Raw genomic sequence first — 72,089 nt, 5'->3', positions numbered from 1 at the left:
CTCCTCATCCTCTCTTATTATCCACATTTTCTAGATTCTAGGATCCTAAGTAAAAAATGTGTCCGGTATTCCACTCTATCATTCATTTGGATATTGCAACAGCCTTGTCTTTGCCTCTTCCTCTCCTATCCTTCACCTACTACCAGCTTTTCTATGTTCGCTTTACAGTCATGCTACATCTCTTCATTATAGACTTCTTTTAGACACTCTTTGATTACACACTAGATAATTCTAATAACTTCTAAACTTTTTTGCATGTTCCAGTTATACAGTGTCGTATATCCCCATAGTTATCCTTAGAGATAAGTGCTATTATTATGACCGTGTTTGTAGTGAGGAAACTATGGCTTAGAGAGTGATTTAATTTGCTGAAGGTGATACAGTTGGTTAGTGTACATGCACAGTATATCTACAACAAGGCAGTGAGAATCTGGAGACCCGCTTGCCTCACTGGTCGATTATAAGACCTCCCTCAGTGCAAGTGCCCCAGCATGGCATCCAAGGGTCTTACCTGTCCAGCCTCATCTCCTGTTATCAACCTCCCCTATATGGGGAACATTCTACTGTTTACAAAAAGTAGTATATTCTTCATGGTGCTTCTGCTTTGTGCATGTTATTTTCTCTGTTTAATATCCTTGCTGTTCTTCTCTGCACACTAAAAGACTAACATTCTTGAAAAGATCATTCAAATGTCACTTTGACTCAGAAGCCTACCTAAACCTCCCTGGCTGTGTTAGTCATTTCTTCTAGATTCGTACCCCATTTTATTGAGATGAGGTTTTCTTTTTTCTTTTTTTTTTCTTTTAAAGCTTGACTCCTATACTAGATAGGCAGAGACCAGTTTTAAACTTTTGTATCCCCCATCTTGCAGCTGAAGTCTAGTGAATGTACGTTTTTGAGTAAGATTCTTTCAATGAATATAGGAAAAATTGCAATTCTTTCTTCTCCAAAAAGCCTCTCATGATTATTATTTTGGTGCACTTATTAATTCCTCAATAATCTTTTTTTTTTTTTTTAGCTCTGTTTAGCATTTATTTTATTTGGACATGTACTAAAGATAGTTGGCTGCTCTCTAAACAGGTTTTAAGAATCTTGTCACTAGCAGTGTGAATTTATGTATAGAAGTGTTCTACATGAACACTAATTGAATTTATGAATGGTGAACAAACAAACAAACTTCTGAAAATGCCAGCAGTGATTGCTTAGAGTCTAAGAGAAAGAGACTATCATTTTCTCCTTTTAGCCATCATCCCTATTTACTGTACAATCAAATCACACTTGACCTACGTAAGTGATCATCTGCTAAGGGGCATACCAGACAGTCCAGGGGAACTCTATCAAAACAGTACGTCTCCACCCATATTTACCACAAGTTCTTGGCAAGCCTCTCCAAGCAGCAATCTCCAGGATATCAGAATATATGTGATTTGTACAATCTTTCTCGTTAATTTGGTTGATATCTTTTGACTTTTATGATACTTTTCTTTTCATATCTGTTGATGGTAAACTCTGTTTTTTTTGTATTCTTATAGTGCAGTAGTGATAGAAGATTATGGTATATGACATTATTTCTTTTCTGCCCAATGATCCTGGCAGGCACTGGAGAACAAGATGCCCATGACATTTTTTAAGCCCTCTGTTTTTCCCATGCCTTACCCTCTTTATTCACCTGGCTTTTGCCTTGACTTTGTCATTCTAGTCTCTGCAGTTCTTCAAAGTCCCATGCAGTGTTCTGGATTTCATCTCCACCAAGATTAGGACATTGACAACATTCTTAATTTCCAGCTTATCTGTGTCCATAGTTTCTTTAATATTTTCCAACAGGCTATTAACATCTAGAGGTACTTGATTATTAGAAGATATATAATAACATTTATTGAAAGAAAAAAAAAACACTAAAATTCCCACCTTCTTCAGAAGGAATATCACCTTCCAGTTGCTTAAAATCATAAGGTAATTAAGCTGGAGGAAGAACTTAGAGTCTCACAACTCAGGCATGACTTTCTGCAGTTCTTCCTGTGATTTCATGTATCTCATAACTCAGGGATAAGTTTTAAGGCAGGTTTTCCCTTTGGATGCCTGTGATGAGTCCCCTCTGACATTAGAGTCTCCTATAACACAGAAAGTTGTGTCTTCTCCATTCCTTAAGGATGGAGCTCAGTACCAGGGAGATTTTAATGAGAGTCCTTGCACCACTGGAGACCATTATCTTGAGACTACTGCTTTAGAAACCAGGAGTCTTGTGCTCTGTGGAACTATCACCCAATGTGATGTCCACAAAAAATATTTTTTAAAATCCTGATATACCACAGAGATTTTTTAGTGATGTTTGCACTTATTCTCTGAATAACAAATTTTTTATTTCTGTTAAAATAATAGAAATTGAACTTGTTAAAAATATATCTTGGGATGTAGATATACTCTCAGGGATATTTTACTTCTTGCACAATATCATTTATTTTATAATTCTGAAAATTTACGAAGTCCCTCAGGACTCTTCTTCCCTACACACAGGGCAAAGGAATGGTGTGTCATGAGATGCTATTCCCTGGAAACATTCAGAAGGTGAGTAGGAAGAGGGTTAACACACAGATGAGCACTGTGATTTCTTTCTCAGAGGCAACTCTGCTGTAGAAGACCTAGCTTCAGAGGAAAATCCCCTTTCATCCAAATCCCCAGTTATTGCACTGCCATTCATGATATGCACACATGGCTCCTAATTGTCTCTCTCATCAGCTTGGCCTTCAAAGTCTTCCACCATCTGCACTGTTTTCCACCAAATGTGCTACCACGTCTTATCTCCAACATCGGCTCTCATAACCTCAACACTTGAGGCAAAACAGTCAACACACTGTCTCCTGATTAAATTCTGTACTTTCCTTGTTCTATACTGTGTTCTGTCTGTCTGAAAATCCCTTCTCCTAGCTTTACTTACCCAAACTCTTATCCATTCTTCAAGGTTCATCACAAATGCTACCTCGTCTAAGAAGCCCCTTTCTTGAATAATGTATAAAACCAAGAGAGAAATTACAGTCATTAAGAATGAATTCTAACGCGAGACACCTACTTTGAATGGCCTCCACTGGACACCAGAACTGAATGCTAACAGTTGTGGTGTAGCAATCTAGGTAGCTGTAGATAATTATAAATTGGGACTTTTTGAAGCTAGGTAGACAATTTTTTGCCTTTCCTAGATCTCCCTTATCAGGTCAGTGAATATTTCACCAAACTTCTTTGAGAACCAGATGTATTCTATCAAGCGTTGCTCCTGGACAAAAGGAATGTAATTGACTGGAATATCTGGGACTACATGCCCTCACTCCTAGGGTGGCCCATGGCCAACAACTGAATGAAACAGTGATTTACAAACAGCAATGACATAGACACCCTATTGTTACAGGTAAGATAACTCTTGGTGTCATTTATGCTCCAGTGTTCCCTGTGGGATCAGACTAAAGCTACACTTCAGCAGAGCCCACACCATTATCAGGGTTCTCCACATGGCTTATCCTGCTTCTCTCTCATTGTTACAGTTTTCCCCTGAGATCATTCCTCACTAAATCACTTGCATAAGAATTGCTGCCTAAAGCTCTGCTTTTGGAGAACTTGTGATAAGACTGAGTTTCAGTGCATACACAGGAATGAGGACTGTATATACTTTATTAGAAATTCTGAAAATAAAAAAAAATAAGGTAGAAATATTAGGTTCTGTTACTTCCTGAGATTCCTTCTCTCTGAGAGACTAGTTATAACCCCTAACCATCATTGCCAGTCACATGCTCATACAGACTGAATTTGTATGGGTCTCATTGCACTTGGTCTTTGTGGTGCTGGGAGTTCTGCTTCCTGCTCAATGGCTCTGATTACTAGAGACCGGTATTTTTTTCTTATGCATCTATTTAGAGCACAGTTAGTGAACACTGAGTTCATATCACTGATTTTCTATGGATCCCTGTGCTACGATCTGCAAAGACAGATGGAGTGCACAATGCTGCTGCTCTGTGTCTCTCTACCATAAATCATCAGTCTATCTTTGCTATTATCTAAATCCACTGCTCTTCCAAATGCAATGTAAGTCAGCTACAGGGAGAGTAATGGAAATAACAGTGTCATTTCCTGGTAGAAAATGAAGCTATGGACAACTCCATCCCTCTCCTCAATTATGAAGAAATTTGTGCATGTTACATTTTCTTCATAATACTATTAACCATCTTCCTGGAAATATTAACATAGAGCATTAATCATTTCATTCATTCTTTCCAAATGAAAAATGTGTGCTCTTATACTGCAGGCACTGTCCTAGGCTATGGTAAATATAAGTAACAAACAGCCAAAGATGTCTGCCTGGATGGAATTTATCGTCTAGCATCTGCAAAGCAGAAAGGGAAGAAACTATGGTCTAGCATTAACTAAATACGCCAAAAAATTGAAGTAGGGAAGAATAATTTGATAACCCTGTCAAGCAGAGTGGTCATCAATTAACCTCCAATCATTTAAACCTCCTCTACTAGCTTCTAGCAAAGAATAGAGAGAGGAACATCAATAGTGGAGAGGTAGAAAAGGGGAAATAGAGAGATAAATCAAAAGTAAATAACGTAGGAGTAGGAATTACTTGTTTGACTTTAAGGTCCATTTTCTTGAATGCAAAAATAATTCTATATAAATAAAGAAGTTGTTCTGAAAGAGAAAAAATTATCTTTTTTATAGTATTGATCCTTGCTATTCATTTCAATAACTTAATTGAAAATAAAAAACAACATTTCATCACCTTCTAAACATTCCTCATGTCCACTTGCAGTTCATGCTTCCCCTCTGCCCCTGGCCCCAGGTAACTGTTGATGTACTCTTTGACAATATAGATTAATTTTCTTTTTCTAGAGCTTTATAAATAAGAATAACATAGCATGTGCTCCATTACATCTGACATCGTTTTATTAACATAATTATCTTGAGATTCATTCAGGTTTTGTGTATCAGTAATTTATCTCTTCTTATTATTGAGTAGTATTCTATTATATGGATATATCACTTTTTTTCTGTTCACTTTTTAGCAGGCTTTGAGTTTGTTTCTACTTTGGGGCTTTTGTGAATTAAGGTGTTATCTATGAACATTCAAGTAATCTGGGCATAAATATTTGTTTTCACTTGTCTTAGGTAAATAAAAGAAGTGGGTATGCTAAGTCACATGGTAGGTGTAAAAATATTTACACCTAAATATTAAAATATTTTTAAGAAACTAGTTTCTAAAATAGTTATATGGTTTTATACTCCCATGTGTGATGTTGAGAATTCCAGTTACTCCAAAACCTTGCTAACATTTGATATTGTTCTTTAATTTTAGCCATTCTAATAATTGTATAATAGCATCTCTTTTTCATTTTAATTTGTATTTCTCTGCTGACTCATGGTGTTAAGCATCTTCTCATGAGCTTACTGTACATTTGTATATCTCCTTTTTGAAGTACCTGTTCAAAGCTTTTCCCCATTTTAAAAATTATGTTCTTGGTCTTCTTATTCAGTTCTAAGAGTTCTTTTTACTTTCTATATACAAGACCTTTTTCATATATATGTATTGCAGAATTTTCTCCCTTTCAGTGTTCTGGATTTTTCTGTTTGAAAAGCAAATATTTTAAATTTTGATGAATTCCAATATGTCATTTTTATTTCTTTTATGGTTTGTGCTTCTGTGTCCCACCTAAAAAATCTTTGCCTATTCTAATGTCACAAAGATTTTTTCTTCATATATTTAACTCTAAAAATGTTTCTTTTGTATTTACACCTATGATACTTTCTGAGTTAATTTTTGTGTAGGGTATGAGATAAGGGGCCGGCCCCGTGGCTTAGCGGTTAAGTGCGCGCACTCCGCTGCTGGCGGCCCGGGTTGGGAACCCCGGGCGCGCACCGACGCACCGCTTCTCCGGCCATGCTGAGGCCATGTCCCACATACAGCAACTAGAAGGATGTGCAGCTATGACATACAACTATCTACTGGGGCTTCGGGGGAAAAAAATAAAAAAATAAGTAAAAGTATGAGATAAGGCTTGTTGGTCACTTTCTTTTTTTTGGCCAGGAAAGATTCACCCTGAGCTAACATGTGTTGCTAATTTTTCTTTTTTTTTTTCTCCCTAAAGCCCCAGTGCACGGTTGTATATCCTAGTTGTAAGTCCTTCTAGTTCTCCTATGTGAGCCGCCACCACAGCATGGCTACTGACAGATGGGTGGTGTGGTTCCCTGACAGGGAAATGAACCTGGGCTGACAAAGTGGTGAGAGCACCAAACTTTAACCACTAGGCCGTCAGGGCTGGCTCTGTTGGTCACTGTCTCCATATGAATAAGAAGTTGTTCCAGTAACATATGCTGAAAATTCTTTCCCCATAGAATTGCCCTTAACATTAGTCCAAACTCAATTGGTCAGTATGTTGTGGATATATCCAGTACTCATGTGGATCTATTTATGGACATTTTGTTCCTTTTATCTGTTTATCTGTCATTTCCCAACACTGTACTGTCTTGATTACTTTAGCTCTATGGTAAGTTTTGATGTCATGTAGGGTAAATCTTCCAACTTTATTCTTCATTTTTTTAAATTACTTTAAGTATTCTGGTTAGTTTGCACATCCACATAGAATCAGCTTGTCTATTTATACAAAAAGGCCTTCTAGAATTTTGATCCATATTGCACTGAATCAATAGATTAGCTTTTGAAGAATTAGCATCTTAATAATATTGAATCTTCCAATCCATGAGCATGGTATATTACTCTCCATTTATTTATGTCTTCTTTATTTTCTCTAAGTTTTATAATTTTTTGAAGAAGTATTGTATAACTTTTATTCCTAAATATTTATGGTTTTTAGTATACTGTAAATGTATTTTTTTCTGTTTTAATCTTTCCATTTCTTTGTTGCTAGTATATAAAAATAGAATTGCTTTTGTATATTTTGCTCATATCCTATGCTCTTACTAATCGAGTTATAGTACAAGTTTTCTAGATTTCTTAACATTTTCTTGGCATTTTGCACAAACACATCTATGGATGGAGACAGTTATACTTCTTCTTGTTTCATCTTTACACTTTTTTCACTTTTGATTACCCTGTTTCAATACCTGGGACCTCTAGTATAATGTTGAATAAAAGTGCTGAAGGTAAATTCCATGTGTTTTTCCCAAATGTAGATGGAATTCATTCCATATTTTAGTACTAAGAATGATGTTAGCTGAAAGATTTTCGTAGAGGCTCTTTATCAGATATTGTTGTTGGTGTTGTTCCTCTCTTCCCATTTCATGCCTTCTTTTAGATTATTTGAATTTTTAAAAATTCCATTTAAATTTTTCCATCGACATTTTAGGCGTACGTCTTTGCATTACTTTTTCAGTGGTTGCTTTGCAGATAAGAATATATGTTCCTAACTATTCATAGTTTACCTAAAGTTAATAATTTATGTAATTTATAGAGACCCTGAGACCTTATATGTTGTTCTTTTTCCTTCCACCTTTATGCTATATTTATTATATATATGTCTTACATCTCTATACATAAAGACCTCGTAAGATAATATTACAATTTTTATTTGGTGAATTTTATGTATTTTAAAAGAATTAAGAAGAATACAATATATTTTTATACTAAATCAGTATTGACCATTTTAGATTCTCTTCATTCATTCCTGTAAATCAGAGATTTCTACTTTCCCCATCGATATCCTCCTTCCTGGCTGTATGACCAAGGTCATTGCTGTAGCAACAGTGGCTTGATTTCACGAAGACATGTGAGAAACCCAGAGATTGCCTCCCAGAATTGTCCAGCTGAAGAGCTGGAGAAGAATGTTTATGCACTGAATTCCAGCCTCTGCTGGTTGGTGTTGCCCCTGGGGCCTTAACTGCTTCCACATTGGGATGCACTTGCCTGTGGACTGAGCAGGCTGCTCATGGCTTCCCAGAAGGTCTTAGGTTTCAGGGAAGGACTGGAGCACTGAAGTGGAGATGTTATGGCAGCACTGGAGGTAGGAAACTGACAATGTGGGTCAGAATCACCCAGCACAAGTGGCTTAATTCCTCAGTCTCTGTTCTCCCATCTGATCAATGAAGATAATATAAGTACTTACATCATGAAATTGTTGTGAGGATTAACTCAGTGTAAACTGTTAAGCATAGTTCTTGGCCAAAAATGAACCCTGAGTGAATGTTGGTTCTTATCATTTCGTTGATGGCAAACCCCAGTTTCTCAAACGAGGGGCTTCCGGGGTTGGGATAGGAGATAATAAAATTAAGTTTAGCAAGAGAATTAGGGTAAGATTGAATCTTAGAGTTGAAGATATCTGTATTCCACCACCATCCACCTACACCAGAAGGCACTACTCAAGAGGTAACACTTTGAGGTTATTGACATAGGAGACTATTTCTTATCTGGAAGTCATATAAACCCCTTTTTTCTTTATAGTTCTCTATACAGCTTTCAAGGTTTTTATTTTCTTACTTTTCATATGATAATTAATGCACGTCTTTAAAAATTAATTAAAATTCAACTTTACATCAACTTCTATCTCATAGTCCCCCGAAGTAATTAATGACATATAAATATAAAATACTTATCAAGAAACACATTGAATGGATAAAGCTAAGGTTACCTTTTTATTTATTTATTTTTTAAAGATTTTATTTATTTATTTATTTTCCTCCCAAAGCCCCAGTAGATAGTTGTATGTCATAGCTGCACATCCTTCTAGTTGCTGTATGTGGGACACGACCTCAGCATGGCCAGAGCCGCGGTGCGTTGGTGCACGCCCGGGATCCGAACCCGGGCTGCCAGCAGCGCAGCGCGCGCACTTAACCGCTAAGCCATGGGGCCAGCCCCTAAGGTTACCTTTTTATACTTGAAGTTTGATAGCAAGTATTTCTTAATCAGAAATAGCAAAGTAAACTTGGGACCAATATTTACTTATAAGACAATTTATTATATTATATTCTCTAATAATTATTAAATGAAGGTTATATAACTATGCATGAACACCTAGATAGAAGCAAAAGAATATTGACCACTTGAGCATTGACAGAATTCAGAAAGATTAGTTGTTTTTCTGTGTGAATTTGAACTGCTCAATATCCACTAGAGAACATAATGACACTCCATTATACTTTTGAACTCACATTTGAATCTTCAGAGATTTATCCCCAGAGGCATATAAAAATAAAAGATATGTATATAACCACAATGACTTCAATCTGCTACTGGAAAATGAATGAGTTCTTATTCCAGGAGGTAAGATTTTGGCTTTTGTTAATGAATCTGATGTATTGATTTTCATTTACCATTTGAGAACACTTTACTCCCTAAAATTATATCTGTACTCAGAAGTCATGGTTGAGAAACAGGGCAGATGTAATTAAACAATCGGCTAGTAAGCAACTTTGGCTGAATTGCTGTATCCATCATCAGTAAATAAACAGGCATAGTCTTAAGTTACCAGGATTCGTTGTTCGTCTACCCATAAGAGGGAAACTCATATGGTGCTTCAACACTATCCAAACTCAGCACTCCCCAATAATGCTAATAAATTCACTATCTTTGAGATACTCTTGACATTTATTGATATGTAAAGATTCACAGATTTAAATTGAATATTTAACAATTGAAAGATATTGTATATATCTTTGCAGAAAGACTTATTTTGTTTAGAGTCAGAATGCTTTAGCTCCAAAGCAATAACACATTAGAAAAGCTTGAGATATAAAGTCACAAAATTTTGAGATGAGGGTCAGCCTGGCCACAAGCTGGGTGATCTTTTTTTAGATTTTAGGCTATGCTTTATTCAGCTACATATTATGTTGAAAATAATCTCATTTCATTTTACAAAACTCCAATTGGAAAACATTGTTACAGTAGGAAGTTATCTGATTTTTTGAATGAGTGTATTTCAATTTTTTTGAATATCAATCATGCTTTTTGCATAGTGATTACAGTGATTTGAAAATTACTTGAAAAATTAATGATATTTTGAATTACAAATATTTTTTAAATGTTCAATAAATTTACAATAGATGACGTCATTGATAACTCTAATTTGAAATTCCTTTGTGGATTAGTATCAAGAGTAATTTTATTTCTTCCTTCAGTTATTTAACTGGTTGATATTGTGAAATATGTAAATAACCAGGTGCCTCTTTTATACATAACTGCTAGAAGCCTTAAAGGATAATCTGTTGTCCACTTATTGCCTGATGTACCGACTTGGTGGTAAGTTTATTTAATTTCATTTATTACATAGTTACTAAAGCAATGGGCAGTCGGGCTTCCCAGACTCCACACTTTGACTCCACCACTTTCTGTGTAACCTTGTGCAAGTTACATGACCTCTTTCACACTCAGTTTACTCATGTATAAAATAATAATGAGAGTAACTAACATTATTCTGTAGGCAATGAAATAGACTATATACATATACATAAGTATATATAAATTCTTAGCCCTATGTTTATCATTTAGTAAACAAGTAGTAAATGTTAGGTATTACTACAATCTGTATTATAAAACCTTAAATATATGTATAAAGTTATGTATATGCATATTTGATATATATACCAGTCTTTTTTGTATTTTTCATCTGTCTTATATTATTTGTTCTTTGACCTCAAACCCACTTTAAGTGCACATGTGGAAGCAATATAATATAAAAAGAAAATGTGACATTATTTGAAGGCAGTTTTCTGGGGATTCTGCTAAAAATGATGCTAAAAATACAGAGACTCATCATTGCATGTAAATATGCACTGATGATTCAATATCTTTACTTATAATGACTTCACATACGTGTATGAATGAAAATAAAACCATCAAATTTACAACTTCTTTAATGAATGCTTCATCACAGGTTCATTTTGGTAGCAGTTACGTTGTGTCATGGAGGCCCTGGGGGATGGGAACCACACTTCAATGACAGGGTTCATTCTATTGGGCTTAACTGATGACCCAATCCTGCGAGTCATCCTCTTCATGATCATCCTGTGCATCTACGTGGTGACCATATCTGGTAATCTCAGCACAATCATTCTTATCAGAATCTCTTCCCAGCTCCATCATCCTGTGTACTTTTTTTTGAGCCACTTGGCTTTTGCTGACATGGGCTATTCATCTTCTGTCACACCCAATATGCTTGTAAACTTCTTGGTGGAGACAAATACCATCTCCTATCTTGGATGTGCCATCCAGCTTGGTTCAGCCGTTTTCTTTGGGACAGTTGAGTGCTTCCTTCTGGCTGCCATGGCATATGATCGCTTTATGGCAATCTGCAGCCCATTGCTTTATTCCACCAAAATGTCCACACAAGTCTGTGTCCAGTTACTCACAGTGGCTTTTGTAGGTGGTTTTCTCAATGCTTGCTCTTTTACTATTTGCTTCTATTTTTTACTCTTCTGTGAACCAAATCGAGTCAATCACTTTTTCTGTGATTTTGCTCCTTTAGTTGAACTCTCCTGTTCTGATATCAGTACCCCCGCAGCAGTCCCCTCATTTACTGCTGGCTCCATCATTGCGGTCACATTGTTTGTCATAGCCGTCTCCTACATCTACATCCTCATCACCATCCTGAAGATGCGCTCCACTGAGGGGCGCCACAAGGCCTTCTCCACCTGTGCCTCGCACCTCACAGCGGTCACTCTGTACTATGGGACCATCACATTCATTTATGTGATGCCCAAATCCTACTACTCATCTGACCAGAACAAGGTGGTGTCCGTATTCTACATGGTGGTGATCCCCATGTTGAACCCCCTCATCTACAGCCTCAGGAACAATGAGATTAAGGGGGCTCTGAAGAGAGAGCTTTCTAGAAAAATATTTTCTTAATTAATCTATTTTATAGTATTTAATATAATAATATGCCAAAATATAATAATAAAAGGACAAAGAGTATCTGTGGTCAAATATATTGGTCCATATGTCATTAGCCAGTGTGGAGACTTTTAGTAATGGTAGGGGGTACATTTTCTGATGCCAAATTATAAGTAAGGCCTATACTGAGTTACTTTTAGTAAAATTAAATTAAATTTATAATTAGAAACATGCATTGGTTCTCAAAAATAAATCTAATCTGTTGAAATCTTTTAAAAATTTCATTTTTATTTTTTGTTCAATAGCTGTTCTCTGTTCATATGTTAAGGTTATTTTACCTCCAAACCTTGAAGTCAGTGTCCATTTTTTCAATGGCAGTTTATCCTGTAGTAAGTGTGATAAGTATAATTACGACTGAGTACATTCAGAGAGGAAATCACAAAGCTGAACCAACTAGAAAATTGGTGCAGACGTTTTTCTTGCAAGAAGGTTATCTGCTGAGGATGGGCTTTTTGGATCCATAAAGTTCTGGCCTGTGTACCTGATCTCTAGCTCCAGTCACCATATAGAGGGTCCTCAGAGAAGAAGAGGATGGATGTCCCTGGCTGACTTGTGAATTGTGTCAAGTTAAAACAGATGACTTTCCTGTGGGAATGAACAGGGTTCCTGGACTCCTCAGGGACCGAGTAGGACAAACTCTTGGAGTGACTTGTTCATGGTCAGGCACACATCCTGCTCAGGGAGCTGGAAGGAACTGGATTGTCTCTCCCTGAATTTGTGACTCTCCCTGGAGAGGCTTAATCAACCTCTATATGCTGACGACCACCAGTTATTTACCTTTCCTGTCCCCTCTTTAGTACTTCAGACACAAATTTCTATCTTTTTGTTGACAGATTCATAGGGCATTAATCATTTCATTCATCCATTTGTTCTTTAATACATTCAAAAATTATGTTGAATGATTCTTATATTCCAAGGATTGTCCTAGGCTATTGGGAATACAAATAACAAGCATCTAGTAAATCTGCCCTCATGGAATCTATCTTATAGCAACAGAGAGACAACAAAACTAACAAGTTAGTGATTGAAACTATTCGAAAGGGATATCTGCTGTGGAGAAAGAAAAAGAAGAGTATAGTAATGGAGATTGACATGCCAGGGCAGGGCGTGTTAGTGTAGACCTCACCAGGAAGATAACATCTGAGCAAGGATGCAGGAGGGGAGGACACTCTCTGCCGGATATGGTGTTACCTGTGTACATTTGTGCAAGTCTAATCTTCCACTCACATGTCTTTATGGTGAAAGGTTAACAAAATCCTTTGACTTCTTTAAGGACAAAAGTGACCTTTGTGAACTTTCTATTTCCCCTAAATCCTGAGAAAATGGAATGTTAGCTGTGTTACATGGAACGTTGCTTGTAATAAAAACAATTCTTTAATTATAAAATGCATCTAGAGTGGGAGGACAATGTATGAAATATATTCTGTTTTGTGCTTTATGTTTCCTTGAGTGCAGTGATTCTTAGAACTGGAAACAATGCTTGTAGGGACCATGGAACTACACCTGACAGTATTTTAAGATAAATTAGTTTCAATTATGGTCATCAGGCTCCTAAGCTAGGATGTGCTTCTGCTGTCTCCTGGGATGCAATGTGAAAAGCTGTGAGGATTATGCTCACCACAGAGAAATGCCTAGAATAACTGCTGGCATGGTGAATTCTTCAGTTTTGAAGTTCTATATGATTGTTTTGCATACGTTAGTCATTATTTTTGGTTTTCTATGATTGGATGTATTTTCAGAAATTGTCCTTTATTTTTTTAAACAAAGTAATATTATAGTCTGTGTCCATTAATTCTCATATCTTGAATCTTAGTAGTTCTATTTCTGTTGTCTGTTGTTTCTACTGGCTCCCATGTTTGATATCTTATTTCCTTTTGTGCTAGTCATTATTTCTCACTGGGTGCTAGTGTTGAATAATTATTCATAGAAATAATTGATGCTTGAGGTGTTTGCTTATAAAGTTCACCCTGAGGCACCACCCATGTTTGACCATCTTATACCCAAGTTCAAGGTTTGAGACTCTAGATCTCCAGGGCTGCACACCTGGGCAAGACTTGGTCACTTCAAGTTTCCCCTTAACCTGAGGATATATGTGAGGGGTATCAGTCAGAGACATGTCCTAGGTTTTGACATAGGCTCCTCTCATCCCAAAAGAACACTAAATCTACAGCCCTGGTTGGGAACACTTCCTTCTGGCTTGTCAAATTCTCTCATGACAAAAAGATTTTTGAACATTGGGTCTACTTTGCTGGGTTCTCTGGTGAGGCAATTTCTTGTTCTGCTGTCAGCTCTAATGTGATATTTAAGATATAGTTAACATTTTATCATTTGTTTTAGCTGTGTTCACCATGGGATTAATTAAAATTACCAAGCCTACCTAGTTGGAACAAAAGCCTCAAAGGTAAATTATATGAAGAGGATGATATGTGTCATCCGGGATCTTAACTTCCATGTCGTCTCCATATAGATTCTGAAGAAATGCACTGTTTAAGATGCTGTACTGGATCCCAGGCAGAACAGAAGGACCCTGTGTGGGGATATTTGAGAAATTGGCCACCTATCCTGTGTGCCAAATACAAGGTTTTCAGAGAAATCATGAAACACCTTTGAATTTTATAAAAGAGGAATTACTACAGTAATTCTGGGTGTTTTTTTGGCTAAGTTGTCAAGTCCTTTGCCAAAACTACGTACCTAAATACTAGTGAGCCTGTACTGAAAATATTAGTTTAACAAAATAATATTTTCTTGGTGGGACTTTATGGTTTTTATAGGACTTATTTGGCATTTATACATAAATGTTATTGGCACATATTAACTCTCTTAGTCAATAAAAACATTTAATATCTTGGGAAAAGTCTAAAACTCATCTCTGATAAACCAAATGAAAACATTAATATTTGACTTCTTCATAATTGATTATAACGTCACTTTCTTAGGTAGTATTATGTGAAACATCTGAACCACAAAATTGACAACATTGATGAACGTATACAGAACGTATTTAGAACACTTCAACCAAATGCAGAAAATACATTATTTTTCATGAAACAGTATATTTTTTTAAAATTAAGCAGGAATTGGGAAATAAGGGAAGTCTCAATTTGTTTTAATAGTTTTCATTTTAATAAGTATCTTTTCTAAATATAGTGCAATAAAGCTAGAAAGTGATAACAAAAAGATAACTAGAAAACATCCATTTATTTGGAAATGAATTATCACACAGTTAAATAACCGTGGTTCAAAAATCAAATATAAATTAGAAAACAATGGAATGATATAAAAAATACTACATATAAAAACCTCTGCTACAGGTACATAAGTTCTAAGAAGGAAACTTATAATAGAAATATTAGAAAAGACAAAAAGGCTAAAAATGAATAACATTTGCATTCATTTCAATATGTAGGAAAGAATACTAATACAAAATCATTGTTGTAGAAGGAAAAGAATTATAAAATTAGTAGCAGAAATTAATCAAATACAAAACAACATACAATTCAGAGGAGCAACAATGCCAAATATTTGTTTTCAATTGTGATTTTAATTGGACTTACGAAAAATTTTAAAAAGTACAAATAACCAATATAAGGAAGGTAAATAGGGAAATAACTACAGATTTTGCAGATATTGATAAGAAACTATAAGGTAATTATGAATAACTCTGTGCAAAATTTTGATAACTTAGATAAAACAGAATTCCTAGAACAATAAAAGTAATCAAAACTAACTCAACCATAAAATGTAACTGAAGAATCATTTAACTATGAAATAAATTTATTAATATATAAAAATCTTCCCACAAAGAAAAAGGATGTATGAATGACTCCCTGATAAGTTTTGCCAAATATTAAAGACATTCAAGTATGAAGTAATTCCAATATTACAGGAACTCACTGAAACAATGGAAAAGCAGGTATACCAACTCAAAGTGACACCTGGAATACTGATATTGTCACTCAAGAAGGACAACAAAAAAAAGAAATTATAGGCCACCGTTAAGGAGTATAGATGAAAAATTCTTACAAAAAAATTAGCAAACTTAATCAGCAATATATGAAAAGGATAATACATTAAGATAAAGTTAGTTTCATTCTATGAATGAAATGTGTATTTAACATTAGAAAAGCAATAAATTAAATTTTAAATATAGTAGATTAAAAAATAAAAACATGATAGTATATAGATTCAGAAAAGACTTTGATAATTTCCAACATACATTTATGATTCAAAAATCTTAGCAAAAATGGAAATAGAGGAAAAAATACTTGATCTTAGGAAAACCTACTTATGTTTGAAACTTCAAAAGCTTTCCCTTTGTATCTGAGAACAAGAACAAGATGCCTGCTATTAGTGTTTCTATTCTTCCTGGCATGAATGGCACTAGCCAGTGTGTTATGGCAAGAAAAAGAAATAAAAGGCATAAGGATTGGACATAAAGAAGTAAAGTCTCATATGAGATGATTGTTTGTGTAGAAAATAAGAAAGTACAGATAAATTATCAGAATTAAAGAGATCTTAACAAGATTGATGGAAACAAAGTCAATGTAAAAGTCAATTATTTTTCTATACACCAGGAACAAGCAACAAGAAAATGAATTTAAAAAAATTTACATTAACATAAAATGATCAAGTACCTAGGCGGAAAAAAGTCCCAGAGAAGAGGAGAGAATGAAAGGCCATAGAAATATTTGATGAGTTAATGGTTGAAATGTCGAAAATCTGCTAAAAAAATCTCAACAACATTAACTTAGAAATCCAAAAACTTAGTGAATGCCAAGCAAGATAAACACACTCACACATACACTCACACACATAGTTGTGAACATAATAGCAAAGTTCGGAAAACCAAAGTAGAAAATAAATCTTGAAAGCAACACGAGAAAAACAGCACATTATACACAGGGAGCAGTGATGTGACTGATGGCTGATTTCTCATCAGAAAACGTGGAGACCAGAATCCATTAGAATAAAATATTCAAAGCTGTAAAAAGCAAAATAAACATTCAACAAAGAATTTTATAACTATAAAACTATCTTTTTAAAATGAAGAAAAACTGAAGATTTTCAGATAAACAAACCAGGGAAAATTTGTTGTCTGTAGACCTGAACTTCAATAAAAAGCTGAAGGAAAAATGATAAGCTGTAGGAAATAATTCCAGACTGTAATTCGGATGTATATGAAGGAATGAAGTGCACTGGAAACGAAAAACATGTGTGTACAAGATATATGTGTGTGTGTCTGTGTGTGTTTAAGCTGCTAAATGGTAATTTTCTATGCAGCAATAGAAAACTCATACAAGAACCAACAAGAAGGCACAAAAAAATTAGATATATCATGCTCTGGATTGAGAAACTCAACATCATCAAGACATCAATTCTACTTATAGTATTACTCTAACACTCAGGTAATTCTAAATAAAGTTCCAACTGAATTTTTTAGAAAATATACAAATCAATTCTAAAACTCATGTGGAATCAGGAATTTCTGGATAAAGATGATTCACTAAACACAAGCATCCAATTTTACTTCCTCCCCAAACCCCACTAAAATGCCAGAAAGGGGATTTTTAAAATTTTATGTTACTTTATTTATTGAAGTATATTTACATATAGTAAAATGTATAAATCTTAGGTATAGAGTTTGAGGAGTTTTGACCAATGTATCCACCCATGTAACCCACACATTAATCAGGATGAAGAACAATGCCATCATGCAAGATGATCCTGTGTATTCAAACTGTAGGTTTTGGAGTTTTAAGAAAACTTTTCTGAAGTGTAACAATCCATTTAAATTATATGATTTGATCGTATGTGTCTATTTTATACAACCATGAAACTACAATCACAATCAAGTAAAAAAGCATTTCAATTACCTCCAATCTTTCCTTCCGCCCCTCTGCCATCCATTTTTATTTCGCCTCCAGCCACAGGAGGCAGACACTATAGGTTTTTTTTGACACTATAGATTAGTTTCCTTTTTCTCTAAATTTATAAAATGAGAATCACACAGTATGTACATTATTGCATCTGACTTCTTTCTCTCTGCATAATTATTCTGAGGTTCATTAATAACGTATGTATCAGCAGTTTATTTCTTTTTATTGGCAAGTAGTATACAGATGTACCACTTGTTTTAATCCACTCACCAGTTGGTGGGAGTCGTTTCCAGTTTGGTGCTATCGTGAATGAAGCTGCTATTGAACATATGAGTCATTTCCGTGTGGACATGTTTTTCCACTTGTCTTAGATAAATATTTAGGAGTGGAATTGCTGGGAGATATGGTGTTTATTTTTAAATTTTCAAACCATTTTCTAAAGTGACTATATTGTTTTACATTCCCACTTGCTAGGTTGAGAGTTCCATTACCTTCAAAATCTTGCCAACATTTAGTATTATTAGTTTTCTTTAAATTTAGCCAATTAACGGGTGTGTAGTGGTATCTATTTATGCTTTTAATTTGCATTTTGATACAGTATGATTTATTAATCTTTTAATTTATGCATTGAGCTTTTGGTGTTGTCTAAGAACTCTTCCCTAATCCTAGTCACGAATAATTCTTCTATGTTTTCTTCTGAAAGTGTTATACTTTATATTTTGGTCTATGATGCATTTTGAGTTAATTTTTGTATAAAGTTTAAGGTTTAGGTTGAGGTTTGTTTGTTTATTTGTTTGTTTGTGTCTATGAAAGTCCAATTATTCCAATGCCGTTTGTTGAAAATATTTTTTCTCCATTGAAATGCTTTTGTACCTTTGTTTAAAATCGGTTGGCTGTACTTGTGTGGGCCTAATTCTGAGTTCTCTATTCTGTTCTATTGACCTACGTGTTTATCCCCAAAGTAATACCACACTGTCTTGATTACTGTTGAAATGTAGTGATTCAGGCTGTGTGATTCTTTTATAAAATTATTTTTAGCTATTCCTCTGCTTTCCACATACGTTTTAGAATCAGATTGTTTATAACTATAAAGAATCATGCTGGGATTGTGAAAGGAATTGCATTAAACCTATGGATCAATTTGGGGAGAATCGATATATTTACTACGTTCAGTCATCAAATCCATGGACACGATATTCCTCTCAACTTACTTAGATCTTCTTTGATTTCTTTCATTAGTATCTTATAATTTTCAGTGTATAATCTTTCACTATTAAGTACAACATTAGTTGAATGCTTTGTTCCAAAGATCAGAAACAAGATTAGAATGTGCACCTCACTCCCTTTTTCAACAGTGTGTTATAGGTATTGTCTAGTACAACTAAAAATAAAACAAAAGACCTAAAATTTTAAAGGAAGAAAAGACGGTGTTCATTTGCAAATGACTGTAGAAAATTTTTAAAAATCAATTTTTAAAAGTGACTAGAATAATTTAGTTTAGCAAAGTCACAACATACAAGGTCAACATACAAAAATAACTCAACTGTCTAGTAGCAATAAATAGCTGAAAATTAAAAATAAAATTTAAAATCATTACCATTTACAATAGCACCAAAAATTAAGATGCCAATTCTCCCCTAAAATGATCTATAGGCGCAATAAAAATTCTGTTTTTTTAAAATAGAAATTGACAAGCACTCTAAAATTTATATGGAAAAGAAATGAACCCAGAGTAGTTAAAATAATTTTGGAAATGGAAAACAAATTTGGAGGACTCACATCACCTGATTTCAAGGCTTACAATAAAGCTGCAATAGTCAAGAGAGTGCACTATTATCATAAAGATAAACACATAGATCAATGGAACAGAACAGAGAGTGCTCCAAAATAGATCTACACATATATGGTCAATTGACTTTTTTAAAGAGAAGACAATGAAATTTAATGGAGAAAAGATCATCTTTTCAACAAAGTGTGCTGGAACAAGCGAATATCCACTAAAGAAATTCCACCTCAATAGTTACTTCACACTAAAACAAAAAATAAATCAAAATAGATCATATAATGAAATGTAAACCAATAGTATAAAATTTCAAGAAAAAAAGCATTGAGAAAATTGTATTGCCCTGGGATGAAGCAAAGTGTTCTTAAATATGACACCAAACACATGAACTACAAAAATAATAGATAAACTGGACTTCATAAAAATTAAAGCCTGAATAACTTCAAAAGACATTGTTTAAAAATGTAATGACAAGCCACAGATTGGAATGTAATATTTACAAAACAAATCTTTTAAAGGATTTGTATCCAAAATATATAAAGAGTTCTCATAACTCAATGATAAGAGAACAAGTAGCCCAATTTTTAAAAATAGGTAAAAGATTTGAACAGACATCTCATCAAAGAAGAGATATGGATGACAAATAAGCACTTGAAATGATGCTGAATACAGTCAGCAGGGAAATGCAAATTAAAATAAAAGAGTTAATGCTACAAGCATATTAGAATGACTTTTTTTTTTTTAAACTGACAGTACCAAGTGCTAGAAAGGACACAGAGCAAACAGAACTTAAATACAATGCTGGTGGGAAGGCAAAATGGTATAGCCATTTTGAAAAAAGTTTTGCAGTTTGTTATAAAGATAAATGTACACTAACTATAACACCTAGCAATTCCAATACTAGGTTTTTATCCAAGAGAAATGAAAACACATGTGCACTCAAAGACCTGTATGGAGATATTTATAGAAGCTTTATTCATAATTGCCCAAAACTAGAAAATCCTCAATTGTCCATCATTGAATGAATAGGTAAAGAAATTGTGGTACATTCATGCAATGGATATGTTTGAGAGGACTATAACGTAATCCAGATTCTTCATAACCTATCCTTCACAATATCTATGACATCATTCAAAATTATTGGCACATAAAAAAAGGGAAATGAGTCCCATATTCAAGATGAATGGTTGGCAATCGGCCTCAAGGAAAAACTGAAAACAAAACAATTGGCTTCCATCTCAAGAATCTTGAAAAGGAGCAACAAGTAAATTAGAAAAAAAGTATAAGACATGAATGAACATAAATCAAAGAAGTAGAATATATGCCCCACAGATAAAATAAATCTGTTATTTCATTCCTGGAAAAGATTAATAAAATTGAAAAACCCATCGGAATATTAATCAAGAAAAAGATAAAAATATTAATAATCTAAGTCAGACATGCAAAGGGGGGCATAACTGCACATTCTGCAGATATTAATATGGTTAAAAATGGATATCATGAAGAATTTTATTTCAATAAATTTAGTAAATAATGAGAAATAAATATTTTCCAGAAAAACATAACTTGGAAATGAAAAACAAAAACATTCCTATCCTTCTTGAGGTTAGGAGGACAACCACAGAATAATCTAGCTACAAAGTTAGTACAAAACATTGTTTCTTCCAAGTTTATGCAGCAGCTGTAAAAATATCAAAATGATCTGATTTTTTAGTGACTACTGTTGTCTTACCAATAATGCACCCAGGCCTGATGTGTGATTCCCACCTGTTGCTGGAGATACCCAGCTGCTAAATTGTCATCATCTCATGACAGTCTCCAATCCCAGATTACTAATCTCTCCTAATCTCGCCTCAGAAACAGCAACCAGTCCAGAACTGATCCACTCATCCCCTAGCCCCTCCTCAGAATCCTTCAGTTAGAATCCAAACCTTTCAGAAGGCATGTGCCTTCTCTCCACTGATGAGAGGCATGTGACGGTCCTTTGGAGAGCCCTCCCTCAATGCATTGAGCCATAAACTTGATTTTGTTGACTATATGTTTGTTGGCCTTTGGCTGATAAGGCTTTAATATCATATTTTTAGTTTTACATATTTATATTTAAGTGGTGGAACAGAACTGAAAATTATTGAGATTTCGGGTATGAATATGATAGAGGGTTTCACAAGTAGAGTGTAGATGAATGAAAGTCATTGGAGTCAAGAAAGTAGAGAAAATTTGAGGTTAGGTTATCAGTTGAGATATTCCAGTGGTTAGAAGTTGCACTTGCTGACAACAAAGACAGAGATGGAGAGGAAAATTGTGATGCAGGTGCTAACATCCTCAGGGGATGAGGAGAGGCAGGGAGATCAATGGGGCAGACAGGAAGTGCCATAGTTGGAATGTCATGAATCTCAAAGGAGAAAATGTTTGGGATTTAGGATGAAATGGAATAACTTGCAAAAGGTAATAGGACTCCTCCCAACTTGATGAATGTGAACTATCAGAGTCAACACACTGAGGCACTTTGTTCTATTTGTCACAATTTTAAGACACATCAATAACTTCAGTTAACTTTTCCATGTAATAATATGCTATCCCAATTAAATCTTATGACCAGCTTATGAGATAGGAATCATTAACTCCATGTTACAGATCATGAAATTGAGTCTCAAGAGATTAAACAATTTTCCTGAACTCATTCACTTCAAGCTGAACCCAGGTCTTTTGTTTACTAAGGTCATATCTGTTTTTCAAATTATTTATATGAAGCAAATTTTTTCTAAGCCTCCATGGATCAATAATTTTTAGAAAGATAATAAAACTAGAATTATCTAAAAAGTTAAATAATGAAAACTAATATACAAAAATATAAACTCAATTTTATGTTGTTAGATTCAACAAACTTAAATTACTCTCTCATATTGCTATGAAAGAGTGCAAATGGTTACCCCCAACTTCTGTCCTTATTGTGTCGTGGACTGATAATAAACTATTTGCTAACTAGCACCAGTCCATGGAGGGCATTTTGAGTAACAGTGGACTGTGATTTGTTTCCGCTTACTTACTCATATTACTCTGTGGCTTTCTCCCCACTACCTGATGTCCTCAGCTAAAGGGATTGTTCTGTCTACAGAAATGGAATTAGAGCCCTGCTGACACTGATTTTGGTCCCCATCTCCAGCCAACTTCCTATTCCCATAGTTCTCTGTCCAAGTCTCTGGACAAAGCTTCCAACAGGATCCTGGGAAATACACCTATACACCGTTTGTTAGCATCTGAAGCTTCTATTTATGCCCCTCTCCCTGTCTGGCCTCTTAGACGCCAAGTTAGTCATTCTTTCTCCTATATTTCTGAAGCAGCTTCTACATGCCTTCATGTACTACAGATGATACTCTGCGATAAATTCCATCTGGGTTGGAATTTGTTTTGTGCTTTGGAGAGCAGGGACTCAATTTAACTTGGTTGATGGGCTGAATGAATCAATGATTAAATGAATGATGGATGTATTCTCAACTTCTCAGGGCTTATGAAGTACTGGATACTGCCTCTTCCAAAAAGATCAAGAATGCAATTTAATGTTGAAGAAGAATTGAGCAGGATGTAAATGTACTGACATACATAGTTCTGGAGATTTGGGACCTGCTTCTTTTTACTCTGGTGTACAATCTCCTCTGCTTCTTGATAACAATTTAAGTACTTTTGAATAGGGCTAATGAAGTAAAGAAGCTTACATATTGCAGAAAAATATTTTGATGGTTTTAAGTTGAAGGGCATATTCCCATGGGGGGGTCAGACAATCATAGAATGGGCATAGAACAAATGAATGGTGGAAGATGTTAAGGAGTTCAGCCTTGAGTAGAACTTGAGGGTTGAAAATGATGGTTGTGCGTAGCAAAATAAATCACTTTGAGATGCCTCTACTCCCCAGAACTTGTCAAAAGAGCTGTAGGAATGATGGATCCCAATGGCAACTCTTAGAGATACGTAAAGGAAGGTGAGGTATATAACATACTTGACTACCACCTGCTGCCTCAATGGCATGTGGGTGCTTAGATGTCTCAGCAAAGAATCTTGAATTGTTCTGTTGAGAGGTGGGAAGAAAAGAGTTCCAAGATCCATAAATAAGGGGCAATCCTGTGTATACTGAATTCCAGGAATAATTGTCTTAATGTTTTTCTACAGCAAAATAGTCACTAAATCAAAGTAGTAATTTCCTTCCTTACTATTCCCTCCTTCAACTCTAATGCTCCTTTTCAATTCAACTCAAAGGTTATTTTAATTGACCCTGACATCATCCAACTGACACCAGTCAAGCATATAAGCTAATTGTTCTGAATGTTGGACATGATTCTGGGAAATCAAGAACTCTCTCCTTCACTTTCATTAAAGAAGGGAGAAGGAATTCCAAAGGACACCATGAGATAAAGATGCCCATCTGGGGAGGGTAGCCTGGCCTTAATGAGTCACCTGACTCCACAAGTCATTTCTGTACAACAAACCTAGGAACCTTTTTCTCAAAGGGGCAAGCAATAACAACCCTAAGGTATTTGTCATGTTTTAGTAGAGCCTTCCATTCCCTCTTGCCATGTACACAAAGACACCCACCCTCATCCTCACAGAGTGTAACTAACTATGTTCCTTGACCCAGGGGAGCATTCAACAGTTTACACTAGCGATTATTCAGTCCACAGGTACTTACAAAACTCAATGGAAAATATCTGCTTTATAAAGTTCTCTTTGGAACTTAGTGTTAAGAATTCTGGTTTGGAAAGGTGAGTGCAATAGTCATGGATTTTGTTTAAATAATTTATAATTTTATTTGTTCAATGAGAAATTAAAAATAAAAGAAACTTTCTCACCAACTTTAGCTCTTGACTTCTGTGGAAACTGTGGCCTCAGCATGAAATACACTGCAGAATGGTCATTCTGGGCACCCAAACCAAGCTGCCCATAAGTCATCAGAGCAGTGTGGATGGTCTGCAGCAGCCAAAGCCACTGCTAAGCTTGCGTAACTGAAACTCTGAAAAGGAAATCAGGAAGAAACCACTTGATATTCAGGTTGGATGAGCCTCACCAATGCCCTCTATTCATCATCAAAAGTGATCCATGCATTGCGGGAAGGGATAGTTGAGAGTCAGAGTCCCTGACCCAGGTGGACAAGCATGAATGGGATGCCAAATTAAAGAGCTTTAGAAAAAACCCTAGGTGGCCATTGGAGAGGAAGGGAAGGGCAAGAATCAGCTGTCTTATTGTGCACCTGAATGGCATAGTCCAGAGCTAAGGCCTCATATTCCTGACTTTTTTGAATTTGTGATGAAAATCGCCTGACATGTGTCAAAAGAAAAATTATATTATACTTCTCATCAAAAATTAAATAATTGAAAATCTACCATAACTTCATTTTTACTTAATGAAAAATAGTTATTTAGCGCTAATGTATGATCAAACACCTTTGAGTACTTTACAGATATCATTTCTTTTCACCTCACAACAAAGCTGCATTTTAGGGATAATTACTCCCATTTTACAAATGAAAAAACCGAGAGACAGAGAGATTAAGTGTCTTGTGCAAGTTAAAACAGCTGGCCAGTGGGGGCCCAGGATCTGTTTTCTGTCTCCAGTCTCCATGACTCTGCTGTCAGCACAGACTGAAGCTCACACGGTGTACACACTGAAAGCAGGGTTGGCCCCCCTGAACTCTGCTTGAGTAAGAAGGCAAACAGTAAAAATGCTGCTCAGTGCTTGGCCCCGTTCCTCAGACCAAAGTACGTTCAGAGGTTGACAAGGAGAATTGTGAGAGATCTGAAAAGCATGCCACAGGTGGAATGGCCTAAAGAACTATGGATACTTAATTTTAGAAAAGGGAAGGCAGTGGAGGCACACTAGCTATATTCAAATATTTCAAAGTTTTTGTATAGAAAGGGGATGGTTTGTACCATTAAACTCATAGGGGATCAATTGATAAGATTAAAAACCAATTTTTTTCAATGATAGAGCCAACACCAATGACAGTAAGATGCCTGTCACTAGAGTAATTTAGGTGCACTTAATGAAGATCAGTCAAAGAGATAGAATATATTCTTTTTTTTTTTTTTTTTTTTTTATTGCAGTAACATTGGTTTATAACATTGCAAAAATTTCAGGTGTACATCATTGTACTTCTATTTCTGCATGGACTACATCATGTTCACCACCAAAATACTAATTACAACCCATCACCACACACATGTACCGAATTATCCCTTTCACCCTCCACCCTCCCCCCTTCCCCTCTGGGTAACCACCAATCCAATCTCTGTCCCTATGTGTTTGTTTATTGTTGTTATTATCTACTACTTAATGAAGGAAATCATACGGTATTTGGCCTTCTCCCTCTGACTTATTTCACTTTGCATTATACCCTCAATGTCCATCCATGTTGTCACAAATGGCTGGATTTCGTCGTTTCTTATGGCTGAGTAGTATTCCATTGTGTATATATACCACAGCTTCTTTATCCATTCGTCCCTTGATGGGCACTTAGGTTGCTTCCAAGTCTTGGCTATTGTGAATAAGGCTGCAATGAACACAGGGGTGCATGTACCTTTGCAAATTGGTGTTTTCAAGTTCTTTGGATAAATACCCAACAGTGGAATAGCTGGATCATATGGTAGTTCTATCCTTGATTTTTTGAGGAATCTCCATACTGTTTTCCATAGTGGCTGCACCAGTTTGCACTCCCACCAGCAGTGTATGAGAGTTCCCTTCTCTCCACATCCTCTCCAACACATGTTGTTTCCTGTCTTGTTAATTATAGCCATTCTGACAGGCGTGAGGTGATATCTCATTGTAGTTTTGATTTGCATTTCCCTGATAGTTAGTGATTTTGAACATCTTTTCATGTGTCTGTTGGCCATCTGTATATCTTCTTTGGAGAAATGTCTGTTCAGGTCTTTTGCCCATTGGGTTGGTAGTTTTATGTTGTTGAGATGCATGAGTTCTTTATATATTTTGGAGGTTAAGCCCTTATCAGATGTATGGTTTGCAAATATCTTCTCCCAATTGTTAGGTTGTCTTTTCGTTTTGTTGATGGTTTCCTTTGCTGTGCAGAAGCTTTTTAGTTTGATGTAGTCCCATTTGTTTATTTTTTCTATTGTTTCTCTTGCCCGGTCAGATGTGGTGTTAGAAAAGATGTTGCTAAGACCGATGTCGAAGAGCGTACTGCCTATGTTTTCTTCTAGAAGTTTCACAGTTTCAGGTCTTACATTCAAGTCTTTAATCCATTTGGAGTTAATTTTTGTGTATGGTGTAAGGTAAGGATCTACTTTCATTTTTTGCATATGGCTATCCAGTTTTCCCAACACCATTTGTTGAAGAGACTTTCTTTTCCCCATTGTATGTTCTTGGCTCCTTTGTCAAAGATTAGCTGTCCATAGATGTGTGGGTTTATTTCTGGGCTTTCGATTCTATTCCATTGATCTGTGTGTCTGTTTTTGTGCCAGTACCATGCTGTTTTGGTTACTATAGCTTTGTAGTATATTTTGATATCAGGGAGTGTGATACCTCCAGCTTTGTTCTTTTTTCTCAGGATTCCTTTAGCTATTCGGGGTCTTTTGTTGTTCCATATGAATTTTAGGATTCTTTGTTCTATTTCTGTGAAAAATGTTGTTGGAACTTTGATAGGGATTGCATTGAATCTATAGATGGCTTTAGGAAGTATGGACATCTTAACTATGTTAATTCTTCCAATCCAAGAGCATGGAATATCTTTCCATTTCTTTGTGTCTTCTTCAATTTCTTTCAGCAATGTTTTATAGTTTTCGGTGTACAGATCTTTCACCTCTTTGGTTAAATTTATTCCTAGGTATTTTATTCTTTCTATTGCAATTGTAAATGGGATGGTATTCTTAATTTCTCTTTCTGCTGCTTCCTTCTTAGTGTATAGAAATGTAACTGATTTTTGTATGTTGATTTTGTATCCTGCAACTTTACCATGTTCGTTTATTACTTCTAAAAGTTTTCTGGTGGATTCTTTAGGGTTTTCTATATATAAAATCATGTCATCTGCAAATAGTGACAGTTTCACTTCTTCCTTTCCAATTTGGATCCCTTTTATTTCTTTCTCTTGCCTGATTGCTCTGGCTAGGACTTCCAATACTATGTTAAATAGGAGTGGTGACAGTGGGCATCCTTGTCTGGTTCCTGTTCTTAGAGGGGTAGCTTTCAGTTTTTCACCATTGAGGATGATATTAGCTGTGGGTTTCTCATATATGGTCTTTATTATGTTGAGGTACTTTCCTTCTATACCCATTTTATTCAGAGTTTTTATCATAAATGGATGCTGGATCTTGTCAAATGCTTTCTCTGCATCTATTGAGATGATCATGTGATTTTTGTTCTTCATTTTATTAATGTGGTGTATTACGTTGATTGATTTGCGAATGTTAAACCATCCCTGCATCCCTGGAATAAATCCCACTTGATCATAGTGTATAATCTTTTTAACGTATTGTTGTATGCGATTTGCTAGTATTTTGTTGAGGATTTTCGCATCGATGTTCATCAGTGATATTGGCCTGTAATTTTCTGTTTTTGTGTTGTCCTTGTCTGGTTTTGGTATCAGGGTAATGTCAGCTTCGTAGAATGAGTTAGGGAGCTTCCCCCTCCTCAATTTTTGGAAGAGTTTGAGAAGGATAGGTATTAAGTCTTCTTTGAATGTTTGGTAGAATTCACCAGGAAGCCGTCTGGTCCTGGACTTTTATTTTTGGGGAGGTTTTTGATTACTGTTTCGATCTCCTTACTGGTGATTGGTCTATTCAAATTCTCCACTTCTTCTTGATCCAGTTTTGGAAGGTTGTATGATTCTAAGAATTTATCCATTTCTTCCAGATTGTCGAATTGGTTGGCATATAGTTTTTCATAGTATTCTCTTATAATCTTTTGTATTTCTGAGGTGTCTGTTGTAACCTCTCCTCTTTCATTTCTGATTTTACTTATTTGTGCCTTCTCTCTTTTTTTCTTGGTGAGTCTAGCTAAAGGTTTGTCTATTTTGGTGATCTTTTCAAAGAACCAGCTCTTGGTTTTATTAATTTTTCTATTGTTTTTGGTCTGTATTTCATTTATTTCTGCTCTGATTTTTATTATTTCCCTTCTTCTACTGATTTTGGGCTTTGTTTGTTCTTCTTTTTCCAGTTCCTTTAGGTGCATTTTTAGATTGTTTATTTGACATTTTTCTTGTTTGTTGAGATAGGCCTGTATTGCTATAAACTTCCCTCTTAGAACCGCTTTTGCTGTATCCCATAAATTCTGGCATGTCGTATTTTCATTTTCATTTGTCTCCAGGTATTTTTTGATTTCTTCTTTGATTTCTTCGTTAACCCAGTCGTTGTTCAGTAGCATTTTGTTTAATCTCCGTGTATTTGTGGCTTTTCTGATTTTCTTCCTATAGTTGATTTCTAGTTTCATACCGTTGTGGTCAGAAAAGATGCTTGGTATTATTTCAATCTTCTTAAATTTATGGAGACTTGTTTTGTGGCCTAATATGTGATCAATCCTGGAGAATGTTCCATGTGCATTTGAAAAGTACGTGTATTCTTCGGTTTTTGGATGGAATGCTCTGTATATATCTACTAGGTCCATCTGTTCTAAGGTGTCGTTTAAGGCCAATGTTTCCTTATTGATCTTCTGTTTGGATGATCTATCTGTTGGTGTAAGTGGAGTGTTAAAGTCCCCTACTATTATTGTGTTACTGTCTATTTCTGTTTTTATGTCTGTTAATAATTGCTTTATATATTTAGGTGCACCTACATTGGGTGCGTAGAGATTTACAAGTGTTATATCCTCTTGTTGGATTGTTCCCTTGATTATTATGTAATGCCCTTCTTTGTCTCTTTTTACAGTTTTTGTTTTAAAGTCTATTTTGTCTGATATGAGTACTGCTACCCCAGCTTTCTTTTCATTGCCATTTGCGTGGAGTATCTTTTTCCATCCCTTCACTTTCAGTTTGTGAGTGTCTTTAGGTCTGAAGTGTGTCTCTTGTATGCAGCATATATATGGGTCTTGTTTTTTATCCAGTCAGCCACCCTATGCCTTTTAATTGGGGCATTTAGTCCATTGACGTTTAAAGTAGCTATTGATAAGTATGTACTTACTGCCATTTTTTAACTTTTTATTTTTTTTTCCTCAGTGTTTAAGTAGTCCTTCTCTGTTCCTTACTTCTTCTATACAGAATTGATGGTCACTTTAGTTTGACCTCTGTCTGAAAGCTGTACTCTTTAACTGCCCTCCTCCCTCCTTTTAATCTTTTGATATCATTGCTATCCTCTTTCTTGTGCATTTGTATCCATTACGTTCTAATCGTGGAAATAGATAATTTTTCCTATTTGTGGTCTTCTCTTTTCCCCTTAAATCAGTCCCTTTAACATTTCTTGTAACACTGGTTTCTTGGTGACAAACTCCTTTAATTTTTGCTTATCTGGGAAAATTTTGATCTCTCCTTCCATTTTGAACGATAACCTTGCTGGGTAGAGTATTCTTGGCTGTAAGTTTTTTCCTTTTAGCACTTTAAATATATCGTGCCATTCTCTTCTAGCCTGTAAGGTTTCTGCTGAGAAGTCAGCTGATAGCCTTATGGGGTTTCCTTTGTATGTAACTTGACATTCTCTTGCAGCTTTTAGGATTCTCTCTTTATCTTTAATTCTGGACATTTTGATTATGATGTGTCTTGGTGTGGGCCTCTTTGGGTTTATCTTGTTTGGGGCTCTCTGTGCCTCCTGTACCTGGATGTCTGTTTCCTTCCTTAGGTTAGGGAAGTTTTCATCTATTATTTCTTGAAATAGATTCTCTGCCCCCTTGTCTCGCTCTTCTCCTTCCGGGACACCTATAACACGGATGTTAGTGCGCTTGATGTTGTCCCAGAAGTCCCTTAGACTGTCCTCACTCTTTTTAATTCTTTTCTCTTTTACCTGTTCACCTTGGGTGATTTCTTCTAGTCTTTCTTCCAGCTCACTGATCCGTTCTTCTGTATCCTCTACTCTGCTTTTGAGTCCCTCTAATGAGTTTTTCATTTCCAGTATTGTATTCTTCATTTCTGATTGGTTCTTTTTTATATCTTCCATTTCTTTGTTGACATTCTCACTGAGTTCATCTATTCTTCTCCCCAGATCAGTGAGCATCCTTAACACTCTTAGTTTGAACTCTCTGTCAGGTAGGTTGCTCATTTCTGTTTCACTTAGTTCCTTTTCTGGGGTTTTGTCCTGTTCCCTTACTTGGAATGTATTCTTTTGCCTCCTCATTTTGCCTCTTTCCCTGTGCTTGTGTCTACGTATTAGGTAGGTCAGCTACGTCTCCTGCTCTTGGATAGGTGACCTTATGTAAGTGATGGCTTAGGAGGCTTCCAGTGTGCTTCCCTCAGTTCTCAATGTTCCAGGGGTGGCCCCTATGTGGGCTACGTGTGTCCTTCTATTGTGGCCTGTTAGCTCTCCCTATAGGCGCCCAGGGAGGCTGAGTTATGCTCCTGGCCAGCTGTTGTAATGCTCAGCTGCTTGTAGTTGTTGTGGGCCCTTCAGTCTCTTTATCAGGTGAGGGGAGCCCCAGCACAGTTGGCTGTAAGTTCTAATACCACATTTGTGTTGCAGTATTTCTTTTAAGTGAGTAGGCCCCCAGTGTGGCAGGTTGTTAGGCTCAGGGCCTTAGAATTGCTGTAAACCTCTAGCCTATTAGGTCTCTTGTCAGCTCTCTGAGGATTGCAGCTGGGTGGGGCTGGCCTCAGGCACAGGAGCACCCAATTGTTTCAGGCTTTGGAAGGTGGGGCAAACCTCCTATGTGGGTCTTTGAGAAGCACAAGTCTTCTGCAGCTGACAAGCCCTGCCGCCCAGAGGTCCACACACACAGTCAACACAGTCCTGCCCCGTGTGAGCGCCCCATCCTCCCCAAGCGGACCCAGTCTCTCCACGGCGGGAGCCCCACACACTCCGCCACCACCCCACACTCTCCACCCGCTCCTTGTGCACACCCTGCCCCGCTCAAGTCAGCTCAGTTGCCAGGCTGCAGAAAATCCAGTCACCAATCTATGCAGGCCCACACGTTGCCTGAGGGCTTGTTGTTAGGTGGGGCCAGTCTCTAGGGTGGGCTGCCTGCCATGGCTGAGCTGGATTAAATCGGTGCTCTAGCGGGTGGAGCAGACCCTGGGCTAGCAGGTCTCAGGAAAACTCCAATGGCGTCTGTGTCAGCACGCTCACACCAGGCCACAACAATGGCCGCCGCCAATGTCCCAGTCCCTGGAGAGGTCTCACCCCTCACCGAGATGCACTCAGGGCCTATTAGGTGAGTCTCTTGTCACCAAAGCAGTGTGCACCTTTCTTTCTGGTGATTTTAGGATGCTTTCTGGAACGGGTGAGTTTGTGCGCGGGCCCTTTAAGAGCCAGTTTTAGTTTCTTTGTGAACCGGGTTTTCTGGGGGTGCTCCCCAATGCTTTAGTAGCAGGCATGGTCAGATATTATGCCACTGGTGTCGATTGTGCTGGGTCCACAAAATGCCCACAGCGGGGGCGCTCCCCGGCTCAGGGCCCCGCGCCTCCAGGGAGGCTGCGTACCTGTGAGCTGCTCCGGCGGCCGGCCGTGACGCTGGCGGCTTGTGAAGGCGGCGTTTTTCCTCTCCGGAAGGGAGTCTCTGCCTCTTCCACCCCAGTTAGGATTGTCCGTTGTTGCAGGAGTTCCTCTCATCCAGTTTTTAGTTCTGTCTCAGGGGTAATTTTTCCACGAGTAGTTGTAAATTGGCTGTGTCCGCGGGAGGAGGTGAGTTCAGAGTCTGCCTAGGCCGCCATCTTGACTCCGCCTCCTAGAATATATTCTTTAAGCACCTGCATATTTTCAATTATTGTTTCATTATACCTCACAGTTCAATCAGTCAAAGAACTGAGTCCCACCTTTTGAAATACTAAATGCTTTCTTATTCTGAAGTAAGAAATTTTTAAATTTTCAATAAGTTAAGACATTTGCAACACATTTGGTACTGATATTTATCATTTATGGTAAATGTTTAAAACATTGAAACTGAAATAATGATGTTAGCATAAAATTGTCCTAGGAAAATTAAAACCAATAACACTGAGAAGAAAATTTTGGTGTCAGTTCAACATAATTCTTAAAAGCACAAAAGTTGTAAGAAAGCATATATAGGGAGACGTTTAGAAAACTAATCAGGGATAGATTATGAATAGCATGTTAGGAGTTTAACATCATTCCATCCAGCATTTCAGTTATGAAGATTACTCAGGAGATTGGGAAATATTTTGCTGATAACATTAAGTGAAAATGTAAATTACAAAATGATATATAATGATTACAAATATGTAAATACTACTTATATATGCCCCCTCATTGAAATAAATCAAAATAGATTGTGAAGCATTGTTAAAGATCTATAGGTGAGTCTTTCCTTAGTTATTAATTATACGTAAAAAATTAAAAGAAAATGCATGCACAAAGGATTTGTAAATCTGTAGAACTTACCTACAGGGATATTTTTTAGCTGAATTTAATGGAAAGAAAAGATGTGCATGAGTGAAATTTTCAAATCACTAAAATAAATCCCAATTTAAAAATTTTTTATTTGGCAATAATTGAAAGAAATATTTTAAAGTTATTTTTACTCTTCTATTTTCTCATTCTGATAAACATAACTTTCTTTTCTAATTTTCACTGAATCTTTAATATGCCCTGAAATTTTTGGATTGGACTGCAGTAGTTTCTCTGTGTGTTCCCTTATTATTTATCGTTAATTCTGCTTTCTTAGGACTGCCTCAAAACACAGGAACTTTCCCTTTGTCATACCACAATGTCAAAACATGGAGAAGATACTAAACTCTTAATGAAAATGCAGCCAAGACTCAACAAAGCATTGACCACCAAGCACTTTGGTTTAGTATTTTCATCATTGCAAATCATGGGGGTACACTTTTCTTAGAGCATAGAACATACTTCTTTCGAGTTATGTCTTAAGAAAAATACCTAGGAAAGGGATTAATTTAAAAATTATTCTATGTTGTTATGCTTTCCTCCTGTTGCTTCATCCAATTTGTGGGATTACCAGTTCTGATAGTAAAAAGTTGTGAACAGTTAAATGTGCAACGTTAGCAGATGATTATTTAATTAAGATCTAGTCACTCAATGCATTATCAAGCAGATCTCAAAAATTATGTTTATGAGGAATTACAATGTGACAAAATTCTTATGCTGAAAAATAAAGTAAAAATACTATCAAAAATTTATAATAAAAAATTCCTGGAAAGAAATTACCAAACTTATAACAGTTGACTTATGTGATAGTAGTCAGATTTGAGAGGAATTTTCAAGTTTTCCTGTTTTTCATCAACAAGGTTATATAATGTTTATTTAGAAACGAAATAAGCTATTACTTTGCTTATACTATCATTACAGACTTCTTATGCACGAATAATATCTTCGCTGTCTTTCTTCTGTACAACGCCTGGTTTCTCTGCACAGGGAACTGAAATTATATTCACCTCTGGTTCCCCACAGCCTATTCATTAGGCTAATCATGCATTCACTCAGTTAACAAGTTTTTCCTCAGCACATTTGATTCCCAAGTACTAGTTATTTTTGATACAGGGATAAAACACACAGTTATTGAGAATAATATGTAATTAATAATTGGGGAAAGTGAAATGTAAATAAGCAAACAACAACAAAAACCATAACCCAGTATAAACAGTGGCAATCTAGACATCTTCAAAGCTTGATGTCAACAGAAAGGAAAGTCATCTGATAAACCTTAGAAGTCAGAGAAAGCTTTGGAGAGAAATGAATCTCTGAGGATAAGTAGAAGTCACCCAGGATAAAGATGGTGGGAGGTTGGCAGCCCTCCAAGCAGGAGAAAAAGGATCAAAGGCTAAAGAGAGTGGAGTGCATTGAGGGGACTCTAAGTGGTTCAGGAAGGTTGGATGAGTGCATGTTGGATGAAAATATCCTGAGAAACAAACAAAGAGTCATATGCAGGGTCTATATTAGAAAGTGTGCACTGTGCTGTGCTATAGGTTAGGTTTCATCTTGAGGGCTTGAGAAAGCACTGAAAGACTTAAAAGAATCCCATTGGCATCACCTACTTTTTACTTCAGCAAGAGGTCACTTTGGCAGAGGTATTGTGAATTATAAGGGGATAAGAACAAAGACAGGGAAGTAAACAAATAAAGAGGAAAAATGACCAGGGCCCTGACTAAAGCAAGGACACTAGGAATGGAAGTGAGGAGATGAAGAAATAAAATTGGGAGCTAAATTGTGGATAGAATCAATAGGATTTTATTAGATGTGGTACAAGGTGAGGGAGAAGGCTAGGATGACTCCATGTTTCAGACAGGAGATATTGGGTGGAGGGTGGTGTTATTCCACAGATATAGAATACAGGAAAAGTGGTCCAAGAAAAGAGTGAGTTTAGTATGGAGGAGGCTGAGTTTGGGGTATCTGTGGAATTTCCAGCTGGAGACTTCCAATAGATAGTTGAAACTATAGATCTGGACCTTGGGACAGAGATCTGTCTAGAGGTCAAGGATGGAGAGGTGTTTTAAAACAAATATTAGATACATAAAAGAATATAACTGAGATCCCAGAGAGTGAGGTTGAATCATTCTCCTTTTGTGCAACAGGAAAGAGACAAAAAAAAAAAAAAAAAAAAAAAAATCCTCTAGAGCACCTTATTTACAGACTGGCCAGAGGAAGAAATCACTGTGAATGAGTCTGATGAATAGCCAAAGAAAACTGGGAATGTGTGGAACGAAAGCACAAAACAAATGAGTATTCTCATTTTCTTGAACAGGAAGAATTCACAAGTGAGATGGTTGGAAACCACACCAGCGTGACAGAGTTCCTCGTTTTGGGCTTAACAAAGGACCCTACACTTTGTGTCATCTTCTTTGTGACATTTCTAGAAATATATGTTGTCACCTTAGTTGCCATTATCAGCATAATCACTCTAATAAGAAGCTGTTCCCACCTTCATACTCCCATGTATCTCTTCCTCAGCCATTTGGCTTTGGTGGACATCGGGTGTTCCACATCAGTCACACCTGTAATGCTTGTAGGATTCCTTGGACATGAAATCACCCTCCCTGTTGCTGGCTGTGAAGCCCAGCTCTGTTTTGTGGTCACATTTGGGACAGCCGAGTGCTTCCTGCTGGCTGCCATGGCCTATGATCGCTATGTGGCCATCTGCTCTCCCCTGCTCTACTCTACCCACATGTCCCCCAGAATCTGTGTTCTCTTGGTGGGGGCTTCCTATCTGGGTGGATGTGTGAACGCTTGGACATTTTCTAGTTGTTTATGGAGTCTGTCTTTCTGTGGACCAAATGAAATAGATCACTTTTTCTGTGATTTCTCCCCTTTGTTGAAACTTTCCTGCTCAGATATCTCCACTATTAAGATTATCCCTTCCATCTCTTCTGGATCCATCATCGTGGTTACAGTGTTTGTCATAGCTCTCTCTTACATCTACATCCTCACCACCATCCTGAAGATGCGCTCCACTGAAGGGCGACACAAGACCTTCTCCACCTGCACATCCCACCTCACTGCAGTTACTCTCTACTATGGAACTATTACCTTCATTTATGTCATGCCCAAGTCCAGCTACTCAACTGACCAGAACAGGGTGGTGTCTGTGTTCTACACAGTGGTGATCCCCATGTTGAACCCTCTCATATACAGTCTGAGGAATAGAGATGTAAAGGAGGCCCTGAGAAAGGCAACTGTCAGAATATAATCTTAGGATCCATTCAGAGCATTTCAGGCGACCCATAAAGTTTTTGTTTTCCAATGTCACACTTAAGACATATCAAATGCTGCTAATTGATTGCTTAAATTAACATCACACTTCTTCAAACTCTCACTTTTATATACTTGTAAACTAATTGAGAGAGACCTTGAAATAAGTATAACAATAGTAGTAATTATCACTATTTTTGAACACCTGTAGGTGCCAAGTGCTTTTTAAAATTTAATTTATTTAGCAAACAATAATTTGCACTTACCATGTGTCAGGCCCTATTCTAAGTTCATTACATGTATTAACTGGTTTATTCCTCATAAAAACTCTATGAAGTAGTACTATTATTTTTATGTTACAAATAAATCATCTGGGACACAGAGACATTAAGCAGATTGCCCAAATTCACGTGGCTAGAAAATTATGGGACCAGTGTTTGAATTTAGAAAGTCTGAGTCCAAAACCACTATGCTTCTCCATTTAATTATCACAGCAATCCCATGATGCTGGTATTTTAATTTACCTCAATTTACAGATTAGAGTACTGAGTCTTAGGGAGATCCAATAGTTTGTCCAGAGAGGTGTGGACTCAAGAGGACTCAAGTCCTCTGATTCCATTCACTTAATCTACAGAAGTAACGACACTATTGGTCTAATGACTTCAGCATCATTACTGATCTAGAGGATTTAAACAGGGTCATCAAGCCTAATCTGTTACTGTGTATCATTCTTTTGAACAACCTTATCTCAAAGAAGGTCTAGGTTGTAAAAACTCCAAAAAAAGAACTAGGATGGGAAAACTGGTCTAATTCCTACCTTTTAGGAAATCAGCTCTGGACACTAAAATCATATGATTTGACTGGAAGTCTATCCATAATTAAGCACATCTTAAAAACAGATAGTCCCATTTGACGTAATGTAGTCTTTATTTGTAGGAATTAAAAAGGATATCTTTTAATTCTAAACATTGTAATTAACATGTTAACAACAATCATAGTTCCACAGTCTAGATTTATGAAGAAATTAAAACCCATAAGAGAAAAAAAACTAAAAATGTTTTAGCATTTCTTGGGTATGATCTACCCTCATTTGCTTCATCATCGTGAGACTGGAGAGGGCGAGGAGAGATTTTTTTGGAGTACAGGAACTCTGGACTCAAAGCAAATACTGAGACAACTTTTTAGAGCTTCTGAAAGCAAGACTAAGATTATGAAAGTCCTTGTCTCCGTGTAACGGGGTGAGAGAAGTGAGGATTGGGAGATATAAGGAAAAAGTATAATGAAATGTAAACTATTTACAATATACTGCTAAGTAAAAATGTAGAATATCTATAACATTGTTGCAAATTTTAAGTGGAAAATGTCTAGCAAAGATTAAAAGGTAATACAGCTGAAAAAAACTATGTGAAATGATTAATGGATTAAGGAAAACTGTTTCTCTATTCACAAGACTTCTGACATGAAATATGTGGTGTTTTCCCCCCATAACAACCAATTGGAAAACCAGTATTTTCTAAATATCTGAACATCAATTTGATGCCCTAGTCTTTAATTCAATGTGACACTAACTACCTGGAGGTTGAATCAGACTTCACAGGTTTAAGGACTCGGTCCCACAAGACTGCCCTCACTTCAGACATCAATTACAAGTAATGGGTCCCCAGGGTACTTGCACTTCTGTCCAACTCAGCTACAAAGTCCAGGGTTCCCATAACCCTCTCCCAGGTTTGACAATTTGCTGTCATGGCTCACAAAAACTCATGGAGACATTTACTTACATTTACCACTTTATTATAAAAGATATTATAAAGGATACAAATAAACAACCAGATGCAGAGATAAATAGCACGAGGTCTGGATGGGTCCCCAGGGCAGGAGCTTCTATTCTATTTTATTTATTATGAAGCTGGAGTGTACCACCCTCCTGGCACTTGGATGTGTTCACCAACATGCAAGCTCTCCACTACATAGTTCGGGATTTTTATGGAGGCTAGATGATTGATACCAGCCCTGGTGGTCTCGTTGTTAAGATTTGGTACTCCCACCACCATGGCGTGGGTTCATTTCCAGTCACGGAGCCCACAACCCATCTGTCAATTGTCATACTGTGGCGGCTGTGTGTTGCTGTGATGCTGAAAGTTATGCCACCAGTATATCAAATACCAGCAGGGTCACCCATGGTGGACAGCTTTCAGATTTAGACAGACTAGGGAGAAGGACCTAGCCACCCACTTCCCTCCCCCCAAAAAAATTGGCCATGAAAACCCTATGAATAGCAGTGGAGCATTGTCTAATACAGCACTAAAAGGTGAGAGGATGGTGCAAAAAGTCCGAGCAGGGTTTTGCTCTGCTGTACATAGAGTCTCTAGGAGTGGGAATTGACTGGAAGACAATAATAACAACACAATTGATGTTAACTCAAACTCCAACCCCTCTCTCCTTCCTGCAGAATAGGAAGTGGGGCAGAAATTTCCAAGCTTCTAATCATGGTTTGGTCTTTTTGGTGACCAGATCCCTTCCTGAAGCTATCCAAGACCCCTCAAAGAATCCCCTTGTTAGAACAAAAGATGCTCCTATCAGCCGGGAAAGTCCAAGGGATTTGGGAGCTCTGTGTCAGGAACCAGTGTCAAAGACCAAATATTAGAACAAAAGATGCTCCTTGCACCACTAACACTCAGAAAATTACAAGGGTTTTAGAAGCTTTGTGTCAGGAATTGAGGGCAGAGACCAAAGATATATTTCTATTATGTCAGAGACTGCTTACCTGGTGTGTGGTTACAGACACTTCATAGCAAAATGATCATAAGAGTCTAAAGATACTAGAATCTTTATTGAGTCTGTCTTTACCTGGGGAGAATGAAATATAAATAAGAATTACTAGAATCCCATTGAGTCATTAATGATTATTCGGTCCATCATAATAGCACATGAAAATATCTCCCAGGGTGAGGCTATTTAGGTATGCAGGCTTCCATTTGATCTTGTAGAGTTCTAAAAGCAGGAATGGTCTCAGCAATATATGTGTTCACTCTTTCAGGCATCTGGTATAATGGAGCTAAGAGACAATATCATCTCTTGCTATGAGCATCTTTCGAGGTGTCAATGTAATATTGAACTTTTGATGAACAACATTTCCAATTGTCCTGTAATGATTCCAGGTACCTCCTGAGTTCCATGACATCTCAGAACTTCAGTTGTGTGAACTCTAAAGTCCTGAATATAAAAACTAGCTTCCTTCTGGACACTTTGGACCCACATCTCAGAGGTCAGAGTGTTCACAGGTCTTCTGTATTTTACCTCAGGTATCATTTTTTTTTTTGTTAAAATAATGTTTATTATTCTGTTTTTCCCACTACTGTTTTTGAGTTTAACACTGTTTTGTATTTTCATCTATTTTTTTTTAAATTTTTTGTTTATTGCAGTAACATTGGTTTATAACATTGTAAAAGTTTCAGGTGTACATCATTGTACTTCTATTTCTGCATAGATTACATCATGTTCACCACCAAAATACTAATTACAACCCATCACCACACACATGTACCGAATTATCCCTTTCACCCTCCTCCCTCCCCCCTTCCCCTCTGGTAACCACCAATCCAATCTCTGTCCCTATGTGTTTGTTTACTGTTGTTATTATCTACTACTTAATGAAGGAAATCATATGGTATTTGACCTTCTCCCTCTGACTTATTTCACTTTGCATAATACCCTCAATGTCAGGTATCATTTGAGCTTTGCTAATTGGGAATTAATTTGAGTCAAAAACCAGTGGCAAACATTAATTTCTAGAGCTGTTAATATTTATATATGCACGTTTTGAATAATTCAGGAAGAAGTTGGGGGAGGAGGTCTCAAATATTGATAATTTCCTGATGACGTCATCTCAAAGTCTGTAAGGAATATCTGATCAAGGCCTTGAAGTCATTTTACAGGTAGATATGGAATAGTCATTCATCCATTCATTTCAAACATATCTGTTGAACCTTTATTATATTCTGGGAACTGAGAAAACACTGAAGATATGTTGATGAATACAACAGAGTTCATGTGAAGTTTAGATTTTAGTGGGTAGACACTAGGGAATAAACACACATTACAAATACAGAACATGATAAGTGTTGTGGAAGAGACAAGTCAATTGGGTTGATACCATGTATATGGTGTAACTACGGTGATGTGGGTGGTGTTACCTTAGAGAGAGTGACAAGGAAAGTCACTGGGGAATGTGACAGATGAGTGGAAAGTTGAAAGATGAGAAAGACCCATTGAGATGGAGAGTGGGGAAAAGCTGCCAGAGAGAAAACAACAAGTGCAAAGATCATGATCATCTCAAGAAATGAAGATACCATGGTAAACCAGGAGGGGAGAGGTATTCAAAAAGAGTTACATCATGGGAAGCTTCGTAGACCATGGAAAAGTGTTTGGATTTTATTCTAAAAGGAATGGAAAGCCATTAAGTGATTTTTAAAAATAGGTTTAATCTAACATGAGCATGTTTTTAAAGATCACTCTGGTTGTTGTATGGAAAATTGGTTCTAAAAGGGAAGAGTGGGAGCAGGGGACCAGTCAGGTTAATAGTCAAGACCTGAGATGGTGCTGGTGCATTGGACTAGAGTGACTGCAATGTGATTAGAGAGAAATTAACCTATTCAAGATATAGTTTAATTAAAGAACCAGAAAGGACTTGCTGATGGATTAGTGTGAGAGGTTAAAAATTAAAAAAATTAGTTGAGGAAACCTCAGAAACTTTTGGCTTAGATTATTCAGTGATTGTGAATGGGATGTCATTTATTAGTTGAGGAAAAGTGATGTTCATGTTATCTATTGCTACATAACAAGTCTCTCAAAACTTAGTGGCTTAAAACAAAACCATTTTGTTATATCACATTATTTTCCAACTCAGGAATTCAGATAGGGTTTGGCTCAGCATTTCTTCTTCTCCACATAGCAGTAACAGGAGTGACTTAGTGATATTCAGATGGCATCTGGGCATGTCTAAAGATGGCTTCACTTGGATGCCTGGCACCTTTGCAGGGATGGCTTGAAAGCCTGTCCTTCTCCATGTAGTCTTAGAGTCTCTCCATATGGTCTTACCAACAGAGTAGTTGAATTTCTCACACAATGGCTAAGGACTCCAATAGCAAGTGTCCCAAGAGACTAAAATGGAAGCTGCAGTGTATCCTATGACCAGCCCCAGGAGATGCAGAACATCATTTCCACTGTCCCCTATTGGTAAAACAAATCACTAAAGCTAGACCATATTATAGGGGAGGGAAGTTAGATTGTATCTTTCAAAGAGACTTAGAAAGACTTTGCAACCATCTCCAATCTTCCACAATCCTTATGACCACAATTATTTATATATTTACAACATGCCAAAATACATTCATATCCTCTCATGTTTCCCCTGAATATCATGCCATTACAGCATCAGCAATGAGTCCACCATCATGAGATATAAATCAGGTTCAGACATGGGTGAGGTTCCTTGGGCACAACTTTTCAAATACACTCCCTCTTTGTTTGAAGACCTGGAAACTAAAGTGATAAGTCATATGACCCCTGCACACCTATTAGACACTGTTGATACAGAAGTAAAAAAACTGCAGTGAACAGTCCTGTTTATAAAAGGGAAATATAGGAGTCATATAACAACACTGCCCCATAGAAATTCCAAATCCAACTAGATAAATGTTGCCATTTTTTTTTTTTTCAATCAGTCTAGCCCTGCTCCCTGCTTAAGTCTCTGTGGCTCTTGGCTTTTCCTTCTAGGCTTTTGGTTGCATTCTCTGAACCATCCTTCCTTTTATAGTAAAAAAATTGCCCATGTTATAGCTGAATAGTTCTCTTGGTCTATTTTCTACCCACTGTAGGTTGAATCCATCTTCTTTGCCGTCTCAGGACCCTCTCACATGCACTACCTCTACCTGGATGCATTTTTCCCTCCACCTGGGTAATGCCTTCTAATGCTATAGGTACCACGCTAAATGTTGTTACTCATCCTCTCAGATGCCCTCTAGAAGCTCAAGACCAAATTAAGTACCCATGCTATCCCCCATAGAACCCTACATATTTTTTTTGGAATACTCACTGCACTTGTAGTTACAGAATCACGATTTGTTTTCTTGAAATGAGGGAAGTTTCATATGGTCACCTACAACGTCTTTCTTCTTTCCCCATGAGTCTAATTTTCACAGTTCCTGGAATATAATAAACATAAATGAATTTTTGAAATGAGTGAATGAAAAATTAATAAAGGAACAGATTGCTGAAGGAAACTTTTGCTCTGGCATGAACCACTGACTGTGCTGCCTTTGAATCTATTTGAATGTCAGCCTGATTCAAGGGAATGTTTGTTATCACATCCTGCTACAACTGTGACAGGCTTTACGTAAACCCACGCTCACCACAATTATGCCACTGCCTCAACACTGTTTCAATCAGATTGGCAACTAGAATCCTAGCCTAGTTTAGTAAAAGTTTTGTAATCACCCTCTGCTGAGAACACATATCTCCCTTATCTATTTGCATGGTTGGAGATTTAAAAGATCTAGAAGTCCGATGTTAGTAATAGTAGTAGTCAGAACATTAGCAATAGGAACTATAATATTAGATTGCTCCCTGCATCTCAGGTACTGTTCCCAGTGATTGACAAGTAATGACCCAATTAATCCTCAGAATAACCCGATAAAGTTTTTTTCAACCCATATTTTACAGACGATGTAACTGAGGCACATAAATGTTAAGCAAAAGCTCAAGGTCACAAATATCCTCTTACTACTTGGACTTCTTTTAGGGCATATGCTCTCTGTGGAGGGGCGGAGTGATGGGCTCTTTGAGGATATTTCACCATTGCAGGACTTTCATTTGTCTCCCACACATCCCATTCTAGCCAACCCTTCCTGTTCAAAGTTAAGTACGAAGACTCCTACAACTGGATACGTCAGGCTACTTTGTATTAGACCAACTTTCTGATACAAAATAAATCAGAAGCTGGATAAATATCTTTAAACATTTGAAGGCATAGACTTGTGGTTCCATTGAAGTTGAAATAGCTCTATTCCTCTAGGTCCTCCTTATTATTACTAAAAACACTCTTAGATGTGACATAACAAACAAGCATAGGAAGACTCTGACAGGAAGAAGAAGGTAGACTCCTAGGGACTTCAGGACCTGAGGAACCACATAGCAATGAGTCCCTGGGTTTCCCTATTGCTTCCATAGATCTTGGACAGGGTGCTGCAGAAGATAACTGCCAAGGGACACAGACAAAAATAGCTCTAGGAAAAGTCTGTTCCTCTGAGCTGAAGAAATGGGAAAAGGGTGGCCTTAACAGAACAGAAAACCTCTGACAATACCTGCCCTATTCCAGACAAACACCAATGGAAAAACTGTATCTGCTTCTCATCCCCAGGTTTCAGTGGGGTCAAGTAGGGAGCTGATTTTTCACCCCACCCACCCTCTGATTCTCCTTCCCTGGTAGTGTCAGTGGGATCCAGAGAGGAAATGAGCCTCCACTGTCATTTGGAAGAAATGAGACTTACTGAGGGAGTGTCAGGCAGGACTAATGGTACTCCACTCCCCTCACCTCTAACCCTATTTGTGAGTGCACCACTGGCCAGCTGAACATCCACCTCCAGCTTGTAACAACAAAGCAGTGTGTACCACTCTACACTTCCCCCAACCTAGTAGCAGTGTGGCCATTAAGGAAGTGAGCTTTCTTGGAGACGAGGAAGAGTGCAAGTCAGTATCACACTAACAGTGGGAAGGAGACAACAGGGTGGAGGGGGGAGCTGATCTTCCATCTCATTCATCTGTAAGGAGGCTGTGTGAGTTAGCATTTTATTTTTGCCGGAGTGGTGTCAATAGTGCTCAGCAGGAAGTTGAACATCAACAGTCACCTGGTGGTTGCAGCAACACTCAACAGGGGGACCTCCTCCTAAAAAATGATTGAATATGATCCAGAGTCTCATAATATAATATCCTAAATGTCAAGGATACAATCAAAAATCCCTTGTCATACCAAGAACCAGAAAAATCACAATGTCCGTGAGAAAAGACAATATATGCCAACACCAAGATGAATAGGATGTTGAAATTATCTGATAAAGATTTTAAAGCAGCTATCAAACAAATGCATCAATAAGGTAGCATTAATTTTCTTAAAACAAATTAAAAAACTGAAAATTTCAGCAAAGAAGTAGAAGTTGTAAAAAATAGCCAAGCACAAATGATAGAACTGAAAAATATAATCACTGAAGTTAAAAAATAAAACAACTGGCTAGATGGGCTCAATAGTAGAGTGGAGATGATAAAGGATAGAATCAGTGAACCTGAATAAAGATAAATAGAAATACCTGACATAAATGAAAATAAAATAGATTGAAAAAAATAAAGAACAGGGCTACAAGGGTCTGTGGGACCATTAAAAATGAGCTAACATTCATAAAAGGGGAGTCCCAGAAGGAGAGGAGAAAGAAAGGGGGACTGAGTAAGTATTTGAAGAAATGATGGCTGCAAACTTCCCAAATTTGGTGAAAGACATAGAGTTACAGATTTAGGAAGCTCAGCAAACATCAAACAGGATAAACTCAAAGAGATACATACCAAGACACATCATAATTAAAGTTCTAAAAATTAAAAACAGAGAAAAATATTGCAAGCACCCAGAGACAAAGGACTCATTACTTATCGGAAAAAGTAATATATATATAAAAAGGTTCTCATGAAATCACGAAGGCCAGAAGGAATGGGCACAATATTTTTCAAGTACTAAAAGAAAGAATTTTCAAATGTAAGTTCTATATCTGGGAAAAATAGCCTTCAAGAATGAAAGAGAAATGAAGACATTTCCAATGAAAGATAGCTAAAAGAATTTTTTCCCAACAAATCTACCTCTAAGTCGTGGCAAAGGAAGTTCTCCAAACAGAAAGTAATGATAAAAAGAAGATTTGGAACTTCAGTATTTAAAAAAATATGTAGAACACAATGAAAATTTTAAAAGGCAACATACGAAAACATGTGAGATTCAGGTAAAGCAGTATTGAGAGGGAAATTCACAGCACTAAATCCTTACATTACTAAAGAGGAAAGGTCCTAGAATATATAAAATGACCTTGAAAGAGAAGAGTAAAGTAGGAAGAATCACTGTACTGGATATTAAGGCTTATTATATAGCTAGAGTCATCAGGACAGTGTGGACTGGTGGAAGAAAAGACACACAGAACAATAAACATGACTGGAGAACCCAGAGAAAGACCCACATATGGATGCCCAACTGATTTTTTCAAAAGGTGTGAAAACAATCCACTGATAGAAAGAAGGCTTTTCAAAAATGGTGCTGGAGCAATTGGACATCCAGAAGCACCTCAACCTAAGCTTCACATGTCATACAAGAATTAACTCAAAATAGACCATAGACTTGAATATAAAATGTAGAACTATAAACTACCAAACTTTAGAAAAAAATTGAAGAAAGTATTTAAGATAAAGGGCTAGTCAAAAAGTTCTGGGAATTGACACTAAAACTACAATCCATAAACAGAAAGATTTATCCAACTACTGTCATGAAAATACTGCATTTCAAAACATGTTTTGATTCCTTTACTGAATACGTATTTGTATATATACACATATAAATGCATGCACACATACTTAAAAATATTTTTAAAATGTGTCCTGTTTGTACTAGAAAAATGGTGATACCAGGATGTATCTGGTAATTGGATAATACTTTAATTGCTTTCACAAAGTGATGATTTTTATTGGAGGTACTCCCTTTTTTGTACTTTTATTTATCAGAAAACTATAAATTTTTTAATGTGCAGAGTTCTTTTATTTACCATCTGATAGATAAACCTATTTGCATTGTCTACTACCTTCCTTAGGGCTATCTGCATTTCTTTGTTTCTTAGACTGTAAATGATAGGATTAAGCAGAGGTGTCAGCACTGTGTATGTCACAGCCATCAGCATATCTTCACAGAATGAGTCACTGTCCTTGGGCCTCAAATAAACAAAGCAAGCAAATCCATAGTGGATGCACACTACAGTGAGGTGGGAGCAGCAAGTCGAGAAGGCCTTATACTTCCCCTTTGCAGAAGGCATCTTCACAACTATGGACCCAATGAAGACATAGGAAATCATAATTAAAATAAAACTGCCCACCAACACAAAGGCAGAGAGCACAAAAATAGCCATTCCATGATACAAAGTGTAATCACAAGCAAGGGAGACCACAGGCGAGATGTCGCAGAAGAAGTGCTGGATGGTGTTGGAGTCACAGAAAGATAAGTTGAATACAATGAAGATGATACACAGAGAAACCATGAATCCAACCACCCAAGAGGCCAAAATCAGCTGAAAGCAGATCTTGTGGGTCATCTGGATGGCATAATGCAGTGGGTTGTGAATGGCAGTGTAGCGGTCATAGGACATGGCAACCATGATGAAGCAGTTATTGCCTGACAAGCCAAAGAAGAAAAACATCTGTGTGGCACATTCAGAAAGAGCAACGGTTTTGCTCTCTGATAGCAAGTCCACTAACATGCGGGGGAGGATTACCATAGTGGTACAAGTTTCTGAAAAGGACAGGCCACCGAGGAAAAAGTACATGGGGGTGTGAAGGTTGTGACTGAGCTTGATGGCCACCATTATGGACACATTTGCAGCTAGGATGGTCACGTGGGAGAAGAAAATCACCACAAAGAGGAGACTCTGCGGGTCTGGGAAACTGGAAAATCCCCACAGAAGGAATGTGCTCACTGTGGTACGATTGCTCATCCTCCTGGGGGGCACAGCAACTTTGCTCCAAAAGTGCAGAGGTTCTTGAGATTAAGACTTTGGGTGTTTGTAAAAAGATCCTTGTGAATTGATGTCACCTAGACTTTAATAAAAGACACCTGTGCAAATTTCAGGAAACTCTTCATGGGAGAGCCTGAGGAAGGGATGCTAAATGCACCCACTGAAGTCAAGTTCAGGAGTCAGAGTGGTGAGAATGATCCTAGTATGAGAATCTGCATAAATGACATAGAGTGGGCCCAAATATCTTCTTGGATTCTACTCACAAAAGCACTCATTATCTCTCTCTTTTCCAATCAGGATCTGCATGTAAGGGGAAAAATATGAATAAAATTGCTTTGTTCTGACCCACTGGATTTTGTGATGCCATATTTTGCAAATGCCTTTTGTGATCTAATGATACCCTGGCATTCAGAAGTGCTTAATAAACTATTGATCGAATGAATAACATAATTCAATCATTTATGTCACTTAAAATGAATATAACATTTAAAAAATTTAGGGAGAGCAGTGAAATTTCCTAAAAGATCTTTGACTTTTCTTTCAATGTAATCCTCTTTTCATCAGTGAACCACCATGAAGCAACCGCAAAGGTGATAACTGTGACAACGACTAGACCAAATAAATGAATTTAACATGTTATAACTTCTGTTGGATTCCTATCCATGGTAATAATTGGAGCTTGAGATACTTAATATCTTTAGTTCTTAATATATATGAATAATTTTTAAGTTCTTAAGAGCTTCTCATTATAGTTCTTTTCCAGATGCCTGATATAATATAATGAACTAGCTTGGAGTCAAAATGATTTTGAAGGTACTGTCTCATTCTAGAAGGGCATATTCTGGTCATTGTGTTTGAGTCAACTTTTGAGTTTTTAGCTAAACTTCCAGGATATCTTCTCGCAGGTATACTTGTTATGTGGTGTGCTTTGAAGTACAGAACTGAATATTATCAACCCACATTCCTCAGATTTATTTGGAAAATCATATTTCTATTTCAGTTGTTCATTAAACATTCAATATTGTAGAAGGTAAAGGCATAAAAGTGACATGAAGACACACTATAAAATTTTGATTTTAACTTCTGTCACAGGTAAAGGGAAATAAAAGTAGTAAGGAACCAGTGGATACAGAAATGTGCAAGAGAAAGAGAGAAACACTGGCTGGAAATTATTCGGTAGGATTCATAAAGATTAAAAACAGAAAACAAAAAACAAAATAAATATATTGTTAGTTGAAGAGTTGGTATTTTCTATTTGCATTCTAGTTATGGGCAAAGAATACAAGAGGGTTCAGGCCAGGTAACCAGCACCTATTTAATACCTATAATGTGCCAAATGATATGCTGCAGTTAGACAGAGCTATCTCAGGTAATTCTCACAAGTCTGTGTGGTAGGAATTTTCATTCTGATTTTATAAAAGATAAAGCAAGGTACTGAGTGGTTAAGTGACTATCGAAGTCATGAATTAATTCAACACATATTGACTAAATGCATGCGATGTGCCAGGCTCTTTCTACATGGGAAACACAACATGGAACAAGACACATAGGATCTCTGTGATGTGGGAGAATGACCACCTTTGTTTGTGGAGTCGGGGAGGCCCTCTCTGAGGAGGTGACATACATAAGTGGAGAATAGAATGGCAATGAGCAACCAACAGGTAAAGATCAGGGGAGAGAGCATCACAGGCACAGTTCACAGAGAACACAAAGACCCTCTGGTGGGAAACTCTACTACTTGGAAATTAACCCAAGACACATATGGCTTATCCTGGAGACCACTGTACACTCTTTCCTCTGAAGCTTTCCTAGTCCTTGAAAAGAAACATTTTTCCTTTCTTATTGCTTCAGCTACCACTTACCTTTTGTGACTCTCCAATTCCTGCCTCTAACAAAAAGGAACCTCCAATTTCCTTTGGTACATCTCCAATGCTGGAATGACCTCCAATACCTGGATGTAGGATTTTCAGAACAGAACCGGCCGTGTTTCCCCACATGTCAGAGCTTCCAGGAATACCTCCTATTTGAGTTAGCTATAGACATCAGAGATCCACCATTGGACTCCATTTTTTACTCTTCCCTCATCTTTTTACCCAATAAATCACTTGAAAATCCAGATGTCTATTTGCCAGCATCCTTATCCTTTTTTATTATTCCCTCTGCTGTTGTCCTGGACCTATCCCACAGGGTGAATATAGTACCTCTGTAGTTGTCTATTAATCACAAGTGTCCTACAATTTTATTTTATTCACCACATTGTGACCAGGTGTTAGATTCCTAAAAACAGGATGTATTAAGTCACTGATAGTGTCAGAAATAGTGAATGACTACCCACTGCTTATAGGAGGAAATCCAAATACCCCAGCATGATAGTTAGTGCTCATCACAAACTGATCCCTAGACACTGCTCCTGGCCCAGTCTCCACCACATCCCTCTCCCTACCCTACCCTCAAACCAGACAATAGTACCCTCTATTTTCCAAACACATCATGATCCTTCATGTTGCTGTACATTTGCACATGACGTTCCATATGCCTCAGTTGCCCCTCCTCCATTTTTCTTCTATCAGACTTTTACTCATTTATCAGGCCCTCACTTGGATTAATTCAACTCCTCATCTTCTGTTGTCCACATTTTCAAATTCCAGGATCCTAACTGAAACATGTGTCCTGCATCCTACTTATTGCTCATGGATTTGCAACAGCCTTGTCTTTCCCTCTCCCTGTCTTATCCTTCACCTACTACCAGCTTTTCTATGTTCAATCTATAATCATGCTACATCTCTTCTTTATAGACTTCTTTTAGATATCCTTTGTTTACACAGTAGATAGTTCTAATAACTTCTAATCTTTATTGCATGCTTCAGTTTTATGATCTCACACATCCTCATAGCTTTCCTCAGAGATAAGTGCTGTTATTATGACCATGTTTGTATTAAGGAAACTTTGGCTTAGAGAGTTGCTTAACTTTCCAAAGGTAATATAGCTAGTAAGTGTACATGCACTGTGTATTTACAGCAAGGCAGTGAGAATCTGGAGACCCACTTGCTTGGTTGGTTGATTATAAGGCCTCCCTCAGTGCAATTGTCATAGCATGGGATTCAAGGGCTTTCCTCTCCAGTCTCATTTCCTGCTGTCAACCTCCCATTTATGGGGAACGTCCTACAATTTTCCAAACATTGTATGCCCTTCATGGCTCTTCTGCTTTGCGCACATTATTTTCTCTAACTTACAATGTCCTTCCTGCCCTTCTCTGCCTGCTAGAAGCCTAGCATTCTTGAAAAGACCATTCAAATGTCACTTCCCCTCAGAAGCCTACCTAAACCTCCCTGGCAGTGCTAGTCAATTCTTTCAGAATCACATCCCATTTTATTGAGATCAAGTTTTCTTTCTTTTTTAAAATTTTTTAAAAAGTTGACCCCTTATACTAGACAGGGCAGAGAGCAGTTTTAAAATTTTGTATCCCCATCTTGCAGTCTAAGTCTAGTGAATGTACATTTTTGAGTAAGATTCTTTCAATGGCCATAGGAAAAAATGGAATTCCTTCTTCTCCAGAAAGCCTCTCCTAGTTATTATTTCAATGCATTTACTAATTCCTCCATAACCCTTTTTTTTCCCCACTCTATTTAGCATTTATTTTATTTGGACATGTACTAGAGATAGTTGGCTGTTCTCTAAATGGGTTTTAAGAAACTAGTCACCCAGCAGTGTGAATGCATGTACAGAAGTTTTCTACATGCTCACTAATTGAGTTTATGAATGGTGAACAAACAAACAAACTTCTGAAAATGCCAGCAGTGGTTGCTTAGAGCCTAACAGAAAGAGACTATCATTTTCTCATTTTAGCTCTTATCCCTCTTTACTGTACAATCAAATCACACCTGACCTACACAAGTGGTCATCTACTAAGGGGCATATCAGAGTGTCCAGGGGAGCTTTATCAAAACACTACATCTCATGGGACCAGCCTGGTGGCGCAAGCAGTTAAGTGTGTGCGCTCCGCTGCGGCAGCCCGGGGTTCGCTTGTTCGGATCCCGGGCTCGCACCAATGCACCGCTTGTCAAGTCATGCTGTGGCGGCGTCCCATATAACGTAGAGGAAGATGGGCATGGATGTTAGCCCAGGGCCAGTCTTACTCAGCAAAAAAAGGAAGATTGGCAGATGTCAGCTCAGGGCTGATCTTTGGCACAAAAAAACCCCAAAACAACAACAACAAAAAAAACAGTACACCTCCACCCATATTGACCACAAATTCTTGGCAAACCTCTCCGAGGAGAAATTTCCAGGATATCAGAATATATGTAATTTGCACAGTCCTTCTCATTAATTCTGGTAGAGAACTTTTGACTTTTATGATACTTTTTGTATATGTTGATGGTAAACTCTGTTTTTTTCATATTTTTATAGTGCAGTAGTGATAGAAGATTATGGCATATGACATTATTTCCATTCTTCTCAATAGCCCTGGAGAAGATGCCTATAAGATTTTTTTAGCCCTCTGTTTTTAACAAGCCTTTCCTTCTTTATTCACCTGGCTTTTGCCTTGAGTTTGCTATGCTATTTTCTGTTTTCAGTTCTTCAAAGCTTCCCTCATGCAATTTTCTGGATTCCATCTCTACCAGGAGTAGAGAATTGACAACATTCTTAATTTCCAGCTTATCTGTGCCCATAGTTTCTTTAATATTTTCCAACAGACTATTAACATCTATAGGTACTTGACTCTTAGAAGATATAGAATAATATTCTTTTTAAAGAGAAAAAAACTAAAATTCCCACCTTGTATAGAAGGAAAATCACTTTCCAGTCTCTTAAAATCATAAGGTAATTAAACTGGAGGAAGAACTCAGAGTCTCACAACTCACTTATGGCTTTCTGTAGTCTTTCCTGCAATTTCATGTATCTCATAATTCAGGGATAAGTTTTAAGGTAGTTTTTGCCTTTGGATGCCTGTGATGAGTCCCCTCTGACATTGGAGTCTCCTCTAACACAAAAAGGTGTGTCTTCTCCATTCCTTAGGGATGGAGCTCAGTACCATGAAGATTTTAATGAGAGTCCTTGGGCCCCTGGAGACCATTATCTTGAGACTACTGCTTTAGAAATCAGCACTCTTGTGCTCTGTGGATTTATCACCCAATGTGATGTCCACGAAAGTGTTTTAAAATCCTGATATGATAGAGACTTTTTAGTGATGTTTGCACTTATTCTCTGAATAACAACTGAAATAATAGAAATTGAACTTGTTATAAATATATCTTGGGATGTAGATATACTCTCAGGGATATGTTGCTTTTGGCACAATATCATTTGTTTTATAATTTTGAGAATTTTCCAAGTCCCAAGACCTCCTCTTCTCTATACACAGAGCAAGGGAATGGTGTGTCATGAGAAGCTATTACCTGTGAAACATTCAGAAGGTGAGTAGGAAGGAGATTAACACACAGATGAGCACTGTGATTTCTTTCTCAGAGGCAACTCTGCTGTAGAAGACCTTGCTGCAAAAGAAAATTGCCTTTCGTACAAATCCCAGTTACTGCACTGTCATTCATAATATCCACACATGGCTCCTAATTGCCTCTCTCATCAGCTTGGCCTTCAAAGTTTTCTTCTGTCTGTACTATCTTGTACCTAGTGTGCTACCAAGCATTATCTCCAATGTCTATTTTCATAACCTCAACATGTGAGGCAAACCAGTCAATATATCTTCTGATTAAATTCTTCTCTTACTTTGTTCTATACTCTGTTCTGTCTGAAAATCCCTTCTCCAAAATTCACTCACCCAAACTCTTACCCATTCTTTAAGGTTCAGCAAAAATGCTACCTCATCCAAGAAGCCCCTTTCTTGAATAATGTATAAAAACCAAGAGAGAAATTACAATCATTAGGAATGAATTCTATGAGAGGCACTTACTCTGGATAGCCTCCACTGGACACCAGAACTCAATGCTAACAGGTGTGGTGTAGAAATCTAGGTAGCTGTAGACAATAGTAAATTGGGACTTTTTGAAGCTGGGTAGACAATTTTGTGCCTTTCCTAGATCTCCCTTATCAGGCCAGTGAACATTTCACTAAATTTCTTTGAGAGCCAGCCTTTAATGTATTCTATCAAGAACTGTTCTCAGCCGAAAGGAAAATAATTGACTGGAAATATCTGGGAGTGCAAGCCCTCACTTCCAGGGTGGCCCATGGCCAACAATGGAATGAAACAGTGATTTAGAAACAAGAAGAAGAAAAAGACCATTTTGTCGCAAGCTAGGACCATTCTGAGGTGCCATTCAAGCTCCAGTGCTCCTTGTAGGGTCAGACTAAAGCTATACTTCAGCAGAGCTCATATCTTTATCTGGCTTCTCCACATGCCTTATCCTGTTTCTCTCTCATCCTTACAGTTTTCCTCTGAGATCATTCCTCCCTATATCACTTAAATAAGCGTTGCTGTCTAAGGGTCTGCTTTTGGAGAACTTGTGATAAGATAGAGTTTCAATGCATACACAGGAATGAGAACTGTATGTACTTTATTACTCACACTTAAAATTAAAAAAAAAGATATAAGCAGCAGGTTCTGATTAATGGCGGAGATTCCTTCTTCTTGAGAGGGTAGTTATAACCCTTAATCATCATTGCCAGTCATATGCTCATACCGCCTAAATTTCTGTCTCTGGGTCTTATTGCACTTGCTCCTTGAGATGCTGGGATTTCTGCTTCCTGCTAAATGGCTCTGAGTACTATAGACTGGTATTTTTTTTTTTAATGCATCTATTCAGAGGACAGTTGGTGAATTTTGAGCTCATTTCATTGATTTTCTATGGATGACTGTGAGACAATCTATAAAGACAGATGGGGTGCATGATGCTGCTACTCTGTGTGTCTCTACCCTAAATCATCAGTCTATCTTTGCTATTATCTTCCTCCACTGGACTTCCAAATGCAATGTTAAGTCAGCTACAGGGAGAGTAATGGAAATAAACGTGTCATTTTTTTGCTAGAAAATTGAGCTATAGACACCACCACTCCTTCCCTCAATTTTGAAGAAGTATATGCATGTTGCATTTTCTTCAGTACTCTCTTTTTTTTTTTTTAAAGATTTTATTTATTTACTTTTCCCCCCAAAGCCCCAGTAGATAGTTGTGTGTCACAGCTGCACATTCTTCTAGTTGCTGCATGTGGGACGCGGCCTCAGCATGGCCAGAGAAGCAGTGCGTTGGTGCGAGCCCGGGATCCGAACCCGGGTCGCTAGCAGTGGAGCGCGCTCACCCAACCACCAAGTCACGGGGCCGGCCCTCTTCAGTACTCTCTTAATCTTCCTGGAAATATTAACACCGATTGTTAGTCATTTCACTCATTCTTTCATTTAAAAAATTGTATTGTGTGCTCTTGTATTGCATTCACTGTCCTAGGCTATGGGACATATAAGTAAGAAACAATAAAGGTGTCTGCCCGCATGGAATTTATCATCTAGCATCTCCAAAGGACAAAGAAAAGCAACTATGGTCTAACATTAACTAAAGATGTCAAAAAATTAAAGTGGAAAACAATAATCCAATAGCCCTGTCAGGCAGAGTAATCATCAATTAACCTCAAATCATTTAAATTTTCTCTACCAGCTTCTGGTAAGGAACAGAGAGAGAAAGATAAATAGTGGAGATGTAGTAAAGGGAAAATAGAGAGACAAAATTTAAGTAAACAAGGTGGAAGTAGGAATTACTTTTTTGACTTCATGGTCCATTTTCTTGAATGAAAAAAACAATTCTATGTGAATGATGAAGTTGTTCTGGAAGAGAAAGAATTATCTTTTCTGGTAGTAATAGTCCTTGTTATTCATTTCAATAACAATAAACAAAAAGAGAAGATTTCCATCACCTTCTAAGGATTCCTCATGTCCATTTGCAGTTATACTTCCCTCTGCCCCTGGTCTCAGGTAAGTGTTGATCTACTTTTTGGCAATATAGATTCATTTGCTTGCTCTTGAGTCTTATAAATTGGAATAACATAGCACGTGCTCCATTATATCTGACATCTGTCTATCAACATAATCATTTTGAGGTTCATTCATGTTTTGTGTATCAGTAATTTGTTTCTTTTTATTGCTGAGTAGTAGTCTATTATATGGATATACCACTTTTTTTTCCATTCACCTGTTAGCGGGCTTCGAGGTTTTTTCTACTTTGAGGATTTTTTGAATAAAGGTGTTATCTATGAACATTCAAGTAATCTGGGCATGAATATTTGTTTTCACTTGTCTTAGTTAAATACAAAGAAGTGGGCATTCTAGGTCATATGGTAGGTGTAGAAATATTTACATGATTAAGAAACTACAGTTTCTATAAGGATTATATGGTTTTACTTTCCAGGTGTGATGTTGAGAATTCTAGTTGCTCCAAAACCTTGTTAACATTTGATATTGTTCTTTAATTTTAGCCACTCTAATAATTATATGATAGCATCTCTTTTTCATTTTAATTTGTATTTCTCTGATGACTCATGTTGTTAAGCATCTTCTCATGTGTTTACTGTACATTTGTATATCTCCTTTTTGAAGTATCCATTCAAAACTTTTCCCCATTTTAAAAATTAGGTTATGAGTCTTCTTATTATTCAGTTCTAAGAGTTCTTTATACATTCTATATACAATACCTTTTTCGTGTACATGCATTGCAGTCATTTTCTCCCTTTCAGTGTTCTGGATTTTTATGTTTGAAAATCAACCATTTAAAATTTTGATGAATGTCAATATATAATTTTTATTTCTTTTACAGTTTGTGCTTCTGTGTCCTACCTAAAAAGTCTTTGCCTACTCTAAATTTACAAGATTTTTAAAATATATTTAGCTCTAGAAATTTTATAGCTTTGTCTTTCGTATTTACACCTACGATACTGTTGAATTAATTTTCATGTAGGGTATGAGATAAGGGTTGTCGGTCATTTTTTCCATATGAATATGAAGTTGTTCCAGTAACATATGCTGAAAATTCTTTTCCCATAGAATTGCCCTTAACATTAGTCCAAAATTAATTGGTCAGCATGTTATTGATATATCCCATACATAGGTGGATCTATTTACGGACATTTTATTCCTTTTATCTGTATGTCTGTCATTTCCCCACACTGTACTGTCTTGATTACTTTAGCTTTATGGTAAGTCTTGAAGTCATGTAGTGTAAATCCTCCAACTTTATTATTCATTTGTAAAAATTACTTTAAGTATTCTGGTTAGTTTGCACATCCATATAGAATCAGCTTATCTATTTACACAAAAAGCCCTTCTAGAATTTTTATCCATATTGCACTGAATCAATAGATTAGCTTTTGAAGAATTAGCACCTTAATAATATTGAGTCTTCTAATCCATGAACATGGTATATTATTCTCCATTTATTTATGTCTTCTTTAATTTCTCTCATTTCTGTAATTTTTTGAAGAAGTATTGTATAGCTTTTCGTAAATTTATTTGTAAATATTTATGGTTTTTAACACATTATAAATGTATTTTTTCTGTTTTAATCGCTCCATTGTTTGCTGCTAGTAAATAAAAATAAAATTGCTTTTGTATATTAGGCTTTGTATCCTGTGATCTTACTAAATGAATTATGATACATGTTTTGTAGATTTCTTAAAATCTTCTGCATAAACACATCTACAGATAGAGACAATTTTACTTCTTCCTTTTTCATCTTTATACTTTAAAAAATTTTTCATTACCCTATTTCAATACCAGGGACCTCCAGTATAATGTTGAATAAAAGTGCTGAGGGTGAACCTTCTTGTCTTTTTCTCAAATGTAGATGGAAGTCACTCAATATTTTACCATTGAGAATGACATTAGCTGAAAGTTTTTCATAGATGATCTTTATAAGATATTGTTGCTGGCATTGTTCCTCTCTTCCTCCTTCCTGCCTTCTTTTAGATCATTTGAATTTTTAAAAATTCCATTTAAATGCTTCCATTGGCTTTAAAGGCATGCTTCTTTGCATATTTTTTTAGTGGTAGCTCTCAGAATAAGAATATATGTTTCTAAATATTCACAGTTTACCTAGAGTTAATAGTGTAGTAATTTACATAAAACATAAAGACCGTGAGACCTTATATGTTGATTTTTCTCCTTCCACCTTTATGCTATATTTGTTATACATATGTCTTACATCTCTCTATATAAAGACCCACAAGACAATATCATAATATTTTATTTGTGAGTTTTATGTATTTTAAAGGAATTAAGAGGAATACAATATATTTTTATATAAAACCAGTATTTATCATTTTAGATTCTCTTCATTCCTTCCTGAAAATGAGATATTCCCATTCTCTCCCTGATGTTCTCCTCCGGGTTGTATGACCAAGGTCACTGTTGTAGCAACAGTGGCTTGATTCCCCGAAGACAAGTGAGAAGCCCAGAGATTGCCTCCCAGAATTGTCCAGCTGAAGAGTTTCTCTAGAAGAATGTTTATGCACCGAATTCCAGCCTCTGCTTGTTGGGGTTGCCCCTGGGGCCTTAACTGCTTCCACATTGGGATGCACTTGCCTGTGGACTGAGCAGGCTTCTCATGGCTTCCCAGAAGGTCTTAGGTTTCAGGGAAGAACTGGAGCACTGAAGTGGAGATGTTATGGCAGCACTGGAATTGGGAAACTGACAATGTGGGTCAGAATCACCCAGCACAAGTGGCTTGTGTTCAGTTCGCCCATCCGGTCAATGAGGATAATACAAGCACCTACATCACAAAATTGTTGTAAGGATTAAATATGTGTAAACTGCATATACTTGTTTTAACAGTTTTCAATTTAATAAGTATCTTTTCTAAGTATAATGCAGTAAAGTTAGAATTCAATAACAAAAAGATAACTAGAAAACATTCATGTATCTGGAAATGAATTAATACCTTATTATATAATGATGGATCAAAGAGAAAAACAAATAGAAATTAGAAAACAATGGAATGATAAGAATACTACATGCAAAAACCTGTGCTAGAGTGGCTGGCCTGGTTGCGTAGTGATTAAGTGTGCATGCTTCGCTTCGGTGGCTGGAGGCTTCACAGGATCAGATCCTGGGCATGCACCGACACACCACTCATCAAGCCATGCTGTGGCGGCGTCCCATATAAAGTAGAGGAAGATGGGCACAGATATTAGCCCAGGGTCAATCTTCCTCAGCAAAAAAGAGGAGGATTGGCATTGGATGTTATCTCAGGGCTGATGTTCCTCACAATAAAAACAAAACAATACAAAAAAACAAAAACCTGCACTAAAAGTATCTAAGTTCTTAGAAGAAAACTTATACTAGAAACACTAGATGTATACATACATACCATTTTGCTCCTACATAGAATATCTCTTGAAAAGTAAACAAGATTAGTTTGTTATCTCCAGGAAAGGAAATGGGTAACTAATTCACAGGAATGGAAGATAGGCTGTTTACACTATATCCTTTAGTACATTTTTAAAATTTTGAACCTTGTGAATATATTACCTATTTGTAAAATAAATAACATTTAAGCTAAAAAAATAAATTTAATAATAATAAAAAAAGAAATAATAGAAAAGACAAAAAGACTAAAAATGGATAACATTTGCATCCTTTCAACAGGTACAAAAGGATAATAATATAAAACCTAGGGTTCTAGAAGGAAGAGAATTATAAAATTAGTTGCAGAAATTAGTCAAATTCAAAATCAACACACAATGAAGAGGACCAATGATACCAAGAATTTGTTTTTTCATAGTGGTTTTTATTAGACTTATCATGAAAAATTCAAAAAAATAAAGTATAAATAACTAATATAAGGAGGGTAAAAGGGCATATAACTACAGATTTTGCAGATATTGAAAAGACTATAAGAGTAATTACAAATAATTCTATGCAATATTTTTATAACTTAGATAAAACAGAATTCCCAGAATAATAAAAGTAATCAAAACTAACTCACACAGAAAAAATAAATCAGAAGAAACATTTAACCATTAAAGAAACGTAATTAGTATATAAAAAATCCTCCCAGAAAGAAAAATGACTCCCTGATATGTTTTGCCAAATATTAAAGACATTTGAGTGTGAAATAATTCCAGTATTACACAAACTTATTGAGACAACAGAAAAGAGGGCACGCCAACTCAAAACAAACCTGGAATATTGATACTAACACCCAAGAAGGACAACAAGGAGAGCAATTATAGGCCACTTTTAATGAACATAGATGAAAAATTCTTACAAAATATTAGTAAACTTAATCAGCAATATATGAAAAGGAAAATACATTAAGACAAAGTTAGGTTCATTCTATGAATGAAATGTGAATTTAATATTAGAAAAGCAATAAATTCTAAACACGAGTAGATTAATAACTAAAATGATGATAGCACATAGATTCAGAAAAGACTTTGATAATTTTCAAGATCTATTTATGATTTAAAAATCTTAGCAAAAGTGGAAATAGAGGAAAAAATACTTGATCTAAGGGAAATCTACTTGTGTTTGAAACTTCAAAAGCTCTCCCTTTGTGTCTGAGAACAAGAAAGAGATGCCTATTATTAGCATTTGCATTCTTCCTGGTATGAATGGCACTAGCCACTCTGCTATGGCAAGAAAAAGAAATAAAAGGCATAACAATTGGACATAAAGAGATAAAGTGTCATATGAGATGACTATGTAGAAAATGAGAAAGTGCAGATAAATTATCAGAATTAAAGATATCTTTGGCAAGATTGATGGAAACAAAATCAATGTAAAAGTCAATTATTTTTCTATATACCAGAAACGAGAAGTTAGAAAATGAAATTTTAAAAAATTTACAATAACATAAAATGATGTTTTATGTAACAAAAATTTAACAAAATGTAACATTTAACAAAAATGTAACAAAAATTTACAATAACATAAAATGATCAAGTACCTACTCCTCCCTGAGAAGAGGAGAGAATCAAAGGCCATAGAAATATTTGATGCGTTAATGGTTGAAAAGTCTCAAATTTGGTAAAAAATAAAAACCAAAACATTAACTTAGAAATTCAAAAACTCAGTGAATGTCAAGCAAGATAAACACACTCACACACACACTCACACACATAGTTGTGAACATAATGGCAAAGTGCAGAAAACCAAAGTAAAAAGTAAATTTTGAAAGCAACACGAGAAAAACAACACATTATACACAGGGAACAGTGATGTGACTGATGGCTGATTTCTCATCAGAAAATGTGGAGGCCAGAATCTATTGGAATAAAATATTGAAAGGTGTAAAAGGGAAAATAAACGTTCAACAAAGAATTTTATAACTATAAAACTATCTTTTAAAAATGAAAGAAAAATAGGATATTTTCAAATAAATCAACCTGGGAAAATTTGTCACCTGCAGATCTGAACTTCAATAAAAAGCTAAAGAAAAAATGATAAGTTGTAGGAAATAATTCCAGGCTGAATTTGGATATATATGAAGGAATGAAGTGCACTAGAAATGAAAAATGTGTGTATAATATATATGTGTATGTGTTGCACGTGTGTGTTTTAAGCTGCTAAATGGTAATTTTCTATGCAGCAATAGAAAAATAATACAAGAACCAACAAGAAGGCACAAAAACATTAGATATATCATGCTCTGGTTTGAGAAACTCAACATGATAAAGATGTAACAATTCTACTTATAGTATTACTCTAACACTCAGGTAATTCTAAATAAAATTTCAGTGAATGTATTAGAGAATGTACAAATTAATTCTCAAATTCATATGTAATCAGGGACTTGTGGATAAAGATGATGAATTAAATACAAGTATCCAATTTTACTCCCTTCCAAAACCCAACTAAAATGCCGGAAAGGGGATTTTTAAAATTTTGTGTTACTGTATTTATTGAATTATACTTAACATCTAGTAGAATGCATAGATCTTAGGTATACAGTTTGAGGAGTTTTGCCAAACGTATACTCCCCTGTGACCAACACACTAATCAGGATAAAGAACAATGCCATCACACAAGAACATCCTATATATCAAACTGCAGGTTTTGGGGTTTTCTGAAGTATAATAAGCACATACATTTAAATTATACAATTCGATCTTGTCTATTTTATACAACTATTCATTTCTTCTGCCCCTCTGCCATTCATTTTGCTCTCTGCCCCTAGTTACAGGCAACTACAGGTTTGCTTTTTGATAATATAAATTAGTTTCCTTTTTCACTAAATTTATAAAATGAAATTCACACAGTATGTACATTACTGCATCTGACTTCTTTCTCTCCACACAATTATGTTGAGATTCACCAATAATGTATGTATCAGCAGTTATCTCTTTTAATTGGCAAGTAGTATATCATTATATAAATATACCACTTGGCTTAATCCACTTACCAGTAGTTGGGAGTTGTGTCCAGTTTTGGCTCATTGTGAATGAAGCTACTATGAACATTTGAGTCATTTCCGTGTGGATGTGTTTTTCCATTTGTATAAGGCAAATAGTTAGGGGTGGAACTGCTGGGAGATATGGTGTTTATTTTTAAGAATTTTCAAAACATTTTCCAAAGTGATTCTATTGTTTTACATTCCCACTTGCTATGTTGAGAGTTCCAATTGCTTCAAAATCTTGCTAACATTTAGTATCACTAGTTTTCTTTAAATTTAGCTATTTAAGGCTAGGTAGTGGCATCTATTTATGCTTTTAATTTGCATTTTGACATAGTCCAACTTATCAATCTTTTAATTTATGCATTGTGCTTTCGGTGTTGACTAAGAATTCTCCCCTAACTCCAGTCATAAACAGTTCTCTGTTTTCTTATGAAAGTGTTACACTTTACATTTTGGTCTGTGATCCATTTTGAGTTAATTTTTGTATAAGGTCTAAGGTTTGTTTATTCATTTGTTTGTGCCTATGAAAGTCCAATTATTCCAACACCGTTTGCTGAAAAGACTATTCTTTCTCTGTTGAATTACTTCTGTATCTTTGTTTAAAATCAGTTGGCAGTACTTCTGTGCACCTATTTCTGAATCAACTATTCTGTTCCATTGACCCATGTGCTTATCCTACCACTAATACCACACTGTCTTGATTACTGTTGATATGTAGTGAGTCTTAAATTCAGGCTGTGTGATTCTTTTTTTTAAAAAAAAATATTTTTAGCTCTTCCTTTGCTTTCCATATAAATTTTAGAATCAGATTGTGTATAATTATAAAGAATCGTGCTTGGATTTTGACAGGAATTGCGTTAAATCTATACATCAGTTTGAGGAAGAATTGATATCTTTACTATATTGAATCATCAAATCCATGGACATGATATTCCTCTCTACTTACTGAGATCTTTTTTGATTTCTTTCATTAGTATTTTATAGTCTTCAGTATACAATCTTTCACTATTAAGTACAGTATTACTTGAATGCTGTGCTCCAAAGATCAGGAACAGGATTAGGATGGGCACTCCCACCCCCAACCCCTCCTTTTTAAATATTGTGTTATAGGTACTGGCTAGTGCAATAAAAAATAAAATGAAACAAAAGACCTAAAAGTTTTAAGGGAAGAAAAGACAGTCTTCATTTGTGAATGACTGTAGAAAATTTTTAAAAATCAATTTTTTAAAAGTGACTAGCATAATTTAGTTTAACAAAGTCACAGCACACAAGGTCAATATACAAAAGTAAAAACTAAACTGTATAGTAGCAATAAACAGTTGAAAATTAAAAATAAATTAAATTTAAAAATCAATACCATTTATAATAGCACCAACTGTTAAGATGTCAGTTGTGCCCTAGAATGATCTGTAGATTCAATGAAATAGCAATAAAAATTTTGGTAATTTTTTGTAGAAATTGACAAACAATCCAAAATTAAATTGAAAAGAAATGGACTTAGACAAGTCAAAACCATTTTGGAAAAGGAAAACAAAGTTGCAAGACATATATTACCTGATTTCAAGACTTACAATAAGGCTCCAGTAATCAAGAGATTGCAGTATTGTTATAAGGATAAACATTTAGATTAATGGAACAGACTACAGAGTCCTCAAAAATAGATATACACATATATGATCCATTGACTTTTTTAAGGAGAAGACAATGAAATTTAATGGAGGAAAGATCATCTTTTCAACAAACTGTGCTGGAACAAGTGAATATCCCTTAAAAAAAAATCCCATCCCAATACTTACTTCACACATAAAACAAAAATTAAGGCAAAATAGATCTTAGAATGCAACGTAAACCAAAACTATAAAATATCAAGAAAAAAAAAGCATAGAGAAAATTTTATTGACCTGGAGTGAGGCAAAATTTTCTTAAATATGACACCAAATGCATGAACCACAGAAATAATAGATAAACTAGGCTTGATAAAAATTAAAGCTTTCTTAACTTCAAAAGATATTGTTAACGAATGAAATGACAAGACAAAAATTGGAATAAAATATTTACAAAACATATATCTACTAAAGGATTTGTATCCAAAATATATAAAGAGCTCTCATAACTCAATGATAAGGGAACAAGCAGCCCAATTTTAAAAGTAGTTTAAAGATTTGAATAGACACTTCACCAAAGAAGAGATATGGATTGCAAATAAGCACTTGAAATGATGCTGAACATGATCAGTCACTAGGGAAATGCAAATTAAGATAAAAGAATTAATGCTACAAACATATCAGAATGGCTTTTTTTTCTTTTTTTTAATTGACAATACCAACTGCCAGAAAGGACACAGAGCAAACAGAACTTAAATACAATGCTGGGTGGAAATGCAAAATTGTACAGCCATTTTGACAAAAAATTTTACAGTTTCTTATAAAGTTAAACATACACTAAGCATGACACCTAGCGATTCCGATCCTAGGTTTTTATACAAGAGAAATGAAAACACATATCCACACAAAGACCTATATGGAGATATTTATAGAAGTTTTATTCATAATTGCCCAAAACTAGAAAATCCTCAAAAGGCCGTCATTGAATGAACAGGTAAGGAAACTGTGGTACATTCATGCAATGGATATTTTTGAGAGGACTATATAGCACAATACAGGCTGTCTATAATCTATTCTTCACAATATCCATGACATCATTCAAAACTACTAGCACATGAAAAACAAAGGAAAATATGGCCCATACTCAGGATAAAGAGTTGGAAACCAACCTCAAGAAAAGACTGAAAACAAAACTGTAAGTGGCCATTTCAAGAAGCTTGAAAAGGAACAACAAATAAATTAGAAAAAAGTGTAAAAATGAAAGAACGTAAATCAAAGAAATAGAAAATACATCCCATAGAGAAAATTAAGAAGGCTTTAATTTCATTCTTTGAAAAGATTAATAAAATTGAACAGCCAATAGGAATATTAATCAAGAAAAAGGTAAAAATATTAATAATCTAAATAAGACATGAAAAGGGGGGCATAACTACACATTCTCCAGATATTATGCTTGTTAAAATGGATATTATGAAGAATTTTGTTTCAATAAATTTAGTAAATAATGATAAATAAATCTTTCCAGAAAAACATAACTTGTTGGGACTAAAAAAGGAAAGAATCCCTGTCATTCATGAGGCTGGTTGAAAAGACACAGAATAATCAGACTATAAAGTAACAGAAGACATTGTTTATTCCAAGTTTATGCAGCAGCTGTAAAAATATCAAATGATCTAATTTTTTAGTGACTACTGTTTTCTTACCAATAATGCACCCAGGACTGATGTGCTATTCCCACCTACTGCTGGAGATACTCAATTGCTAAATTGTTATCATCTCATGGCAGATTACTAATCTCTCCTAATCTCACTTCGGAAACTGCAACCAGTCCAGAACTGATCCCCGCATCCCCTTGTCCCTCCTCAGAATCCTTCAATGAGAATACAAACCCTTCAGAACTCATGTGCCTTTTCTCCACTGATAAGAAGCATGTGATGGTCATTTGGAGAGCCCTCCCTCAATGCTTTGAGCCAATAAACTTGATTTTGTTGGAATATATTTGTTTCTGTTGGCCTTTGGCTGATAAGGCTTTAACATAATATTTTTAGTTTTACATATTTATATTTAAGTGGTGGAACAGAACTGAAAATTATTGAGATTTAAGGTATGAATATGATAGAGAATTTCATAAGTAGAATGTGGACGCATGAAAGTTATTGGAGTCAAGAAAGTAGAAGCACTTTGAGGTTAGGTTATCAGTTGAGATATTCAAGTGGTTAGAAATTGCCCTTGCTCACAAATAAGTAAAATCAGAAATGAAAGAGGAGAAATTACAACAGACACCTCAGAAATACAAAAGATTGTAAGAGAATACTATGAAAAGCTATAGGCCAACCAATTCGACAATCTGGAAGAAATGGATAAATTCTTAGAATCATACAACCTTCCAAAACTGGATCAAGAAGCAATAGAGAATTTGAATAGACCAATCACCAGTAAGGAGATCGAAACAGTAATCAAAAACCTCCCCAAAAATAAAAGTCCAGGACCAGACGGCTTCCCTGGGGAATTCTACCAAACATTCAAAGAAGACTTAATACCTATCCTTCTCTAACTCTTCCAAAAAATTGAGGAGGGGGGGAAGCTCCCTAACTCATTCTACAAAGCCGACATTACCCTGATACCAAAACCAGAAAGGACAACACAAAAAAAGAAAATTATAGGCCAATATCACTGATGAACATCGATGCAAAAATCCTCAACAAAATACTAGCAAAACGCATACAATAATACATTAAAAAGATTATACACCATGATCAAGTGGCATTTATTCCAGGTATGCAGGGATGGTTCAACATTTGCAAATCAATCAATGTAATACACCACATTAATAAAATGAAGAATAAAAATCACATGATCATCTCAATAGATGCAGAGAAAGCATTTGACAAGATACAGCATCCATTTATGATAAAAACTCAGGTATAGAAGGAAAGTATCTCAACATAATAAAGGCCATATATGACAAACCCACAGCTAATATCATCCTCAATGGTGAAAGACTGAAAGCTATCCCTCTAAGAACAGGAATCAGACAAGGATGCCCACTCTCACTACTCCTATTTAACATAGAACTGGAAGTCCTAGCCAGAGCAATCAGGCAAGAAAAAGAAATAAAATTTCCTTCATTAAGTAGTAGATAATAACAACAATAAACAAACACATAGGGACAGAGATTGGATTGGTGGTTACCAGAGGGGAAGGGGGGAGGGAGGAGGGTGAAAGGGATAATTCGGTGCATGTGTGTGGTGATGGGTTGTAATTAGTATTTTGGTGGTGAACATGATGTAGTCCATGCAGAAACAGAAGTACAATGATGTACACCTGAAATTTTTGCAATGTTATAAACCAATGTTACTGCAATAAACAAAAATTAAAAAAATAAATAAATAAAAAAAATAAAAAATAAAATAAAATAAAATCATGATTAGGTCAACTAAAAAAAAAAAAAAAGAACATGGGGACACATAAATCTTTTTGAATTAGTGTTTTCATTTTCTTCAAATAAATACCCAAAGGTGGAAAAAAAAAAAATCAGTTGCATTTCTATACACTAACAACGAAGTAGCAGAAAGAGAAATTAAGAATATCATCCCATTTACAATTGCAACAAAAAGAACAAAATACCTAGGAATAAACTTAACTAAAGAGGTGAATGATCTGTACACCAAAAACTATAAAACATTGCTGAAAGAAATTGAAGAAGACACAAAGAAATGGAAAGATATTCCGTGCTCTTGGATTGTAAGAATTAACATAGCTAAGATGTCCATACTTCCTAAAGCAATCTATAGATTCAATGAAATCCCTATCAAAGTTCCAACAACACTTTTCACAGAAATAGAACAAAGAATCCTAAAATTTATACGGAACAACAAAAGACCCCGAATAGCTAAAGGAATCCTGAGAAAAAAGAACAAAGCTGGAAGTATCACACTCCCTGATTTCAAAATATACTACAAAGCTATAGTAACCAAAACAACATGGTACCGGCACAAAAACAGACACACATAGATCAATGGAATAGAATCGAAAGCCCAGAAATAAACCCACACATCTATGGACAGCTAATCTCCCACAAAGGAGCCAAGAACATACAACAGAGAAAAGAAAGTCTCTTCAACAAATGGTGTTGGGAAAACTGGATAGCCACATGCAAAAAAATGAAAGTAGACCCTTACACCATACACAAAAATTAACTCCAAATGGATTAAAGACTTGAATGTAAGACCTGAAACTATGAAACTTCTAGAAGAAAACATAGGCAGTACGCTCTCTGACATCGGTCTTAGCAACATGTTTTCAAGCACCATGTCTGACCGGGCAAGAGAAACAATAGAAAAAATAAACAAATGGGACTACATCAAACTAAAAAGCTTCTGCACAGCAAAGGAAACCATCAACAAAACGAAAAGACAACCTAACACTTGGGAGAAGATATTTGCAAACCATACATCTGATAAGGGCTTAATCTCCAAAATATATAAAGAACTCATGCATCTCAACAACAAAAAAACTACCAACCCAATTTAAAAATGGGCAAAAGACCTGAACAGACATTTCTCCAAAGAAGATATACAGATGGCCAACAGACACATGAAAAGATGTTCAAAATCATTAACTATCAGGGAAATGCAAATCAAAACTACAATGAGATATCACCTCACGCCCGTTAGAATGGCTATAATTAACAAGACAGGAAACAACATGTGTTGGAGAGGATGTGGAGAGAAGGGAACTCTCACACACTGCTGGTGGGAGTGCAAACTGGTGCAGCAACTATGGAAAACAGTGTGGAGATTCCTCAAAAAATTAAGGATAGAACTACCATATGATCCAGCTATTCCACTGCTGGGTATTTATCCAAAGAACTTGAAAATACCAATGCATAAAGATACATGCACCCCTGTGTTCATTGCAGCGTTATTCACAATAGCCAGGACTTGGAAGCAACCTAAGTGCCCATCAAGGGACGAATGGATAAAGAAGATGTGTTATATATACACAATGGAATACTACTCAGCCATAAGAAACGATGAAATCCAGCCATTTGTGACAACATGGATGGACATTGAGGGTATTATGCAAAGTGAAATAAGTCAGAGGGAGAAGGCCAAATACCATATGATTTCCCTCATTAAGTAATAGATAATAACAACAACAAACAAACACATAGAGACAGAGATTGGATTGGTGGTTACCAGAGGGGAAGCAGGGAAGGAGGAGGGTGAAAGGGATAATTCGGCACAAGTGTGTGGTGATGGGTTGTAATTAGTATTTGGGTGGTGAACATGATGTAATCTCTGCAGAAATAGAAGTATCATGATGTACACCTGAAATTTATACAATGTTATAAACCACTGTTACTGCAATAAACGAAAATTAAAAAAAAAAAAAGAAATTGCCCTTGCTGATGAAATATAGTGATGGAGAGGAAAATTGTGATGCAGGTGCTAAAGTCCTCAGGGATGTGGAGAGGCAGTGAGATCAATGAGGCAGAAAGGAGGTGCCAGAGGTGGAATGTCATGAATCTGAAAGGAGGAAATGTTTGGGACTGAGGATGAAATAGAATAACCTGCAAAAGGTAATAGGGCTCTTCCCAACTTGATGAATGTGACCTATCAGAGTCAACACACTAAGGCACTTTGCTCTATTTGTCACATGTTTGAGACACGTCATTAACTTCAGTTAACTTTTCCACATAACCGTATGCTATCCCAATTAAATTTTATGACCAGACTGAGATAGGAATTATTAACCCCATTTTACAGACCATGAATTTGAGTCTCAAAGAAGTTAAACAATTTTCCTGATCGCATACACCTCAATCCACACAGGTCTTCTGGTTATAAAGGCCAGATTTGTTTTTCAAACTATTTAAATGAAGCACCATTTTTTCCCAAGCCTCCATGGATCAATAATTTTCAGAAAGATAAAAAACCAGAATTGCTAAAAATATTAAATAAGAAAAACTAAAACTGAAAAAGATAAACCCAATTTTTAATTGTTAGATTCAATAAACTTAAATTACTCTCTCAAATTGCTTAAAAAAGTGCATAAATGGTTACCCTCAACTTCTGTCCTTATTGCGTCAAGGACTGATGATAAACTGTTTGCCAACTAGCACCAGTCTATGGACTGCATTTTGTGTAACCTTGGACTGTGATTTGTTTCTGCGTACTTACTCATATTACTCCATGGCTTTCTCCCCACTACCTGATGTCCTCAGTTAAAGGGACTGTTTTATCTACAGAGTTAGAGCCCTCATGGCACTGACTTTCGTCCCCATCACCAGCCAACTTTCTATTCCTATAGTTCTTTGTCCAGTCTCTGGACAAACCTTTCATCAGCATCCTTGGAAATACACCTTTTATTCACACCTGGACCTTCTATTTATGCCACCTTCCCTGCCCAGAGAAGATGCAAAGCTAGTCATTATTTCTCCTATATTTCTGAAACAGCTTCTCCATTTGCCTTTTCTATTAATGATACTGTGTGATAAATTCCATCTGGGTTGGAGTTTTTTGTTCTGTTTTGTGATCTGGAGAGCAGGGACTCAATTTAGTTGGTTGACAGGCTGAATAGATCAGTGATTAAATGAATGATGGATTTACTCTCAGATTCTCAGAGCTTATGGAGTACTCATCACTGCCACTGTCCAAAAAGACCAATAATTCAATTTCATGCTGAAGAAGAATTAAACAGGATGCAGTTCTACTGACAAATATAATTCTGGAGATTTGGCACCTGCTTCTTTTTATTCTGGTGTTGCAATCCACTCTATTTGTCGATAATTTAAGTAATTTGGAATAGGACTGATGAAATGAGGAAGCTTATATACTGCAGAAAAATACTTTAATAATTTTAGGTTGAAGGACATATTCCCCAATGGGGTCAGACAACCCTAGAAGGGGCGTGGGACAAAGGAATGGTGCGAGAAGTAAAGGAGTTCAGCCTTGAATAGAACTTGAGGGTGGAGAATGATGGTTGTGTATAGCAAAAAAAAAAAAAAAAAAAAAAAAAAATCACTTTGAGATGCCTCTACACACCAGAACTTGTCAAAAGAGCCACAGGAATGATGGATCCAATGGTAATCCTTAGAGACAAGTAAAGGAAGGTGAGGCATCTAATGTACTTGGCTGTTGTCTGTTGCCTCAATGGAATGTGGGAGCTTTGATGTCTCAGAAGACCTTCTTAAATTGCTCTGATGAGGGGTGGAAAGAAAAGAGTTCCAAGATACTTATATTGAGGACAATCCTGTGTATACCAAATTCCAGAGAAAATCACTTTAATTTTTTTCTACAGGTAAATGGTCACTAAATCAAAGTAATATTTTCCTTCCTTACTATTCCCTCCCACAACTCTAATGCTTCTATTCAATTTGACTCAAATGTTATTTTAATTGGAAAGCATCCTGAACATATCCTACTGACACTAATCAGGCAGATGAGCTAATTGTTCTGAATGTTGGACATGCTTCTGGCAAACCACGAAATCTCTCCTTCATTTTCATTAAACAAGGGAGAAGTAATTTCAAAGGACACCATGGCATACAGGTGCCCCTTTGGGGAGGGTAGCCTGGCCCTAATGAGTCACCTGGCTCCACAAGTTGTTTCTGTACAAGAAACCTAGGAATCTTTTTCTCAAAGGGGCAAGAAATAACAGCTGTAGGGGATTTGTCATTCTATTAAAGCTTTCCTTTCCCTCCCACCACACACACAAAGACACCCACCCTCATCCTCACAGTGTGTATGTAACTATGTTCCTTGACTCAGGGGAGCATTCAGTGGTTTACATGGTTGAATATTCAGGTCACAAGTGTTTATAAAACTCAGTGGAAAACATTTGCTTTATAAAAGTTCTCTTTTGAATTCAGCATCAACAATTCTGGTTTGGAAAGGTGAGTGCAATATTCATGGATTTTGCTTAAATAATTCAAATTTTTATTTGTTCAATGAGAAATTAAAAGTAGAAGAAACTCACTAACTTCAGCTCTTGACCCCTGTGGAAACTGTGGCCTCAGCTAGAGATGCACTGCAGAATAGTCATTCTGGGCACTCAAACCAGGCTGCCCAGGAGTCCCCAGAGCAGTGTGGATGGTCTGCAGCAGCCAAAGCCACTGCTCAGCTTGTGTAACTGAAACTCTGAAAAGGAAATCAGGAAGAAACCACTTGATATTCAGGTTGGATGAGCCTCACCAATGCCCTCTATTCATCATCAAAAGTGACCCATGCATTGAGGGAAAGGATAGTTGAGAATCGGAGTCCCTGACCCAGGTGGACAAGCATGAATGGGATGCCAAATTGAAGAGTTTTAGAAAGAACCCTAGGTGGCCATTGGAGAGGAAGGGAAGGGCAAGAATCAGCTGTCATATTATGCATCTGAATGGCATAGTCCAGAGCTAAGAAGGCATCAGATACTGTATTTCATGACTCTTTGGATTTGTGGTGAATATCTCCTGACGTGTTGAAAGAAAAATTATATTATATGTCTCGTCAAAAATGAGATAATTGAAAATCTACCATAACTTCATTTTAACTTAATGAAAAATAGTTACTTAGCTCCCATGTATGATCAAACACCTTTGAGTACTTTACAGATATTTATTTTCATCTCACAACAAAGGTGCACTATAGGGACAATTATTCCCATTTTACAAATGAAAAAACTGAGAGTCAGAGAGATTAAGTGTCTTGTGCAAGTCAAAACAGCTGGTCAGTGGGGGCCCAGGATCTGTTTCTGTCTCCAGTCTCCATGACTCTGCTGTCAGCACAGACTGAAGCTCACACAGCGTGAACAATGAAAGCAGGGTTGGCCCCCCTGAACTCTGCCTGAATCAGAAGGCAAACAGTATAAATGCTGCTCAGTGCTTGGCCCCGTTCCTCAGACCAGAGTATGTTCAGAGGATGACAAGGAGAATTGTGAGGGATCTGAAAAATATGCCACAAGTGGAATGGCCTAAAGAACTATGGATACTTAATTTTAGAAAAGGGAAAGCAGTGGAGGCGTGCCAGCTATATTCAAATACTTCAAAGTTTTTTTTTATTTTGTAGAAAGGAGATAGTTTGTAC

The 72,089-nt window shown here is 36.4% G+C and overlaps 3 protein-coding genes across 3 annotated transcripts; 2 read left to right on the top strand and 1 right to left on the bottom strand.

Annotated features, from left to right (window-relative positions):
* Positions 1-10,854: 10,854 nt before the first annotated feature.
* On the top strand, positions 10,855-11,842 carry LOC101406073 (olfactory receptor 5P76). The gene has a single exon (XM_004418389.2). The coding sequence runs from the start codon at positions 10,898-10,900 to the stop codon at positions 11,840-11,842; it is 945 nt and encodes a 314-aa protein (XP_004418446.1). The 5' UTR covers positions 10,855-10,897.
* Positions 11,843-35,190: 23,348 nt separating this feature from the next.
* Positions 35,191-36,293, top strand: LOC101394009 (olfactory receptor 5P1-like). The gene has a single exon (XM_087433990.1). The coding sequence runs from the start codon at positions 35,357-35,359 to the stop codon at positions 36,278-36,280; it is 924 nt and encodes a 307-aa protein (XP_087290116.1). The 5' UTR covers positions 35,191-35,356; the 3' UTR covers positions 36,281-36,293.
* A 9,789-nt stretch (positions 36,294-46,082) lies between these two features.
* LOC147916575 (olfactory receptor 10T2-like) lies at positions 46,083-47,066 on the bottom strand. Its single transcript, XM_087433969.1, has one exon. It carries the CDS (start codon positions 47,064-47,066, stop codon positions 46,083-46,085), a length of 984 nt encoding a protein of 327 aa, XP_087290095.1.
* Between the last annotated feature and the right edge of the window lie 25,023 nt (positions 47,067-72,089).

This window comes from Ceratotherium simum, chromosome 7 (assembly GCF_057802395.1).
Source record: "Ceratotherium simum simum isolate JZ-2026a chromosome 7, ASM5780239v1, whole genome shotgun sequence".
NCBI lineage: Eukaryota > Metazoa > Chordata > Mammalia > Perissodactyla > Rhinocerotidae > Ceratotherium > Ceratotherium simum.
This window is presented reverse-complemented; position numbering and strand designations above follow the sequence as displayed.

Excerpts from the sequence above, each read along its gene's own strand:
- LOC101394009 (XM_087433990.1), top strand. The coding sequence starts at position 35,357 with ATGGTTGGAAACCACACCAGCGTGACAGAGTTCCTCGTTTTGGGCTTA.
- LOC101406073 (XM_004418389.2), top strand. The coding sequence starts at position 10,898 with ATGGAGGCCCTGGGGGATGGGAACCACACTTCAATGACAGGGTTCATT.
- LOC147916575 (XM_087433969.1), bottom strand. The coding sequence starts at position 47,066 with ATGAGCAATCGTACCACAGTGAGCACATTCCTTCTGTGGGGATTTTCC.